Source organism: Nicotiana sylvestris, chromosome 12, assembly GCF_000393655.2.
Source record: "Nicotiana sylvestris chromosome 12, ASM39365v2, whole genome shotgun sequence".
In the NCBI taxonomy this organism is placed as follows: domain Eukaryota; kingdom Viridiplantae; phylum Streptophyta; class Magnoliopsida; order Solanales; family Solanaceae; genus Nicotiana; species Nicotiana sylvestris.
In genome coordinates, this window is record NC_091068.1 from 124,631,061 (window position 1) to 124,703,149 (window position 72,089).

General features: G+C 38.9%; 4 protein-coding genes across 4 annotated transcripts; 2 read left to right on the forward strand and 2 right to left on the reverse strand.

Annotated features, from left to right (window-relative positions):
• Positions 1-3,636: 3,636 nt before the first annotated feature.
• LOC138883668 (uncharacterized) lies at positions 3,637-6,274 on the reverse strand. The gene is made up of 4 exons (XM_070164368.1): positions 6,185-6,274; positions 4,271-4,675; positions 3,937-4,177; positions 3,637-3,878 (listed from the first exon to the last, which is right to left on the reverse strand). The coding sequence occupies exons 1-4, from the start codon at positions 6,272-6,274 to the stop codon at positions 3,637-3,639; spliced, it is 978 nt and encodes a 325-aa protein (XP_070020469.1).
• A 13,741-nt stretch (positions 6,275-20,015) lies between these two features.
• Positions 20,016-21,996, reverse strand: LOC138883669 (uncharacterized). Its single transcript, XM_070164369.1, has 4 exons — positions 21,595-21,996; positions 21,325-21,549; positions 20,963-21,274; positions 20,016-20,078 (listed from the first exon to the last, which is right to left on the reverse strand). The coding sequence occupies exons 1-4, from the start codon at positions 21,994-21,996 to the stop codon at positions 20,016-20,018; spliced, it is 1,002 nt and encodes a 333-aa protein (XP_070020470.1).
• Positions 21,997-24,621: 2,625 nt separating this feature from the next.
• Positions 24,622-37,079, forward strand: LOC104227613 (trihelix transcription factor PTL-like). Its single transcript, XM_070165244.1, has 3 exons — positions 24,622-25,216; positions 27,901-28,777; positions 36,730-37,079. Exons 1-3 carry the CDS (start codon positions 24,813-24,815, stop codon positions 36,745-36,747), a joined length of 1,299 nt encoding a protein of 432 aa, XP_070021345.1. The 5' UTR covers positions 24,622-24,812; the 3' UTR covers positions 36,748-37,079.
• Positions 37,080-40,561: 3,482 nt separating this feature from the next.
• LOC138883670 (uncharacterized) lies at positions 40,562-41,179 on the forward strand. The gene has a single exon (XM_070164370.1). It carries the CDS (start codon positions 40,562-40,564, stop codon positions 41,177-41,179), a length of 618 nt encoding a protein of 205 aa, XP_070020471.1.
• Positions 41,180-72,089: the final 30,910 nt, after the last annotated feature.

Here is a 72,089-nt window from a genome sequence, read left to right on the forward strand (position 1 = left end):
CTTTTGGTTGATGAATTTTAAAGAAGAAATTGAGGGTTTTGGCCTAAAGTTTCATAATATGAAATTTTTGAGTTTTGAACACCGATTCGGAGTCGGATTTGAGTGAAACTAGTATGGTTGAACTCATAATTGAATGGGTTGATGGATTTTATGAGTTTTGTCGGGTTTTGAAGTGCGGACCCGGGTTGGGCTTTTTGGACGATTTTGGGATTTTGATTAATGATTCGACCTTTTTCGATTGGGATTGGTTCCTTTAGCATTGTTTGATGTATTAGAGTTGTTTTTGATTATATTCGAGCTATTCAGAGGTCGGAACACACGTGATGGGATTCTTGGAGCATCGCTTGGCTTGCTCGGTGTCAGAATTGGCTTGTTTAAGATAAGTAACTCTTCTAAGCTTAGTGTTGAGGGTATGAAACCCCGAACTACGTGTCATGTGATTGGTATTGAGGTGACGCACATGCTAGGTGACGGGTGTGTGGGCGTGCACCCTGTGAAATGGGACCCTATTATTCCCACGACCCTATATAGTGGCCCTATTTTGTTGATATTTGTGTTTTCATCATGTGATAAAGTAATTGAGCTGTCAATCATGCTAAATTTCATGTTTAGGCTTTATGCTGATATTGTTTGTACCCATAGTGGTTATTTCTTGTTGCCATCTCACTGATTTCCATTGATATTTTGTACTCAGTCATATTCATGCATTCATATCATATATCAGTCTCAGTTGTTGTTGTTGATGCATCATATCATTGTTGTCGGGCAAGTTTCATAATATTTTGAGCACGTGAGCGAGACTGGAGAGGTGATGGCTAAGTGAGGCCGAGGGCCTGATTGCGAGGATATAAATATATATATGGATCGGGCTGCACGCTGCAGCGATATATGCATCGGACTGTACGTCGCAACGATATATGGATCGGATTGTACGCCACAACGATATTGGGTCGGGCTGCACACCGCAGCGATATAGCGTTTGGGCTGTAGGAGCACCTTCGGAGTATGTACACCCCTAGTGAGCGTAGTTGACTATATATATGGATCGGGCTACACGCAGCAGTTATTATACAACATTGAGTGATTTAGTATGCTGAGTATTGAGCTTAGTAAGAGAGGATGCTAGGTAATGAGATTGAGTACTCTGAGAGTGTGAGTACATGTTTCATCTCTGAGATACATGGCATTCACATGCATACATGACATACATATATAGAGATGCATTCTTCCCCATGCTATATAGTATCACGTCATTCATGACTTATTATATACATTGATATGTGGGTATGGAGAGGCACTTTATACTTGTTATTTGGAAAGAAAATGAAACATTTTACTTATTGTGGAAAGAATATTTGGAAAATTACAATTTTCAAACTTACTCGTACTTTTGGCATTTTCAATAAGAGATCTGGGATTTTCTTTCACTGAGATATTTGAAAAGCATGACCATTTTCTGGAACTATGAATGAGTTGAGTTTTTTTATTTTTGAGATATCTCTTTTATACTTGCATTTATGTTGTTATGACCTCTTGTGGAAATATTGGCTTTGGACCCGATCCTTTGTTAGCTCGTCACTGCTGTTAACCTGAGGTTAGGTTTGTTACTTTTTGAGTACAAAGAGTTGGTTGTATTCATACTGCACTTCCTACATAGTGCGTGCAGATCCCGGATGTTGATGTTGCTATGTTCGATGGTTGTTAGATTTGAAGGCGTACTCACGATCCTGCTGTAGCTGCCTCTTGTTCACGGTAGCCTTAGAATATAAAATTCTATTTATGTACTTTTCAAATAGACTGTGTAATTGTTCCATTGTTGCTTTGTAAACTCCATTCGTAGAAGCTCATGATTTGTATTACTAGTCCTTGGGAAATGTATAAGATTTAGATAATTCTCTTGTTTAAATATTTTATTAAGTTAAATGAAACTTGATAATTGTTAATTAGCTTACCTAGCGGGTTGGGTTAGGTGCCATCACGACTGGTGGATTTTGGGTCGCGACACTTATCTTGGATAGTGTTCTCTTTGAGTAAGGAGTCCTTCTCCTTATCAATTATGCAACCTTTTCGATCAGGAGATATCTAATATACCAAGTTAAGCTTATCTCCTTCAAGTGCATCCCATATGCTCGAATCTACCCGTGTCTACGTACACAAGGGATGGACCTGGTTCATGCCTGAGCTTTTTTGTCAATCTTCAAAACAACCTTCACTTGGGCTAACAAATTCCCCATTTTTGATAATGATAAACTCTGTGTTTTTCAAAAGCTTAGGCCCTGTTTCAACTCAGCTCAACATCAACCCAATGTTAGAACAATTTACGTTATTATCACTTATCATCAAGGATCAGGTTCATTGGGTTGTAAACATCACTATTCAAAGCACAACATTTTTTACCTTTTTGGCATCATCGAAAAGTTACATAAATAAGTAAGATAACCAGATTTTAAAAATTACTCATGGCCACTGGGACTACTTCAAATGCAATCATGGATTAATCATCATATATCAAGCTAAGGATATTAACCATCAAAGAAAAGTAAACAAAAAGTTAGAGCAAAAGACACTAAATTTCATTGATAATTGATAAGATCCTACTAGAAAGCATAAGAAGAAATAAAAAACATTGGAAACATGAGCAAAAGCAAAACAAAATCCCGAACTGGATCAATGGTTGATGCATACTAGGCTAGAAGGCTTAAGGCTGGGAAGGACTAGGTTCTTGGGTTTTGGCTTGGAGCAGTTTCAGCATATCATGAAGAATGCCATCATTCTTCTCTTTTTCTTTTGCCAGCTCAGCTTTGAGAGCATCTCTCCCAATCTCCACCTCTGCCAACCTCTTCTTCAGTCTATCAATTTCAACATCCTTAACCCTACTTTCTTGCACTAAAGCTCGTACTTTGCTATTCACTGGTACGTTCTTGGATGAACCAGGGTTTTTAGGAGTGGCCTGGACTTTATAGTCACAAGCAGTTAGAGTGTTTGCCCTAAAATGATCCTTACTTGTACCAACCTCCCATTTCTTGATGGGTACCTTGAAGTGTGTAAGTACAACAGTGAGAATAAATCCATAAGGTATGGCATGAGTCTTGGTTCCATTTAGAACCCTATCGAAAAACTGGATTATAAATCTAGGCTAATTGATATTCCTCCAACTGTCCAAACATTCCACAAGGACCAGGTCCATGAATGTGGCCATATGCCTCCTTTCCTGCCTTGGCAGCACACTTTTGTTTACAAATTCAAATAGCACTTTGTAAGGTGGCTTCATCTCATTCTTGTAGACAGCCTTGGGCTCAAGTTCCTCTTCATTGTCATTGAAATTTCTAGTAATGGCAAGGGCAGTAGGAAGATTTTCTAAGCTTGGCCATTTGAACTTCGTATAGTCACTGTACCCCTTAGCAGGTCCACCCAAGATCTCTCCCAGCTCCTTTGCATCAAAAGTGACTTTCATTCCTTTCACCAAACTAGTGACCCTTCCATCCTTTATCTCACAATTGGCCATAAACTCTACAATTTCATTTCTGGCCAGCTTGCCATCCATTAGAAGGACCATGTATTTTCAGCCTTGCAATTCTAGCTTTTCCAAAAGCAGCACCATTCCTTCCTCCTCCAAGTCCCTGAGGAGTCTTCCTTTCAAGACAGTCCTCTTCCCAAATTTGACCATCTTTTTTTCTCAGCATCAGAATCATCTTCTTCTTCCTTTCCACTCCATTCTTCTTTCTCTACAATTTTCACTTTTCTTGATTTCACAGTAGACCTGGTTCTTTTTGCTAAAGTGGATGGTTCAGTAGACTTTGACTTTGAAACAGACTTCTTAGAGGAAGTCTTTGCTTTCTTGGATTTAGGAGTCAGAACCTCCACTTGTTCTATCTCATCTTCATCTCAAAGACCAGGTCCATCTCCTCAATGTCAACAGCCTCAACAGGCTCACACATCTTATTATTTCCCTTATCAGCCGCTTTTCTTCTAAGGCTTTCTCCAGTTCTGCCTTATTTTGCTTCTTCTGGCTTCTTGTGTCTCTTCCTCTTATGGGAGGAATTTCAACAATAGCTGAAGGGGCATCTTTCCCTTTTCTTATTTGCCCTAGCAGTGCCAGAGGTTTAGCCTTTGAACTTCCTTTCTTCTTTGGATTATAACTTTCAATCACTCTTTTCAATAGGTCTGCGAGGGTTTCCTATTCAAATGGAACATGTTTATCTACATTTTTCCCAAGTTGAACTATCCCTTCAGCAGCTTCGCCAAACCCACTTTCCCCTTTTTTCCTTACACTCCCCTCTATTCCAGCCGATTCCTCTTCCCAAACAACCATTGTACCTGTTTCTTTGGTTAGGCTAACAGGAGTGGGTGAAGAATCAACCACTCTTTTACCCTTTCCTCTCACAGCACTCCGAGCATCCTCACTCTCCTTTTCTTTTTCTTTTTCATTTTTACCACCAACCCTTCCAAACTTAGTAGTTTCAACACTTGATATAGGTCCTACCAGCACAAGCCTTTGCTCCAAATTCGTAGCAACCTCAGAGATTATCTCAGGAGTAATGTTAGGGCCATAGGTTACCTGTTCACTCTCATAAGAAACAATTTCTTCCCCCTCAATAGCAGATTTAAACGATTCATCAGATTTATGGGGTTCTTCTTCCCTACCCGCTTTCAATTGTTCGTTTATTTTCTTGATCTGTGATCGGAGCCAACCCTTTACCACTATAGAGTGGCAAGAGCGGTCGATACAGCTTTTACCCGAAAGGTCGGGATCGAATCCACAGAGAGCTAATGTTGGTTTAGAGTTGGGTTTCTATCTAATCTAGCAGTGTGCGATATTCTTAATTGCACTTCCAATCATTCTTTATTTGTTTACTATTCTACTTTAATACTAATAAAGCAGGATAATAAGCTAAGTATGATATTTTTGTAAGGGTTTTCTTAATTTGTAAAAAGGCACTAGAGAAGTGACTTGCACCTAGGTGAGTATCTAACGAGATCTAAAACTTAGGGCAAAATCATTATAATTAAAATCATGATATAGCCATTGCGCATAGTTACTCACTCTATACCTCTCGGTAGTTTGAGTGACTTTTCCCTAATTGGCTTTCTCAAGCCCAATTGGGTGTCTATACAATGAAAGCAAAATTGGCTCAAGTCGGGTATTAATATCTCTAGGTTTAACCCTTTAATTGGGGCTATCAATCTCTTGAATGCACCCAATTCCTTGTTGGCCTAAAATTCCTAGACTTAGTCTCTCTTTCTCAAGAATACCCTAAGTCAAAAAGGCACAAATCTGCATTTGCAACCACCAATTCAACATTTAAAACATAAATCAAGCCAAATATTATTCACCCATAAACATTTAAGCCCTAAAATTGAAGTCCCATTAAATACCCACACTAGGGTTGAGCCATAACCCTAGCTAATGGGTTTAGCTACTCATAATCAAAGAAGAAATCAAAGATGGAGATGAAATATAATCCATAAAAAGTAATTACAAGATTAAAATCTAAGATTAATTGCTAAAGATGTTCTAAAATTACTCAAAAAGGTAAAAAGAGGCGGTTCACGTGCTCTACAAAACAACAGATGACCTAAAAATCTGAAAAAGAACTATTTATACACTGCTAAATTTTTCGAACAAAAATGACCCTATGGAGGTTCCACTGTCAGTGAAAAATGGACCGCTGCAGCGCTATGACAACCGCGGCCGCGCAAAATCCACCTCGGACCGCAGTCTTCAATTTTGAGCTCCACTTTTAGTTCTCTGATTCTCACTTCCGCTGAGGGCGATAATTTGATCGCGACCGTGCCAAAGCCACCGCTGCCGCACATTTTCATAGCGGGCAGCGGTAACTTGTTAAGCCTAAATTACAACTCTCTAAACCTTGCCACTGCTGAGAGCGAAATCAAGACCGCCTTAGCGGTGGACCCTCCATGTCCGCGTTTGTTTCTTCGTTGTCAGCGCTCTTTTGACTCAGCTTTTGAACTTGTGCATGTTTCACTCCTTTTTGAGCTGGTTATGACTTCCTTGTCTCTTTTTGACCATACACTGCAAACAAGCACAATAAGTTAGTTTTCGGGAATACTTGTACACACTAATAATCCAAAACCTAAGCAAAAAGGAGCATAAAATAGGCTAGAATCCCTAGTTATCAATCTGCTCTTCACCAATGACAATTTTGCGAGCCATCATCTTTACTTTTTTCTTGGAAGTTGGTGTGGTTGAAGGGGTGAGTGTGGGTGTGGTTTCCTTTGGTGGGAATGAAAGATTTACAGAAGATTTTGCCATTTCTGGGTTTGGAAGCTTTAGAAAAGAGTTTGTGTGAGGGTAGAAGAAGAGAGAGATTTAAGAGAAATTGGACGGCTTGAAAGTTTAGAAGTGAAGAAACAGATAACTCCTAATCAATATAAAGTGGAGGAGTTTGCTTGAGTAACAACAGTTTTTGCATAAGTCTAATCAAACTGCAAGTCAATTTGAAAAGACATTCAAGACTATCCTTAGAATCTATGCACTTAATGCGGTTAGGACTCTTTTGAACAGAACTGGTTCATTTGTAACGGATAAGTTCAAAAAGGATTTAGGATTAGATGGGACTCTGATTTTAATTATGATCCAAATATAATTATTTCAAATTATGCAGAGTGTAGAAAACATACTGAGTAATCTTGATGAACCAGGTTCTTCATTGAGAATTCTCTTGTGTGAGTCTAAATTTTCCAAGAAAATAGAGAAAATATAATTAGTGATTAATAAGTCATTTTAGCACATGGCACAAGAGTATACTATTGAAAGTATGAGATTGAGCAAAATCTCATCTAATTATATACAAAATTTACAGATTTTCTAACCATTTTTTTTCGATTGAAATTTTGAATTGGTCTTTCTAGGTGATCTTAATCATCCTTAATTCTAACATGTTCTTTTCAAAGTGATATATACTTAGATCTTTTGTGAAGATGTAAGCTATTTGCTTGTCAGTAGCACAAAATTCCATAATGATCAATCCCTTTTCATAGTTGTCCCTCAAAAAGTGATGCCTAACATCTATGTGCTTATTTCTCTTATGATGAACCGAGTTCTTGGTCATACTAATTACACTAGTATTATCATAAAAGATGAGAATACAACCAACATTAATTCCAAAGTCCATTAATTGTTATTTGATCCACAACAATTAAGCACAACATGAAGCAGCAACAACATACTTAGTTTCAACAGTAGATAAGGCCACAGAATTTTGCTTTTTGTTGGCCCAAGACACAAGACATGAGCCAAGAAAGTGTGCCATACCTGAGGTGCTCTTTTTATCCACCAGAAAACCTGCATAATCAGCATCAAAATATCCCACTAGGTTGAAATTACTACCTTTTGGATACCATAGACAAAGGTCAGTGGTGCCTTTTAGGTATCTCAAGATCCTCTTGACAGCAGTCAAGTGAGACTCTTTTGGATTTGCCTGAAACCTAGCACAAAGGCTTACATTGAAGACAGTGTCAGGTCTGCTAGCAATAATGTATAACAAAGAGTCAATCATTCCCCTATACAACTTCTGATCAACAGATGAACCATATTCATCTATATCCAATTTTCTGGCTATTGCAATAGGAGTGTCAAATTTTTAGGAATCTTCCATTTTAAACCTTTTAAGCAACTCTTTTACATGCTTCTACTGATGGATCATAGTTCCATTTGAATTTTGTTTAATTTGTAAGCCTAAAAAGAAATTACGCTCACCCATCACACCCATTTCAAATTCACTCCACATTAGTTTAGCAAATTCTTTACTTAGCTTATCAGTAGTTGTTCCAAAGATTATATCATCAACGTATATCTGAACTACCAAGAGATCTTTACCTTTTTCCTTCAAGAATAGAGTGTTGTCAATTTTACCTCTCTTGTAGCCATGCTCAAGCAAAAAATTTGATAATCTTTCATACCATGCTCTTGGAGCCTGCTTGAGCCCATAAAATGCCTTATCAAGCTCGTACACATGATCAGGACATTCCTTGCTTTCAAAGCTCGGAGGTTGCTTGACAAACACTTCTTCTTTTAAATAGCCATTGAGTAAGACACTCTTGACATTCATGTGACGGATAGTGAATTCCATTTAAGCAGCAAAGGCTATGAGGAGTCTAATTGCTTCCAATCTTGCAACATGAGCAAAGGTCTTATCATAATCTATGCCCTTCTCTTGACTATATCTTTGAACCACCAATCTTGCTTTATTCCTTGCAACTGTTCCATCTTCATTCAAGTTTGTTTCTGAAAACCCATTTTGTGCCACTTATTGATCTGTCCCTGGATCTTGGTACCAGATGCAAAACTTGACTTCTCTCAAATTGGTTGAGTTCATCTTGCATTACATTCACCCAGTCTACACCCTGCAAAGCCTCAACAACATTTTTAGGTTCAATAAGAGATAAGAAAACATCAAAATCACAAAGATTTTTCAATGAAGATCTGATTTTGATTCCAGAGGTCGGATCAGTTATTATGTTCTCAATCGGATGAGAACTTTGGTATTGTAAGATTTCACAACCAGCTGGCTTCCCCTAGATGTTTCTTCAAAGTTTTGTTGCTGAGGAATAAGTTCATGGACAGGTTCCCTCGAGGTTTGAGGATCAGTTCCTCTTTGTTCAGTTCCCCCTGTCACGTTGCCCTGGGTAGAAGAACCTGTTCCTTCCTCTAGTGCAGCTTCAGTCTGGGCTGTGGTTTCATTTGAGTCTCTAACCATCCTAATTCCTTCATCATCATATTCCTGTCTCTCAGAAAGAATGTTAGTTTCATCAAAAACTACATGAACACTTTCTTCTACACACATATATCTTTTGTTATAGACCTTATAAGCTTTACTATATGAAGAATATCCCAAAAATACTTCCTCATCACTTCTGGGATCAAACTTATTTAGGGAGTCCTTTCCATTATTATGCACAAAGCACTTGCATCCAAATGTCCTAAGATGGGATATATTTGGTTTTCTCCCTTTAAGTAACTCATAAGGAGTCTTCTCTACAAGAGGTCTAGTCATGCACCTATTTATGATGTAGCATGCAGTGTTCACAGCTTCTGCCCAGAAGCTATGAGGCAGTTTACTAGAAAGAAGCATAGTCCTAGCCATATCTTCAAGTGTCCTATTCTTTCTTTCAACTACTCTATTTTGTTGTGGAGTCCTAGGAGCAGAGAAATTATGATCTATGCCATGCTCATCACAAAATTCAGCAAATTTAGCATTCTCAAATTCAGTGCCATGATCAGATCTAATTGATGCAAGCTGATTACCTAGTTTTTCTAACAAAAAAAGTAAACATGTCAAATGCTTTATCTTTAGATGTTAAAAACAACATCCAAGTAAACCTAGAATAATCATCAACAAGCACCATCACATATGTCACGACCCGGATTTCCCATCTTTGGGAGTCGTGATGACGCCTACTCGTGAAAGCTAGGCAAGCCGAGTATTATGGATTCACCAACTCTTTTATTTAGCCCTTTTTAACAATTTAAATCAACATGCGATCAGTAGTGAAATATTGACATTAATTAAATACATGCGGAAGACGTAATCTGATAACTTAGCCAAAAACAAGTACGACAATATCAAGTACATCTCTACCCGAAACCGGTGTCACAATATCACGAAATGTCTACGAATACTACAAACAATTGTCTGAAAAGAAAAGTTCAATCTGTCTCTGAAGTAATGAAAACAGAATATAAAGGTAGAAGAGAACGTCGGGGCTTGCGGACCCCTGCAGGACTACCTTGGGATCTCTGACTAGACTGAAGGCAACCACCCAAAGCTATGGTCTAAAAGCTGCCGCTCTGGAATCTGCACACAGTGCAGAGTGTAGTATCAGCACAACCGACCCCATGTGCTGGCAAGTGCCTGGCCTAACCCCGGCGAAGTAGTGACGAGGCTAGGACCAGACTACGAAATAAACCTGTGCAGTTATATAATGTACATCGGAAAATAAAACAAAAATAGACATGTAAAGATGGGAGGGGGACATGCTGCGGGGGAATATCATTTACCAACAGTAAATTAAGAGAAAACATAAAGAACAATTTAGAATTCATAGAAAAATAATAAGGAACTCGTAACCAACCAATAAGCACTTTTATTATCTATTGTTGCGGCGCGTAACCCGATCCAAATCATAAAAGCACTGTTGCGGCGTGCAACCCGATCCAATCACATTATTGTTGCAGCATGCAACCCGATCCAAACATATAATTGTTGCAGCGTGCAACCCGATCCACACATATTATTGTTGTAGCGTGCAAACCAATCCACATATACAGTTCAACACCAATCACAAGGAGAGTCCCGGCAAGGGAATCGACAGTATAAGAAAATACGTCCCGGCAAGGGAAAAATCAGCTATAACCAAACTTGTTCCAACATCTAACTTCCTCAACTAGCACCAATACTCAATCATAAGTAATTTCCACGAGAACAATCATAATCCTTGCTCAACACAGAGAATCAACAACTTAGGCATTTGTAGTATTTGCTAAGAACACAACAATTTCAATTTAAGACTCACGGTCATGCTTGACACCAATGTATAAATACTCATCACCATGCTTATACGTCGTACTCAATAAGTAACACGTAGCAAATAGGACACAACTCCTAATCCCTTAAGCTAAGGTTAGACCAAACATTTACCTCAAACTTCCATGGCCAACTCAAGCCTGAAACACCGCTTTTCCTTTTGAATTTGGCTCCAATTCAATTGTATCTAGACATAATCGACTTAATAACATCAATAAACGCTAAACAATTCAATTCCAATGCTTAATTATAGATTTCCTATCATCCTTCCCAAAAAGTCAAAAATCGACCCCGGGCCCGCTTGGTCAAAACATGAGGTTCGGGCCAAAATTCGATCACCCATTTACCCACGAACCCGAATATGTAATTAGTTTAGACATCCAACCCAAAATGAGGTCTAAATTCCAATTATTCAATAATCCCTAACTCTACCCAAATCCCCAATTTTCTACCATTTAAACCCTAGGATTTTAGATAAAAGTTGATGAAAATAGTAGAGAGTTGAAAAAATCAGTTATTGAACACTTACTGATGAATTGGGAAGAAAATCTCTCGAGAAAATCGCCCTAGGCCTTCTATCTTTATGAAATTTTGAAAGAGAAAACGCTGAAGATTTGTTTTAAAAGACTCCACTGCTCGACTTTCGCACCTGCGGTCCTTGGGCCGCACTTGCGAAATCACACGTGCGGTAAACAGACCGCTTCTACGGAAATGATTAGGACCACTGGGGCCGCATCTGCGAGGGGAGACTCGCTCCTGCGGAACCGCTTCTGCGGGAGCTTGTCTGCATCTGCGAGAGGCTTGACCGCACCTGCAACCCACTATTCGCACCTGCGATCTCACACCTACGGTGCTTGACTCACAGGTGCGGTTACACCAGAGCTGATGCAACAATAGTGATTTCCTAAGCCTAAACACCCCGAAACCTACGCAAAACTCACTCGAGCCCTCGGGGCTCCAAACCAAACATGCATACTAACTCAAAAACATCATATGAACTTACTCGTGCGACCAAATCGCCAACATAACATCAACAACTATGAATTTAGCATCAAAATCATGAAATCACTTAAGAACCTCAAATTTTTTAATTTTCTCAAATACGGTCCGATTTATGTCATCTCAAGTCCGTTTCTTACCAAATTTCACGAGCTCATCTTAAATCACGTATAAGACCTATACCGGTCTTTGGAACTAAAATACGGGCTCGATACCATCAAATTTTAAACACATTTTATTTCCAAAAACTCATAAATATTCTAGAAAATAATTTTTAAAAAATTATTTCTCGGGCTTGGGACCTCGGAATTCGATTCTGGGCATATGCCCAAGTCCCATATTTTCCTACGGACCCTCCGGGACTGTCAAATCACGAGTCTGGGTCCGTTTACCCAAAATGTTGATCGAAGTCAACTTAAATTCATTTTAAAGGCAAATAATCATCTTTTTCACTGGATTTCACATAATGGCTTTCCGGCTATGCGTCTGGATTGCGCACGCAAATCGAGGTGATACTAAAAGAGGTTTTAGAGCCTCGAAATACAAAATTTATTTCTAAAACAAGTGATAAATTTTTGGATCATCACATTCTCCACCTATAAAACAATTGTTCGTCCTCGAACGGACATAAAAAGGAAGTACCTGAGTCGGGGAAAAGATGGGGATAACGGCTCCGCATGACGGACTCAGACTCCCAAGTCGATACCTCAGCAGGCTGACCTCTCCATTGAATACGAACAGAAGGGAAACTCTTCGATCTCAACTGACGAACCTGCTAGTCTAGAATAGCTATCGGCTCCTCCTCATAAGACAAGTCCTTGTCCAACTGGACAGTGCTGAAATCTAACACGTGGGATAGATCGCCGTGATACTTCCGAAGCATGGACACATGAAATACTGGATGCAAGGCTGATAATCTTGGCGGCAACACAAGTCTGTAAGCCACCTCCCCCACTCGATCAAGGATCTCAAACGGGCCAATGTACATAGGGCTAAGCTTGCACTTCTTCCCAAATCTCATCACGCCCTTCATAGGCGACACTTGAAGCAATACCCGCTCACCAACCATGAAAGCCAAATCACGAACCTTACGGTCAGCATAACTCTTTTTCCTGGACTGAGCTGTACGGAGCCTATCCTGAATAATCCTGACCTTGTCCAAGGCATCCTGAACTAGGTCTGTACCCAAATACCGAGCCTCTCCCGGCTCAAACCATCCAACCGGCGACCGACACTACCTATCATACAAAGCCTCATAAGGAGCCATCTGGATACTTGATTGGTAGCTGTTGTTGTAGGCAAACTTTGCTAAAGGCAAAAACTAATCCCACGAGCCTCCAAAGTCAATGACACAAGCTCGGAGCATATCCTCCAAAATCTGAATGGTCCGCTCGGACTGCCCGTCCGTCTGAGGATGAAACATTGTGCTCAACTCAACCCGTGTACCCAACTCTCTGTGAACTAATCTCCTGAAATGTGAGGTAAACTGCGTACCTCGATCCGAAATGATAGACACAGGCACACCATGAAGGCGAACAATCTCCCGGATATAGATCTCAGTAACCTCTCGGAAGAATAAGAGACTACCACAGGAATGAAATATGCTGACTTGGTCAGCCTATCAACAATGACCCACACCGCATCGAACTTCCTCTTAGTTTATGGGAGTCCAACAACAAAGTCCATGGTGATACACTCTCACTTCCACTCAGGAATCTCAATCTTCTAGAACAAACCATCGGGCCTTTAATGCTCGTACTTAACTTGTTGATAGTTAAAACACCGCGCCACATGTGCAACAATGTCTTTCTTCATTCTCCGCCAACAATAATGCTGCCGAAAATTCTGATACATCTTAGCGGCTCCCAAATGAATAGAGTACTAGGAACTATGGGCCTCCTCCAAAATTAACTCTCGGAGTCCATTCACATTAGGCACACACACTCGACCCTGTAATCTCAGAACTCCATCATCTCCTAAGGTAACTGGCTTGGCACCTCCATGCTGCATCGTGTCTCTAAGGACACACAAATTGGGATCATCATACTGTCGATCTCAGATACGCTCCAATAAAGAAGAACGAGCGACTGTGCAAGCTAACATACAGCTGGGATCAGAAACATCCAACCTCACGAACTGATTGGCCAAAGCCTGAACATCCAAAGCAAGTGGCCTCTCACCGACCGGAATATAAGCAAAACTTCCCATACTGGCTGACTTCCTACTCAAAGCATCAGCCACCACATTGGCCTTTCCCGGATGATATAAGATGGTGATATCATAGTACTTCAACAACTCCAACCACCTTCTCTACCTCAAATTTAGCTCCTTCTGCTTGAATAAGTACTGCAGACTCTTGTGATCCGTGAACACCTCACATGCCACACCATACAGATAATGCCTCCAGATCTTCAACGCGTGAACAATGGTTGCTAACTCCAAATCATGAACCAAATAGTTCTCCTCATGAATTTTCAACTGCCGTGAAGCACAAGCAATGACCTTGCCATCCTGCATCAATATTGCACCAAGTCTAATACAAGATGCATCACAATAAACTGTATATGGCCCTTAACCTGTGGGCAGAACCAACACAGGTGCCGTAGTTAAAGCTGTCTTGAGCTTCTAAAAGCTCGCCTCACACTCATATGACCACCTGAATAGGGCACCCTTCTAGGTCAACTTGGTCATCGAGGCTGCAATAGACGAAAACCCCTCCATAAACCGACGATAGTAGCCTGCCAAACGCCAGAAACTCCGGATCTCTGTTGCTGATGCAGGTCTTGGCCAGTTCTTGACTGCCTCTATCTTCTTCGGATCAACTTGAATACCCTCTACTGATACAACATGACCCAGGAATGCAACTAAACTCAACTAGAACTCGCACTTCAAAAACTTGGCATACAACTGACTATCCCTCAAAGTTTGAAGAACCACTCTAAGATGTTGCTCGTGCTCCTCCCGGCTGCGGGAATAGATCAAAATATCATCAATGAAGACTATCATGAACGAATCCAAGTAAGGCCTGAACACTCGGTTCATTAAATCCATAAAAGCTACTGGGGCATTTTTCAACCCGAATGACATCACCAAGAACTCATAATGCATGTACCGAGTGCGGAAAGCTGTCTTAGGGACATCGGATACCCTAATCCACAACTGATGGTAGCTAGATCTCAAGTCAATCTTCGAAAATACCTTGGCATCCTGAAGCTGATCAAACAAATCATCAATTCTCAGCAATGGATACTTATTCTTGATTGTAACATTGTTCAACTCCCGGTAATCTATACACATTTGCATCGATCCATCCTTCTTCTTAACAAAAAACACCGGCGCACCCCAAGGCGAGACACTAGGTCTAATGAAGCCTTTCTTAAGCAAGTCTTGCAACTGCTCCTTCAATTCTTTCAACTTAGGCGGGCCATACGATACGGCGGGATAGAAATGGGCTGAGTGCCCGGAGCCAAATCAATGCAGAAGTCAATATCCCTGTCAGGTGGCATACTCGGAAGGTCTGAAGGAAATACTTCAAGGAACTCACAACAACATGCACATAATCAATAAAAGGAACATCGGCGCTAGAATCACGAACATATGCCAAATAGGCCAAGCACCCTTTTTCGGCCATACGTCGAGACTTCACATAAGAGATAAAACTATGGGTAGAATGACCAGGAGTCCCTCTCCACTCTAAATGAGGTAGACCCGACAAGGCTAATGTCACAGTCTTGGCATGACAGTCCAAGATAGCGTGGTAAGGTGATAACCAGTACATCCCTAATATGACATCAAAATCAACTATGTCTAGAAGTAACAAATCTACATGAGTCTCAAGACCCTCAATCACAACTATACATGAATGATGGACTCAATCTACCACAATAGAATCACCCACCGGTGTAGACACATATACAGAAGCACTCAAAGAATTACTAGGCATGACCAGATATGGTGCAAAATAAGATGACACATAGGAGTATGTAGACCATGGATCAAATAGAACTGAAACATCTCTACTATAAATCAGAACGGTACATGTGGTAACTGCATCGGAAGCCTCAGCCTCAGGCCTGGCTGGAAGAGCATAACATCGGTGCTGGGCCCCACCACCCTAAACTACATCTCTGGGACGGCCTGCTGCTTGCTGGCCTCCACCTCTAGCTGCCTGACCTCCACTTCCACCTCCATCACCTCTACCCCCACCTCTAGCTGGCGGAGCGGGTGGTGGAATACCTGGTGCCTGAACCATAGCATAGGAACCCTGCTGCTGCGACTGAGTACCCACCAATCTCGGACAAGCCCTCCTAATATGACCATACTTACCGCACTCAAAGCATCCACCTGAATACGGCGGCTGAGGAAACTAAGACTGACCCTAGCGACCTGAATGACCACCCCGAAAACTCTAGAGTGGCAGTGCACTGATAGGAGTTGGTGGTGCACTATAGGGATGCTGATCAGAATACTGCATATGAGAACCACGGCCACATAAAGCGGCGTGAGAAACCTAAAGTGCTGACTAAAAAGTCCTAGGAGGATGACCTCTACTATACGAAACCCTGCCTCCAAACGAGGCACCACTGAATCTTCCTGAATGATGAGGCCTCTTGTCAGACCCTTGGTCACCTCCCTGCTATAGAAACATCTCAACTCTCCTGGCCACATTGGCCGCCTCCTGAAAAGAAATCTCACTCCCTATTTCCTTAGCCATCTGAAGTCGAATCGGCTAAATAAGTCCCTCAATGAACCTCCTCACCCTCTCCCTCTCTCTCTCGGTGGGAAGTATGATAAGAGCATGATGGGAAGTCGATGAATCTACTCTCATATTGAGTAATGGTCATAGAACCCTACTGGAGACGCTCAAATAGCCTCCGATAGATCTCTCGCTGAGTGATAGGGAGAAACTTCTCCAAAAATAATTGAGTAAACTGCTCCCATGTCAAAGCTGGTGATCCGGCTGGTCTAGCCAAACAATAATCTCTCCACCAAGTCTTGGCGGATCCCGATAGGCAAAAAGTAGCAAAGTCGACCCCATTGGTCTCCACTATCCCCATGTTCCAGAGAACCTCATGACAGCTGTCTAGATAATCCTGGGGATCCTTAGAAGATGCACCGCTGAAAGTAGTAGTGAAGAGCTTAGTGAACATGTCCAATCTCTATAAAGCATCGGCAGACATAGCTGCTCCATCACCGGTCTGAGCTACCACACCCGGCTGAACTGCTCCAACTGGCTGAGCTGTTGGAGTCTGAAACTGGGGAGCCATCTGCTCTAGAGTGCGAGTAGCAGGAGTCTGGGCTCCTCCTCCAGACTAAGAGACGGTTAGTGCTACAGGAAGCAAGCCTGTCCGTGTGACACTCTCCATAAGGCCCACTAGACGGACCAGAGCATCCTGGAGTCAACCTGAGGCTCTGCCGCTGGTGCTGCCGCTCTGGGCTGAGCTCTGCCCCTACCTCAGCCTCTAGCACGGCCTCGGCCTCATCCTCTGCCCCTCATAGAGCTGCTACTGGGGGATCGGGCTGTTGATCGGTGGATGAGGAAGCGCAAGTTCTCGCCATCTGCGAAAGAACAGAGTAGAAATTCAATTGGCATTGAGTAACCAAACTGCACTACAGGAAAGAATAAATGTGAAGTTTTTCCTAACTCTGTAGCCTCTGGGGATAAATGCAGACGTCTCCGTACCGATCCCTCAAACTCTACTAAGCTTGTCCGTGAATTGTGAGACCTATGTAACCTAGAGCTCTAATACCAACTTGTCACAACCCGGATTTCCCACCCTCGGGAGTCGTGATGGCGCCTACTTGTGAAAGTTAGGCAAGCCGAGTATTATGGATTCACTAACTCTTTTATTTAGCCCTTTTTAACAGTTTAAATCAACATGCGATCAACAGTGAAATATTGACAATAATTAAATACATGTGGAAGACGTAATCTGATAACTTAGCCAAAAACAAGTACGACAATATCAAGTACATCTCTACCCGGAATCGGTGTCACAATATCATAGACCGTCTACGAATACTACAAACAATTGTCTGAAAAGAAAGGTACAATCTGTCAATATAAAAGTAGAAGAGAACGCCGGGGCCTGCGGATGCCTGCAGGACTACCTCGGGATCTTTGACTGGACCAAAGGCAGCCACCCAAAGCTATGGTCCAAAAGCTGCTGCTCCGGGATCTGCACACAGTGTAGAGTGTAGTATCAGCACAACCGACCCCATACGCTAGTAAGTGTCTGGCCTAACCCCGGCAAAGTAGTGATGAGGCTAGGACTAGACTACCAAATAAACCTGTGCAGTTATATAATGTACAGCGGAAAATAAAACAGAAATAGACATGTAAAGATGGGAGAGGGACATGTTGTGAGGGAATATCATTTACCAACAGTAAATTAAGAGAAAACATAAAGAACAATTTAGAATTCATAGCAAAATAATAAGGAACTCGTAATAACCAATAAGCACTTTTATTATCTATTGTTGCGGCGCGCAACCCGATCCAAATCATAAAATAACTGTTGTGGCGTACAACCCGATCCAATCATATTATTGTTGCAACGTGCAACCCGATCCAAACATTTTATTGTTGCGGCGTGCAACCCGATCCAAACATATTATTGTTGTGGCGTGCAAACTGATCCACATATACAGTTCAACACCAATCACAAGGAGAGTCCCGGAAAGGGATCAATAAAGAAACAACACTATCCCGGCAAGGGAATCGCCAGTATAAGTAAATACCTCCCGGCAAGGGAAAAATTAGCTATAACCAAACTTGTTCCAACATCTAACTTCCTCAACTAGCACCAATACTCAATCATAAGTAATTTCCACAAGAACAATCATAATCCTTGCTCAACACAGAGAATCAACAACTTAGGCATTTGTAGTATTTGCTAAGAACACAACAATTTCAATTTAAGACTCACGGTCATGCTTGATACCAATATATAGATACTCATCACCATGCCTATATGTCGTACTCAACAAGTAACACATAGCAAATAGGACACAACTCCTAATCCCTCAAGCTAAGGTTAGACCAAACATTTACCTCGAACGTCTACGGCCAACTCAAGCCTCAAACACCGCTTTTCCTTTTGAATTTAGCTCCAATTCAATTGTATCTAGACATAATCGACTTAATAACATCAATAAACGCTAAACAATTCAATTCCAATGCTTAGTTATAGATTTCCTATCATCCTTCCCAAAAACTCAAAAATCGACCCCGGGCCCGCTTGGTCAAAACATAAGGTTCGGACCAAAACCCGATCACACATTCACCCACGATCCTGAATATGTAATTAGTTTCGAAATCCGACCCCAAAACGAGGTCTAAATTTTAATTATTCAAAAAGCCCTTACTCTACCCAAATCCCCAATTTTCTACCATTTAAACTATAGGACTTTAGATAAAAGTTGATGAAAACAGTAGAGAGTTGAAAGAAATCAGTTATTAAACACTAACTTATGAATTGGGAAGAAAATCTCTTGAGAAAATCGCCCTAGGCCTTCTATCTTTATGAAATTTTGAAAGAGAAAACGCTGAAGTTTTGTTTCAAAAAACTCCACTGCCCGACTTTCGCACCTGCGGTCCTTGGGTCGCACCTGCAAAATCGCATGTGCGGAAAACAGACCGCTTCTGCGGAACCGCTTCTGTGGGAGCTTGTCCGCATCTGCGAGAGGCTGGACCGCACCTGCGATCCACTATTCGCACCTGCGGTGCTTGACTCGCATGTGCGGTTACACTAGAACTGATGCAACAGTAGTGATTTCCTAAGCCTAAACACCCCGGAACCTACCTGAAACTCACCCGAGCCCTCGTGGCTCCAAACCAAACATTCATACTAACTCAAACACATCATATGAACTTACTCGTGTGACCAAATTTCCAACATAACATCAACAACTATGAATTTAACATCAAAATCATGAACTCACTTAAGAACCTCAAATTTTCCAATTTTCTCAAATATGGTCTGATTCACGTTATCTCAAGTCCGTTTCTTACCAAATTTTACGGGCTCATCTTAAATCACGTATAAGACCTGTACCGGGCTCCAGAACCAAAATACGGGCCCGATACCATCAAATTTTAAACACTTTTCATTTTCAAAAACTCATAAATATTCCAAAAAATAATTTTCTTTAAAAAAATTTATTTTTCGGGCTTGGGACTTCGGAATTCGATTCCGGGCATACACCCAAGTCCCATATTTTCCTACGGACCCTCTGGGACCGTCGAATCACTGTTCCGGGCCCGTTTACCCAAAATATTGACCAAAGTCAACTTAAATTCATTTTAAAGGCAAAAAATCATCTTTTTCACCGGTTTTCACATAATGGCTTTCCGGCTACGCGCCCGGACTGCACATGCAAATCGAGGTGATATTGAAAGAGGTTTTTGGAGCCTTGGAACACAGAATTTATTTCTAAAACAAGTGATGAGTCATCATAACATATCTCTTACCACATCTGCTTAATGTTCTCATTGGACCACAAAGATCCACATGGACCAGTTCCATCGTCCTGGTGGTGTTTACCATTGTCTTACATTTAAAAGAAGATCTTACCTGCTTTCCCCGTGCACAAGCCTCACAAACTTTATCTTCCTTGAACTTGATGTTAGGCAGCCCTATCACCAGGTCCTTGGAGACTAATATGTTGAGTTGACTCAGACTAGCATGTCCAAGTCTCTTGTGCCAAAAGAGGGGATCATTATCCAACACACTTAAGCAAGTGAGTTCATTTTCTGAGAGTGCGGATAGATCTATAATATATATATATATATATATATATATATATATATATATATATATATATATATATATATATATAGTTGTTTACTCTTTTCCCCTACCTTTCCAACCCCAATGATCTCACCTTTATTCCCATTTTCAAATGATACATTACCTCTTTTAAGGTCCTCAAGTGAAAGGAACCGGTTCTTGTTTCCTATCATGTACTTTGAGCAGCCACTATAGATGTACTATATTTGGATGTTCCCCTTCACTTTGACCTGCAAAAGGAAATCAAAGGCTAGTCTTGGGAACCCAAACTAGTTTGGATCTTATATAGGCAAAAGGGTGAATTAGATTCTTTGTAGCCTAACCTGGCAGCCTATTTTCCCCTTGAACAAATTCTTCATTCTGTTGACTAGCCTTTTCATTTGCAGTACATTAACTTTTATAGTGACCAGTTTTACAACAGTGTGTGCAAATTTTGTTCTCAAGAAGTGTGAGGCACTTGCTTTTGGGATCCCACTTTGGTGCAGGGGTCTCATAGCCAAGTCTTCTCTTGTTGTTAATATGGTGTTCGTGCAGCCACAAAAGTGCATCGGAGGACCCGTTCCATTTACAAGTTCTGTCTAGCTCATACTTGACCTTGCTTAAATCCTCCTTTAGGACTCTTACCTGCTCATCCCTCTTATACAACTCATCTTTCGATTTACCTACATTTTCTTCTAGAGTGAGTTGTGTGTGATTAGTTGTCTTCTTACCTGTTCCTAATTTTAGTTTTAGATTTTCAGATCTAAGTTCTATGACATTTGAATCAAGTGCATGAACCTGGTTCTTCAAGACAATATTTTCACTTACAATTTCACTACCCTTAAGTTCCAGGTTTTTGCACTTTGCTTTTAAAATCACATATTCTTTAGACAATTGTTCCTTTTCATTGTTTACATCCTCAAATTCATCAATTAGATCTAGAGGTAACTCAGATACCTTTCTTTAGACAAAAACTTAATCTTGTCTTTGAGATGAATTACACTTACCTCAGTTTCCTCATCAGATTCTCCAATGGCCATAAGTGTTTGTTCATCCCCATCTTCATCATCTGAGCTTTCATCTGAACTTTCTCCCCAAGCAGCGACCATAGCCTTGGTTGATCCTTTGTTTTTCTTGGGTTGAACATGTTCTTTCTTCCTGTTCCTTCGTTTACCTCTTTCCTTCTTCCATTCAATTTCCCATTGAGGGCAGTTCTTGATGTGGTGATCAGTCTTTCCACACTTGTAGCATCATTCATTGGTTTATTTTTCAGGAACCTTTGGCTTGTTGTAACTTCCACTTCTTGAAGGACCATTTACTCTCCTTAGGTACTTTTTGAAATCCTTTGTGATCATAGTTATTTCATCATCTTCTAGATCAGAACCTGCAGTGATTCTGAGTGCCATGATTCTTTTCTTTTTAGGTACATCCATCTTCATGGTTTTCCTCCTAAGTCCATAAGCAGTAAGATTCCCAATTAACTCATCTAGTTTGAGTGTGGCAATGTTCTTTGATTCCTGAATGACAGTGATTTTGCTCTCCCATGTAATAGGCAAAACCCTTATCAAAATCTTCTCAACTCTGTCTTCTTCAGGAATAATCCTTCCAAGAGACTTTAGTTCATTTGTCAAAGTAGTGAACCTTGTGTACATCTCTTGAATGGTTTTCCCTTCCTTCATGGTTTTGGACTTGGCTTTGGCATTCTTCTGCCATTTCTTAGATCCTCAGCAGTGCAGTCAGCTTTTGTCTTTGGCACCTCTGCTCCTTCAACATTTTTCTTCATAGTAGCCATAGGACCATCAGTGACAATGTCCCATAGCTCATATTCCTCTCCAATAATGTGATCTCTCATCCTATTTTTCTACCAGGAGTAGTACTGGCCGTTGAAAAGTGGTGGCCTAGCAGCGAATTGCCCTTCCTAGTTTCCAGTGGTGCACTCATCTTGATCTTCTCCTAAGGTGTTAGCCTCTTCAAGGATAGTCCGCTCTGGTACCAATTAATATTTTAACTTTAATACCACACAAGAGTGGGGGGGGGGGATGATTTGTGTGGTGTCTAATTTTTTGCGTGCACTTATTATAGAAGGACCCGGTTCTTCTAAGTGATCCTTAACTAACTGTTGCTGAAATAGTGAATGCAGAAAGTAAAGAACATAAGTATTTTTACGTGAAAAACACCTGGCTCAAAAGGTAAAAAAAAAAACCACGACCTACTTCTCAGTAGAATTTTTCCCAACACTTCACTAAATCACTGAGCCAAAAACAGCATTTACAAAATACTTTGTAAACCTAAGGATTAATTCTAATCCCGTTGTGGAACCCATCCTCTAACTGTTGCGACAACTTCAAGTGAACCCTAACTAGAATACTCAAAGTACCTATTACAATTGCTTCTAGATAAAGGTGAAAGGTATAATATGAAAACACATACTACAATTGAACTAGAATAAAAGACAGACACTTGGAACTGGTTCTTCTATCTGGTTCATCTAGCTTCAGGTTTGCACACTTGAATCACACACGAACTGCTTGCAAAATGCCTTGCTATTTTGCTCTCAATTCACGTTTATTGTGCATGCCTGTAAAATGAGAACATCCTGCAATATATAGAGTTGGTAAATTAAGAAATGACTAGAGTTTTAATGCTACTTTTCCTTGGTGGAAGAGTTCTAGTTAACTTCAACCTCTAACTCCTTTCTTATCTTAGTGTTCTCTTTGAGTAAGGAGTCCTTTTCCCTATCAATTATGCAAACTTTTCGATCAAGAGATATCTAATATACCATGTTAAACTTATCTCGTTCACGTACATCCCATATACTCGAATCTGTCTGTGTCTATGTACACAAAAGATAGACCTAGTTCATGCGTGACCTTCTTTTGTCAATCTTCAAAACAACCTTCACTTCCAACATTTTATAAGTGACAGCGGTCTAAAAAGGCTGTACCCAAAACACATTAAAAACGTAATCAACAGAAAAGCAAACGGAAAGAAGGGAATTATATACTCTAGTATCAAGAAAGCACAATATCTGAGTATCATAGTATTAACTACTCAGCTCAATTTCTGTCGCACACTTTTCCTTTTAGGTATGTCTCGAAAAGATTGTCGTAGCTCTTTATACTTGAAACTATTTAATCATATCATTTTATTTTATCTGACCTGTTATGACTCACCTCATATAAAAGTTTACCTTTTTGAGGAGTGAATTGAAATATAAAATGAGAAGTGAAATTCTTACCGCTACCATTTACTGTCGACTATAAGGGCAACTTTAGTACTTTATATACGTATATAATTTCTTTTTTCATGATACTATTTAGTTTATGTATCAAAAATCTTCTTTTGTAGGGGTAAACTCTGCCACATTAAAAGAGAGGGAGGAAAGTATTATGGTGCTATAATAAACTTTTTCACTCTTGTTCGACCTTCTCTTTTTTTCTTTCTTTTTTTTAATAGGAAAACGAAAAATTGGAGATGGCTAAGTGTTAAATTTATTTATGACTTGTGCTATTTATATATTCATGTACATCCAAAGAGCGACAGAGAAAAGAGTGAACAAGCTTTATAGCCTGTTTGGCAAACTTTTCCAAAAGCATTTTTTTTTTCTAATTTGAGGTGTTTGGCCAAGCTTATTTGGGGAAAAAAAGTGTTTTTGGGAAGAAGCCGTTTCAGAGAAGCAGAAAAAAGTAGCTTCTTTCCAAAAGCAGAAGCATAAGCAGTTTTGGCTTTTCTTCTTACCTAAAATACCCTTAACAAAATATAATATATACCAAAATAATCCTTAAACCTAATACTTAGGATATTAATTTATAAATATTTCTTTTTATTTTAGGAAATTTTCTAATATATAGTGACTTTAGGGGTGAATACTTTTATATTTGTTGAAGGAATTTTAATATATTTAACTTATATTAAAAGAATTAAGTACTTTTTAATTTTATTTTCATATTTTACTTAAATAAAATGGATTATTTTTTTAATTATTGCATGTAATAACAAAATTTTGATATTATTTATTTACTTATAATATTAATTATTAAGTAAATCTATTCATGTCCTTATTCGTAATTTGACACTTAAAAGCACTTTCTAAAAAGCTTGACCAAACACAAATTATTTCTCAAAAGTGCTTTTCAGAGTAATTAGCCAAACACAAACTGATTCTCTTCAAAAGTATTTTTTTCAAAAGTATTTCTCAAAATAAGCTGATTTCTCCAGCTTACAATGCTATTATATTGCAGCTAGCTGCCGTGAACACAGAGAAATGGGTCCATATATATTCCTTACACTTCCTTTTTATATGTACTAAAAATCATAGCTTTTTTTCTATAAGGACACGATCTGGGTCTATCGCTCCTTTCATCATCTCTTCCTCCTACTGTCCTTATTCTTTTTTTTTTAATTTAATCATTCAGTATTCGAAATCCACTAACCTCGACTCAGTTCCTCCTTTCTTACTGCTGACGCTTTTAATTTGTTTTTTAAAATTTTGGAAATGGATGATCATGAGTATGGAATGATGGATCTAACACAGTACATTAACGGAAGGCCTATATTTGCTTCCAATATTCCGCCACATCTGCATTCAGATTTGTTATGTAGTCACCAACACTACGAGATGGTAATGGCTACTGTGCCACAACATAACTGTGTTCCTCATCCCACGGCAGCTGCAACTGCTAGACCTAGTGTTAGTGGCGGTGGCGGCGGGGCCACGCTTAGTACTGCGTCGGAGATGGAGGGTTGTGGTGGTGGTGGTGTTATGCGCGGAGGTGGTGACGGCGGAAATGGACGGTGGCCAAGGCAAGAGACTCTTACACTACTTGAAGTTAGATCACAACTTGATTCCAAGTTCAAGGAAGCTAATCAAAAAGGTCCCCTCTGGGATGAAGTCTCCAGGTATACTATATATATACCCTCCCACTAAATACTTTAACCTAATTCAACGGATGGAGTTATTCAATCCCCGAGCTTCTGGGCATTGAGAACTGACTTCGGATTTGTTACTTGGATAGTGAGTAGCAAAAAAAGGGTTGGGTTTAAACTTCAAAGCTTAGAATTTTCACTTTCTTAGGTGGACTAATGCTATACCGAGAAGGATCACCGGCACCCAAAAACTCCATAATGTGTTCTTAGAAAATAGTGATATATTACTAGTGGACACCCTATATACAAACAGATTTTGGTTGAATCTAAAAGTGCATTCCGACCTTCAAATCCTGGTCAGTTCACCTCTGCTTTCACGCCCCAGTTTGTGAAGCTACCTGAAATTTCCCTCATTAGCCGAAGGCGGAACCAGCTCCTCCCGAACCATCCTCAAAAGTGTAAAAAAAGGAGAAACTTTAATTTGCACGCGTAAAAATTCTGTTAAATTGTGTGATAATCTGATCTAAACGATTAAGCTAGTAGAGAAAGCAACATTTGTGTTAATTATATATGTCGTCTCAACAAATTCAATATATAGCCAACGTCTCTATTTTACTTCTTCCTCCCCTTTTTTTGTGATATGTTTAGTTGTATTAAATTTGCCATCAATTTTATTTTGTTTTTGTCTTTTCTTGTTTTTGGGGTGGGGTGTGGGGGGATCTTAAGTTGTTTGTTGATGGGAAATACCCAATTTAGTACTGTTCACAACAAGAGTTGCTTTTTATGTGAGGTTTTCTGTATAGGCAGCAATTGTAAGCAACCTCCTCAGTGAATTAATTGGTTACTATTTCTGTGATAGAAAATGACAGTTCATTGAAGTTCAGTTGGAGAATCAGGTGTTATTTTCATCTTTATTTCGTCAGCTGTTTCATTACCTCTCTTTCTGATCATCACATAATTTAAGAATGAGTAGCTGGCTTTATTCAAAAGACACTTTACTTCCTTTTAGCTAGAACAATGGCAGGATTCTTTTGGATGCCAAGTACTACCTATTTGCTGCATCCATCAATATCACTTGAAGTTGTTGCCTGTTGGACTGACCATTTAACCATTTAATCTAGGGTTCCTTTATATTCTATCTATTCCATTTTATATGATGCTCTTTTCTAATCTGTTTTGGAAAAAAACTAGGCGAAATACATAAGTTACCACCTGATCTATGAACCAAATCCCCTTTACACACTTCCTGACAGCAAAAATCATCTTACACATTCAACCTTTCAAAAGTGTATCTAATACACACTTTTTTTTTTCTTGACCAGTTTTGTAGAAATGTGTAATGTCACGCACCAATAAAATCGTGACACGTGTCAGTACTGATTTTCAAAGAATAAAATACTTAAATTTTCAACTCCACCCTTTAACCATCTTCTCCCTCTCATCTCTTTCTCTTCTCCGACAAAGTATCCCCTGCCGACCACAAGAAAAAATCCACCAAAAATTAAAATAATTTTTCCTTCCTCCATTATCACCACCTTATCACTGTTGTTACCGCCATAGCTGCCACCAACGTCATAGCTACTACCATCACCATTAATGTTCAAAACAAATTAACAAATACCACAGTCCCCCTTCTCCACACCCATTTAAAAAAAGAAACCTTTGTTTGAAAATGAGAAATCCAACAGCAATTGAAGAGGAAAATACTTTAAATGTATGTTATGATTCTTTTTATACATGGGAAGAAACATAATATCAAGTTGGATTATAACTTCAAATGCAAAACCCACTTTAAATTGGCTTTAATTGTTATAGTGAGAGTTTGCCGGAAGGTGATTTGGGGAAGAAATGTAAAATAATTTTTTTTGTGTCTATGGGGGGAGGGGGGAGCGAAGTGGGAGGATGGATCTAAGCTGGGATGACAAGGAACAAAAAGAAAGCCAGATCTGGTTTCCCCTTTTCTAGTTTCTTTTTACTATCATATTAAGAAAAAATATAAGGAAAAAAATTATGACATGTGGCATTTAATTAAGGATCTGAATTTTTTAGAGGTTATACGCGCACAATGTTTTAGTTAAACACAAGCATGCCATCTGAAAAAAATGGTGTGTCTTAGACTCACTTTTGAAAGATTGAATGTGTAAGATGATTTTTGCCGTCAGAAAGTGTGTAAGGGGGATTTGGTCCATAGTTCAGGTGGTAACATATGTATTTTGCCAAAAAAAAAATGAAACGTTTCTATATTTTGTAATCTCTTTAACATTAAATTTCTCATTTTATCCTTAATGTCATGTTTTTAAGATCATAAAAATGTCATGATACATTTAAAACCCCAAGTTCTAAGAGTGCTTTTGGCAGGGACGTATGCACCTTATACCATGCGGTGTCATGGGACACCAGTTAATTAATCAAAAAATTTCACTAGATATTTATAAGAAAAATAAAAATATTGGGGATACGTAGAGAAAATTACTCCGCTTGTCATTATAGTGATTTATTCATTTGTCCATTTCTTCAAATTATGTCACAATTTATGTAAAATCTTGCACACGCCACTGACTTTTGGTATATGTCAAAAGTCTGTCTTTCTTAAACTTCGTGTCCAGTAAAACACCAATATATAAAATGAAACTGATGGAGTATTATGTACGTATATACCTTAATTAATACCCTATAATCTTCTAATGCATTCCTCGATCTTTCTCCTCCAATTTTAGGATTATGTCTGAGGAACATGGATACCAAAGGAGTGGGAAGAAGTGTAGGGAGAAATTTGAGAACTTATACAAATACTACAAGAAGACTAAAGAAGGAAAAGCTGGAAGACAAGATGGCAAACACTATAGATACTTTAGACAGCTTGAAGCTCTCTATGGTAAAACAAGCAATACAATCTCAATATCAGAAACCAACAATATTGGAAGCAGTAATTTTCACTACAATAATCCCATAAACAACAACAATCAAGAATCTCATAATTTTCATCATCAGGGTCATAAGTTCTCTGATAGTCTTATAAGTCTCTCTGATTCCTCTGATTCTGATCATGCAACTTCATTCGATGATAGCGAACTCAATATGGACAATGACTCAAAAGAAAAGAGGAAGAAGAAAAGAGGAAAAAGGAGTTGGAAAGGTAAGATAAAAGACTTTGTGGACATACAAATGAAGAAGTTAATAGAGAAACAAGAAGCTTGGTTAGAGAAAATGATGAAGACAATTGAACACAAGGAACAAGAGAGGATTTTAAGGGAAGAAGAATGGAAGAAACAAGAATCAATTAGGATAGAAAAAGAGCAAAAGTTTTGGGCTGGTGAAAGAGTATGGATTGAAGCTCGTGATGCTGCTTTAATTGATGCATTGCATAAATTAAATGGAGATCAAGAACTGATCAAGGTTAATAAAAATGCTTCAATATGTAAAGATATGAATTGGGATGGCATAAATGGATACCTAATCAAGTGCAACAAGAAACAAAAAGAGAATTGCTTGAGCTCATATTATAATTTCAAGAACAATGAAGAAGGGAGATCTTATTGTGAAACATCAAGACATGTACCAAATGTTCAAATAATGGATCCTGGGATGTTTCAGGTTAGTGGTTAATTTAAGTTTGATTATGGTACTTTTGTTTTATTGAGGTGCTAACTGGTTTGTGGAATATTTAGGGATTATTGAAGTTAACTCATCCTAGGAAATGAGATTAATTTATCTTCATTTTTAATTATTTCCGGATATTCTTGAGATTTAATTTCTTTATCTTAATGTTGGTCTGAGACTCTGATATGACGTGCTTTTTCCTTCATTTTTTGTCAATTAGCTAGTTTTTTTTTTAAGAGTAAAATAATTTTATTAATGATACTTTCTGAGCATAATTTTATGTATTCCCTTGGTTCTTCTCTTCAAACTCTTTCATGATTCGAGGTCATAAGCAGCATATTTTTCGAACACTGCATGATACGAATTTATGTGTTTGATCTCCATAAAAGGATGTGTTGTGGAACTTCTTGAACTGTTTGATTGTCAAAAAGTATCATGCTATATCTTGATCTCTTTATAAATATTTAATGAGTTTATGAACTTTTTGAGATAGTTGCTTTGTTTTGATTTAGGTTAATATATGGATCTCTAATGTAAGTGGTTAGTGAGATATCTGAGTTCGTTCACTCTATCATGAACCAAAACCTTAACCCTTCTTCACATTAGTCCTTTATGCATTTTTTTTGTTACGTTAAAATGTGTAAATCAGACATGAAATTCTTCTATTTTCTTCTTTTGTTCCCCCATACGGGATTGGGTTTGGTATTTGAGTATCTAACTATATAAAGATCAGAGCCATTATTTAATATTCTTTTATGAACTAATTATGTTTCTTAAAGCATTTTGGAGCCAAAAAGAAGTTAAATATATAAACAACTTAGAAGGATCATGCATATTAGGAGTGTACAAAGGAAACCGACAAACCGCACCAATTCGATAATCCGAGTCAAACCAAGAAAAAAAACCCGACCATAATTGGTTTGGTTTGGTTTTAACTAAAGAAAGTCAAACCGAAACCAAACCAACCCGACATTATATATATAGAAGTTTTAGATATATTTAATATATAAATATATTTATTGTGATGTAATTTATAAATATTTCTTAAAAAAATTTCATAATTTTATCTTTTAAGGTTGAACTTAGAACTTTTGACTGTTCCAATAAGTTTTATAGCCATTAATATTAGTAAATTAAATAATGCTAACAAAAGCCCAAACTAAAATCAAATTAATACTAATGCTAACAAAAAATATTCAATTTCAATAGTCAATACTACGAACGAGAATGTAATGAATATTTATTTTTTGTTTTGCAATAATTTAGATAAAAATGCATAATCTATTTTTATCTTTTCTTTAGTGTTTAGTCATGTCATTAATACTCCCTTATTAGTCTACTTACTTTAGCATGACTTAGCACTTTTAGATTATGTTTATTTTTATTATAGTTTTTTAATTAGCAATATTCTTATTACATAATTTTATTGTCTTTATTATTGAATATTTTAGGATAATGTCATGACACATCTCATATTTTGTATTATTTTCTTGGAAAATACTTTATATAGTTGTATCTTACAAGGATTAAAGAAATATTTTGAGTATATGTTATATGTTTTGTTCTACGAAGATTTTACCGGAAAAAAAAAACCGAAAAACCCGAAAACCCGAAAAAACCAGAGAAAAACCGAGATTGAAAAATCCGAGTTTTATTGGTTTGGTTTGGTCTTTAGATTTAATAACCCGACACAATTGGTTTGATTTGATAATCGTAAAATCCGAACCAACCCGACCTATGTACTCCCCTAATGCATATATACAACAAGCATGAAAAGACATTTTCGCATTTTCTAAAATTTCGTATGGTGCTTTGTACCTAAATGTAGCAAACCATAAAGTTGAGCTCAAATTATATACTTTCCCCGTTTCAATTTATGTGAACCCATTTGATTAGGCACGGAGTTTAAGAAAAGTGAGAAGACTTTTGAACTTGTGGTGTAAAATGAAGCACATATATTTTGTGTGGCTATAAATCATTGCATAAAGGTAAATTGTTTCCAAATAAGGAAATGGGTCATTCTTTTTGGCACGAACCAAAAAGAAATAGGTTCACATAAATTGAAACGGAGGGAGTGTAAAAACAACGAGAGTAATGGAAGAACAGAGCTCAAGCTTGAGCTCCAATGTAGGAACCCTAGAAGGTTCTCGAAGATGAACAGAGAAGAGAGAAGGCCGGTTATGTGAAATGAACTGACTAACTGTATTAGACTTTCAATTGAGTACATATATACACTTTACACGTGTGTAATGTAAATGACCAATATCAGCTAACTAATACACAACTAACTATTTATTAACAGACTACTAACAAACAATGCATATACACATAATAAATACACTATCTCAATACCCCCCTCAAGTTGGAGGTGAGGGTGTCATTGCCAACTTGCTCATAACTGTTGCATGCTTGACTCCAGTAAGTGCTTTAGTCAAGACATCAGCCAACTGACTATTAGTTCCAACATGATGAAGAGACACCAGTCCTTCTTGTAACTTGTCTCTTACAAAGTGGCAGTCTACTTCAATGTGTTTGGTCCGCTCGTGGAAAACATGATTTCGAGCTATATGTAGAGCAGACTGACTATCACAAAACACTGTGACTGGTGTAGGAAATGGAACTGTTAGCTCAGTAAACAGTCTGCACAACCAAACAAGCTCTCCAACTACATTTCTGAGGGCTCTGTACTTTGCTTCTGCAGAAGAAAGAGATATGGTAGCTTGCTTCTTGGACTTCCAGCTAATGGGACTATCACCAAGCAATACCAGATACCTACTAACAGATTTCCTAGAATCCGGGCAGACAGCCCAATCAGAATTACAATACCCTCTGATTGTGTAATCTGGGCTGGTAGACATAAAAATTCCAAGAGTGGGATCAGCTTTCAAGTATCTAAGTAAATGGTAGGCAGCCATGAGGTGAGGTTCCCTGGGATCTTGCATGAATTGGCTGAGGTGCTGGACACTATAAGCAATGTCCAGCCTTGTATTTGTGAGAAAATTCAATTTGCCTATCAAGGTTCTATACAAAGAGGGGTCTGCTAGGGGTACACCTTCCTTGGCTTGAAGTTTGACTGTAGGATCTAATGGTGAGCTGAAAGCACTAACATGAAGACATTCATACTCCTTCAGTAGGTCAAGAGCAAATTTTCTTTGAGAGATTATCACACCATCTTCCCTGTAGAGAACTTCTAAGCCCAAAAAATAATGTAGCCTGCCCAGGTCATTGATTTTGAATTGAGCATGAAGAAAGGCCTTCAAAGAATTGATTTCCTCTGAATTATTCCCTGTGACAATAACATCATCCACATATATAGCAACATATATAACAGAAGAGTCAGATTTCTTGTAAAACAAAGAATAGTCATTGAGAGAATGTGTATAACCCTTGGAGCACAAGGCCTCAACCAATTTGGCATACCACTGTCGACTGGCTTGTTTCAAGCCATACAATGACTTGTTCAATTTGCACACTAGCCTAGGTGTATCAACCAACAGTCCAGGAGGCAAATCCATATACACTTCCTCATGTAAATCCCCATGGAGGAAGGCATTGTTAACATCAAGTTGGAAAACACCCCAATGTCTCTTTACTGCAGTGGCTACAAGTGCTCTAATGGTTGTCATCTTCACAACAGGAGAAAAGGTTTCAGTGTAATCAACACCAGCCTGTTGTGTATACCCCTTTACTACTAACCTGGCCTTAAATCTCTCAATACTACCATCAGCTCTGTGTTTGATCTTGTATACCCATCGACAACCTATTGGTCTCTTCCCTGTAGGTAAGGGAACTAAGTCCCAAGTGTGATTGGCATGGAGAGCCTCAAACTTTGATGACATTGCTGTTTGCCAGGCAGGATTCAAGGCTACTTCCTCATAAGATCTTGGCTCACTATCATGGCAAACACTTTGCCCAAGCTGCTGACTATCAGGGACCAATGAAGTGAAAGGGACATGATGATGTTTGGAGAAAAGGGCATTGAGAGAAAAAGGAGGATCTGAGTTAGATGTGGAGGCAGAGGAAGATGAAGTAGATGGAGAATCTGAATTAGATGGAGAGTGAACAATAGAATACAGGTTAGGTAAAGAACACACATAATCTTCTAAATGTGCAGGCAAATGATTTTCTCTAGTAGACCTTCTAGGTACATGATTGTCTTGAATTTGAGGTGTTGAATGAAGTACAGGGGATTGCAGGGATGAAGAGTGACTTGGAGGTGAAATGGGAGTAGTTGTAGGTGAGGCTATATGAGAGGTGTCATCTGAGTCTGATTGTGGTCTAGACACACAATCAGTTGAATGCATGTCAGGAGATGAAATATCTATTGTATGAGGGACAGAATCAAGCACCAAAGGAAAAGAGGAGGATGAATCAGGTAGAATAGCAAAAGGGAAGATATGTTCATGAAAAATTACATCTCTAGATACATGAATTTTTTTTGTGGCCAAATTCAGAACTTTGTACCCTTTAGCATCATAGGGGTATCCCACAAAGACATGAGGAGTTGTCCTAGGCTCAAACTTATCTCTATGAACTTTAAGTATAGTGGGAAAACACAAACATCCAAAACTTCTCAAGTGTGAATAGGTTGGTGGTTTGCTATATAGGATCTCAATTGGGCATTTATTTTTCAGATAAGTAGTGGGAAGTCTATTTATAATATGGGTTGTAGTTAATAGACATTCACCCCAGTATTGCAAGGGTAATTTGGACTGGAAAAGGAGTGCCCTAGCAGTCTCCAAGAGGTATTTATGCTTTCTTTCTACAACTCCATTTTGTTGAGGAGTGTAGGAGCATGTTTTTTGATGAATTATTCCCTTGGACTGAAAGAATGATAAGGTTTCCATATTGACAAATTCTGAACCATTATCTGATCTGAGGTATTTGACACTGGATTTAAAATGGACTTCAACTAAGGATATGAAGTTCTTGATGACTTGTAAGACATTACTTTTACTACTTAAGAGGTGGGTCCAAGTGGCCCTGCTATGATCATCAACCAAGGTGAGGAAATATTTGTAATTATCATGAGTGGCAATATGATAAGGTCCCCAAAGGTCCACATGAAGAAGCTCAAAGATGGAAGTAGTAGTGTTAGTCCTGTGAGAAAAGGCAAGTCTAGGTTGTCTAGCCATAGGACAAATAGAGTAGAGGAAAGGCTGTTTAGTTGAGAACTGAACAGTGATGAAGGATATCCCCCTCATTTTGATAAAGGGTACATGACCTAATCTGTAATGCCATAGCAAGTCATCTTGATTCTTATCAGACAAGAGAGAATGTGAGGAAATGCACTGAGTTTTATTACTGGTGGAATTATTTACAATTGATTGTGAATAGCAAATGGGAACATTTACAGATGATTCAGGATGTTGACAGTGCAAACTATTTACATTAGAAGGTTTAGACAAAACAGAACAAAAAACAGGTAAAGGAACATGTGAAGTAGAGCATGAATTCTTCAGACAACTCGAACACAAGAGGTACAAGCCATCCTTGACCTTACCAATCTCCAGAGGCCTCTTCATTGAAGGGGCCTGCAGTTGACAAAGAAAGTTAGAGAAAACAACCAAACATTTAAGTTGAGAAGCTAAAGAATGAATTGATATAAGATTGTACTTGAAGGATGGAACATAGAGAACTCTATGCAGAACAATGTTTGGTGCTAATGTGGCAGTTCCAATTTCTGTAACTTTGACCCTATAGCCATTTGGTAGTGTGATTAAGATGGGGTACACTAAGGTTTTATTGTGAGTAAGTAAGGATTTTGTTACAACCCATATCCACATGTGTTAGTTCATGCCATATATCAGTTAATATAAATCCAAGAAGGAATTATCTTTGAGATGATAAGAAGTCAATCCTATTGGTCTTAAGTGATACAAGAGTGTATAAGGGTGATTAACCAGTATTAGAAGTTAAACGAATCAAGGATGTTGTAACTCGTATTTTCAGGTAATCTAGCGGTGCTTAATACACTCAAGAGGTCATTTATTAAGGTATTTTAATCATATAATATCCGTATCATAAGTCTTGAAGTCAAACGAGTTATGAAACAAAAGTCGACAAAAGTTGTCGCAACTTAGGTTCATAATTTTACTTAAACATTAGGTCAAATGTTTCTAATCTTTTCTCATAATTTACAAGGAATTACGGGGTGATCTACCAACCAAATTAAAGATCTATGAGTCTAGTTTCCAACGCATTAAACCGTTCATCGATACGATCTCGGAGTAGAGAGATATTCGCGTTTTCGCGAGACTGCGCCAAGCACCTCTCTATGGGGCCCACTAAGGCGGTTTAAGATATTTGGACCTATATAGGATGCCTCCAACCCGTTTTAAGTCATTTCTTCTCACTATTTTCAGACCTTAGAACCCTAGGAACATCCTCTCAAGGTTCTCTCAAGATTCAAGACCCAAACAAAGGGCAAACAACACAAATCAAGTGTCGGGAATTCCGTGGCGCTAGTAAGTCTCTTGTTCTTCTTGTTGTTGCTCATTTTTGTGTCGTTCCAGCTCGTGTGGGAGGTTGTTTTAAAGGGTTTATGTTTTGTAAATACTCCCTCATGTTCTTAATATCAATCCTAGGTGATTTCAAGCCTTCTAAAGTGATTCTAGTGCCGAAAAACACTAATTGATCGCTAGTTTCGCTTTTTTGTTGTTGTGGCAGCATTGGAGGGATATTTCATGGAAATTTAAGGTCAAATTGGAGTTGTTCTTTCTGTATAAAGGTAAGGAACCTCTTACTCTATATGTATTTAAGATTATCCAAGTTGCAGCTAAGCCATTGAAGCTAGAACTTGTGAAATATATATCGAAAGGCTTGGAAGTAATGTTATTGTTTTGTGGACTGTTTTGCGTTGTTGTTGGGCTGCGTATTTTACTACTATCTTGTGGAGTTTTGGAGGAGTAAGGGTGTGGAGAAACACCATATATATGTAGGGTTATGGGCTGATAGTTATTCGTAACATTTCCAGGTTGTTTGACACGACTACGGTGGTCGTCGTATGTATGGAGTGATTAGGCTGTGTGTGGACTATTTTGGGAGGCTCAATATGTTTATTATTGATGTTGTTTGGGCTGTTTGGTGACTGTTTTGAATGGTGTGAGGTCATATATATAGGGGAGGTGCTGTCCGTTTCATCGTAAAATAGGTTGTGGTCGATACATAATAGTTATGACGCTTAAATGATAACGATAGTATCGTTTCTCTTATTGTAGACTAAGGAGTTTTGACAATTGCATAGCTTGAGATTGGGGCAGTATATACAAGGTATGTGAGGCTATCCCTTTCCTTCTTTTGCACGACTCCGATTGTACATAATGTAATGAACGATCTTCCAAGATACTCTACTCTTAGAAGCTAGCAGTACTTACATTGTTTTCCCTCTTATGGAACGATTGATGTTAATGTTGCTTCTCTTAGTCTTATGTTATCAATGTTGTTGGTACTTCCTGATTCTTATAAGGTTCATAGTGAAGAGTTAGTCCTAATAACGTGTACAGAGGATACCGACCTTACGTCACTCCGAAAGGTTTAGAATGTGATTCCATGAGTCGAGCATGCATTATATATATGTATCTATTTTACTCTACCGAGCCACGCTATAGTTGGCCGGGTACGGCACCTATTGTGCAACCACTGATCAGTTGGGTTTTACCGAGCTCCACGTGGCCGGGTACGATTCTACCGAGCCTATTATGGCCGGGTACGATATGATGATGATGATGCCCATAGAGGCGAATGCTTTAAAGGTTTATGTATTTATACATATGTATCATGCATTTCATGTAAGTAGCCCTCAGAGGTACTAAGATGTTACAGGTTGTATATTCTCTATCCTTGCTTACATTACTGATCGTATTTATGGTTCCTTGTCTTACATACTCAGTACTTTATTCGTACTGACGTCCTTTTATTTGTGGACGCTGCATGTCGTGCTGCAGGTCCTGATAGACAGGTAGGTGCAGCTCCCCCACCACAGTAGACTGTCCAGTTCAGCGGTGATTGGCGAGATCCCTTCTCCGGACTTGCCTTGGTCTTGGTATGCAATTTTTGTTATAGACATTATGGGTATGTCGGGGCCCTGTTCCGGCTATGTTGCAACACTTATGTTCTTTTAGAGGCTCATAGACAGGTGTCGACTCATGTATAGTTTGGTATGCCTTGTCGGCTAGTTTTTGTTGTATAGTCTTTCATAGTAGCGTGGTAGCTCATACCTTATATGTAGTTTCTTGATTGTCTGGTCATCCCCTGCTATGTATGTTCATGCCGTCATATTTTATTGTTGGTTGTCCATGATCTAGGTCTACCATTTATATTGATCTCGTCAGCCCTAAAAGATAATAATGAAGGTTAGATGAAATGTACGTTGGTGCTCGGCAAGTGTGGTCGGGTGCTAGTCATGGCCCTTCAGTTTGGGTCGTGACAAACTTGGTATCAGAGCAAGTCTGTCCTAGGGGTTGTCTATGAGCCGTGTCTAGTAGAGTCTTGATTATGGATGTGTAGCGCGCCACATTTATAATCAGGAGGCTACATGACATCTAGGGTTGTTACCTTCTTCCTGAATCTAGATCGTGCGTAGAGTTGAGTCGTAAGTGTTCGTCTCTAATATTCACCAACTGTCCATACTTCTCCCTAGTGAGACTCACATTGGAGTTGTTACTTTGAGCTTGTGTTTCTTCACCTTTCATGCAGAATGTATCGATTGGAGTAGTGTGTACATTAGCTGCGGTCCTTTTGCCTTTATTATACTTAGGATTCTGATTGAAATTTTGCGGATAACCATGGAGCTTGAAGCACTTGTCTTTAGTGTGACCAGTGCGTTTACAGTGATCACAGAAGGGACGTGGTCTGGTACTTGTGGAAGGACGATTGTTTGGGGAATAATTGGTTTTGAAGTTGTTATTCATAGATGCTATGTTGTTGAAATTATTGTGCGAAGGCACATTAACATTCAAGGAAGTAGAATCGAGCATGAGTTGATTATGTGGCTTCACTTCTCGTTGTTTTTCTTCCTAAATAAGCAAAGAGAAAGCCTGTGCCATGGTAGGCAGTAGATTCATCATGAGTATACTGCCTCGCACTGTGGTATACACCTCGTTTAATCCCATGAGGAACTGAATAAGTCTTCTATCTTGTTCAGCCTTGTGCATATTCTCCTTAGCCCCACAAGTGCAATGACAACTACATTGTGACTTAGTATTTATCATACTTAATTCCTCCCAGAGCTTCTTCATTTTCGTATAATATCCGATAACATCGAGGACTCCCTAAGCTAAATCATTGATTTTCTTTTGGATTTGATACAACTTAGTGCCATTAGTCTGATCGTACCTATCTTCCAATTCCCTCCAAAGTTCAAAAGCATTATTAGCGTACTCGACACTGTCAGCAATTTCCTTGCACAGAGAATTCAGGATCCATGAGGTTACCATATCGTCGCACCTTTCACACTGACGAAATTGTGGAGAGTCTAGATCTGGTTGCTTGTACTCTCCAGTGATGAATCCTACTTTATTTTTGACTGAAAGAGTTCTAAGGACGCTCCTTCTCCAGGATCAGTATCTGACGTCGTTCAATGGTGTTGTCACCAACATCGCACTAGGATTATCCGATGGATGCATGTAAAATGGGCAGCTTGGATTGACTCCGGGGTCAGTGGCGGCGGCGTGAGTTGAATCACTTGCTTCAACTCCAGAATCATTATTTGTATCAACGATAGCCATGAGAAACAATATCAATTTGTCAAAAAATAAGGCGAGAAGAAGAAAATGTCGGATCAAAAATTTGGGGCAGAAATGGAGACAGTGACTGTATATTTGGAATCCAAAAAATTGAGAGAGAAATTGAAGAGAATAACGAGCAGAAAACCTTGCTCTGATACCATGTAAAAACAATGAGAGTAATGGAAGAACAGAGCTCAAGCTTGAGCTCCAATGGAGGAACCCTAGAAGGTTCTCGAAGATGAACAGAGAGAGAGAAGGTCGGTTATGTGAAATGAACTGACTAACTGTATTAGACTTTCAATTGAGTACATATATACACTTTACACGTGTGTAATGTAAATGACCAATATCAGCTAACTAATACACAACTAACTATTTATTAACAGACTACTAACAAACAATACCTATACACATAATAAATACACTATCTCAATAGTATTATATTTCTTATAAGCTTTTGGAGAAGTTCAATGCAGTCTGGGAACTTTTATCATATGCTTCTTTTAATATTATTAATTATTATATTTTGTTCTACTAGCATTTATCACTTTTCTTTTAAATGAGAACCATCTTCAAGCAATTTTTTTCACTTATTTATTTGATTAGGTAATGATCTTGAAGTCTTAACGATTTTCAGGAATTATCAGATGACGTTAGTTTACTTGACTTTGATGGTAAAGGCAGCAAACCTTCACTTTCTTTTGAAAACCTCAAGCAAATTAAGGAGGTTATGTTTTTTTTTCCTGTAAGTTTTTTTGGGGCCTAAACTACTTTTCTTAAGCTTTAGATACTAGACAAAATGCAAATGTTAACACCCACAAATATATATATATATATATATATATATATATATATATATATATATATATATATATATATATATATAATTTAACTGCCTCTGCAAGGCTCGTAGGGAAACCCAAAAATGGAGTTGTCATTTAAGGTCAGATTTCCAATTGGATAATGAGGTGAAAACTAGACAAATAGTACTTTTGTTATCTCAGTTACTTGTCAAATCAATGACGTCACTATGCCTAAAATTTCTTTTTTTTTCTTTTTAATTTGATCCCACAAAAGTTCAGATTCCCACAATTGAGGGTGGATTGTCTTGGAGATTTTAGAAAACATTGGATGTAACAAAAGCGAGGGGCTGAAAAAGAGATTAATATAATACATAGAACAAGAAAGAAATAGAGAATAAAGTTGCGAAACTAATTGATCAGCTTTGCCATTTGTAGTTATTTGTGATCAGTGGGGAAACTTCCTTTACTCCCAATGAATATATATATGGCAGTCTCAAGTCTGCTACTATCAGTAGTTCAGTACTACTATTACACAACAGTTCGAAAAACCCTTCTAATGCATGGTTCTGACTACTCATGAACGTCTGCAAACTTTAATTTACCCCACTATTCATCTTCTGTTTCTCAAATGGTAAATGTGTTGTCTTTCTCCTTTTCTCGATCAAATAATAAGGAGTATCATTGTTGGATAACAAGACCTGAGTATAGTATAATTTTGTATTAATTTGTATTAGTTATGTAGCTGATTGTATTAGTTATGTAGGTGAGGCCCAAAATGTAATTGTAGCATAGGCCCAAAATGTAATTATTGATAGTGCTGTAGTTAGGCCCAATTTTATATATAAGCATAGGAGCCACATCCAGAACCTTCGGATGGTCATTTTCTCTCTATACAGAAATATCTCTCGATGTTGTTTCTCTCTTTCATCCGTTGCACTCATTTTTCATTTCCTTCCGCAAATTCGACCTTCAAATGAGCTTCACATGGTATTAGAGCAGCGTATCCGGGTAGATAGGAGTGCGCTCTTCAATTTGATGTTCGTTTTGTCCATTTTTTTCGGCGGTGAAAATTTTGAGGTTTTCCGTTAATCGGAGTTTCGCCGGAGTTTCGTCTTTTGCTGGTGATTTTTTCCCTTTCCTTGTGCATTTACCCTATAATTCCTTTTTTCTCTGCCCTATTTCACGGGATTTATGTTTTTCGTGGTCCTAGCGTAGATACAATTAGAAAACCCTAATTTTCCTTAGTGATGGGTTCTAGTCCTTCTGACAAATCACCTGCTGGCTCCCCTGCTAATGATACATTGTCCAATGAGACAATTGATCACAATCACCCACTTTACATTCATTCCTCGGATAATTTGGGGCTTTCACTAGTAGGGACGATTTTCGGTGGGACGGGATATAGTGACTGGAGAAGGAGCATGCTTATTGCTCTTTCTGTCAAAAACAAGTTATATTTCATTCAACCTGATTGTGAGAGGCCACCGTTGAACTCACCTGTTTTTAGTCAATGGGATAGATGTAATAATATGGTGATCTCTTGGATTCATAATCTTCTCTCTCCAGCAATTCGTAAAAGTGTTCTTTACTGTCAACTTGCTAAAGATGTATGGATGGACCTGGAAGATAGATATGGACAACCTAGTGAGATTAGAATTTATCAAGTTAAGAAAGAACTTGCCTCCATTTCTCAGGGTGCTATGAGCATCCCTGAGTATTATGCCAAGATAAAGAGTGTTTGGGACGAATATAGTAATCTAACAGTTCACTCTGAAAGTCATTGTACATGTGGAGGTGGTAAAAAAGATATCCAGAAGCTTGAGGAAAATCAGAGGATGTACCATTTTCTAATGGGTCTAAATTAGAGCTATGCAAATGCTAGAAACAATCTCCTAATGATGACCCCCATTCCTTCCATCAATAGGTCACATTCTCTGTTGGTAACCGATGAATACCAAAGGGAATTCAGCCAAATATCCCTCAGTTTTCATCAGAGTCAGCATCCTTTTTGGTGGGTCTCAGAAGTCATTTCCTCCCAAAACCATGTTTGATCCCAGGAGAAACAATGTGGTATGCAATTTTTGTAACAAACTCGGGTATACAGTGGATAAATGCTACAAAAAGCACGGGTTTCTGATTCGATCCAACCCTACACCACTATAGAGTGGCAAGAGCGGTCGATGCAGCTTTTACCCGAGAAGGTCGGGATCGAATCCACAGGGAGCTAGAATGATTGGGAATTGGATTCCTATCTAAGCTAGCAGTACGTAGTGCTTTTAATTGCACTTCCAATCATATTTGTTTGTTTGTTTGTTACTTCTAATTTTATACTAATGATGTGCGAAATTAAACTAAGTAGATATGTATGTAGGGTATGGGTAAAGAGGCACTAGGGAAGTGACTTTCCTCTAGGTGAATACTTGACGAGTTCTAAAGCCTAAGGCAAAGTTGTTATGTTTGGGATCGCGATATAGCCAATGCACGAAACTACTCACTCTATACCTCTCAGTAGCTTGAGTGACTTTTCCCTAATTGGCTTTATCAAGACCAATTGGGTATCAAAATTGTGCAAGCAATATAGGCTCAAAGGGTATTACTATCTCTAGGTTTAACCCTTTAATTGGGGCTATCAATCTTTTGAATATGCCCCAATTCCTTGTTGGCCTGATTTTCCTAGACTCAAATTCTCTTTCTCAAGAAGAGCCCAAGTTAAAAAGGCATAAATTAGTATTTACAACCACTAATTCAACATGGAAAACATAAATCAGGCCAAATATCAACCACCCATAAACATCTAAGCCTTAAAATAAGAGACTCATCAAATACTCACACTAGGGTTGAGCCACAACCCTAGCTAATGAGTCTAGATACTCATAATAATGGAAGAAATCAAATATTGAGATGAAGAATAACCCATAAAATATAATTACAAGCTAAGATTTGAAGATTCAATGTTAAACTAGCTACAAAATTACTCAAAATAGACTAAAACCGTCGTTCACGTGCTCTGCTAAGTTAAAGATACCCTAAAAATATGAAAAAGAAGTATTTATACAAGGCTGAATTTTTTGGACAAAAATACCCCTGACGGAGGTACCGCGGTCCACAAGAAATGGATTACGGTCGCGGTGGGACTTTTAACTTCAAATCTCTGTTCTCTAAATCTAGCCACCGCGGACCGCAATAAATGGACCGCAACCGCGATGGCTTTACCGCTGCCGCACAAAATGCACCACGGTCGGCGGTGTTTTAAAACTTCCAAAATCCTAGCTCTATGAATCCCTTCTCCGCGGACCACAACAAATGGATTGCGGCCGCGATGAGACTACCACGGCCGCAAAGAGTCTACAGTGGGCCGCATTACTTGGAACTCCAGGATTGCACCTTCTCTGAACTTTGCCACCGCGGACCGCACTAAATGGACCGCGGCCGCGGTGGGTCTATTGCAGCCACAGTGGATTTATTGCTGCAATGTTGCTTTGACTTGTTCTTGACACTTGTACAAGTTTCACTTCTTTTTGAGTTGGATTTGACTTCCTTGTCACTTTTTGACCAAACACTGCAAACAAGCACAACATGTAAGCTTTCGGGATTACTTGTATACATTTTCAATCAAAAACTCAAGCAAAAAAGAGTAAAATAGACTAGAATTCCTAGTTATTAACTTCCCCAAACTTAAGCTTTTGCTTGCTCTCAAGCAAACAAAGTAAGTCCCACCTCCTTAAGAATAAAACCAAGAAAATTCAGCTTACTAAAGTGACCTAATCTAGCATCAATTGAGACTAACAATTGCCCTCAATTCAAATGAATCATTAACAACATTCAACCTTCAAAGCACCATGGTTTTAGTGTGACACAAAAGAATCAAGAGTTAACTCAACTCATCAAGAAAACTCTTTCTGCTACTTTGGTCATTGTGGAACCCAAACTTATGCTCCTCACTCTTCCTTAAGAAAAACCTCACTTTTAAATTGTAGCACTCAGAATGAGGATTGTGGAAAACACACTCATCTCTCTCAAAGAAAGGTCACAAGTCCGGCTCTAAATACCATAAGCTTGCCCCTTATGTGAGTCACCACTCATGTAAGCTTCACTCAACTCAAGATCATATAGGGCTTTTGTGGGGATACAATGAAGGCTTTTGGTTCAGGGTAGGAAATATTTTATCTAAGTAGGTTTCATCTTCCCTTAAGAACTTCATTTGCTTCATTTTGGCACACATTCTCTTAACTCTTTGAGTCATTTACTTCTTTCTTGAGGGTTATAGAGACACACTGTCACTCTTTCTTGTTCATTTCAAACATTTTTCTCCTTTCTAATCTTTCCACGCCTTTCATCTCTTTACTTTTATTGAATTCCTTCATTTCTTCCACATTGTTCATTCTTTTTGGATTTTTGATTTCTTTCTTTTTCTTTTTTTTTTCCTTTTCTTTTCTTCATTTTTGTACCTTTTACCACTTTTTGCATTCCTCGTCTCCCCCCAAACTTATGATTTTGCCTTGTGCTAAGAAAAGATCGGGTGCCAAGAGAGGGTTTTTGTAGAACGGGTAAAAGCTTGTATCATAGTCTTTGAAAGAAAAAGGATTATAGCTCAAAGGGGTTGACTAGGGATATTATCATTGGTAGCTATGGATGTTTTCAATATATCATTCGAATCAAGGATAGCCTATAATCACTTCTCAAGTCGAATTACACATAAGATTTCGTCTAGACAAACATTCAAGGCAAGTTCTAGACTCAATGGCTCGGGACTTGGACTTGCAAATCAAATTCTCACCACACAAGCTATAGGATTGCTAAAGAGACAGAGTCGGGGGCCCACAACAACCTTAGCTAACATTTGAGCAATACAAATGGTCCCGAAAAACTACTTGATGATTATTAGCCAACACAAGAGTCTCAAGGTCACAACTGACCATCCTATACACACCAATTTATTTTTGACCATAAGATCAAAGGCAAATGTATTAGGCCCAAGTGAAGCTTTGCATGTGGCATCATTGCTTACTAACTACTATTTACACCAAAACAAAAAGAAAAACAGACTCAAACCCTTAAGAAGGTTGTCATGCCATCCATCATCGGGAAGAGCCATCTGGTTCACACAAACTCCACATTTGGAAAGAACCGTGACATTAAGAAAACCATAAGCTTATGGATCACACAAAATTGAAAAAAAGAAGCTATGAACTGAAAAGGAAGCTATTAAATGAAATAAGAAGCTATACTATTAAGGAAATTGCAAAAGAAGCTATGAAGTAAAATGCGAAAAGTTAACTGAATATGTACAAAAAGGGGTTTTTAGATGAATATACATAAGAAGGGATGAATATATACATGAGAGTAACTTTATATACAGACCAAACTAGAACAATAACGGAAAGTAAAATAAAAAGTAAAGTTATATACATACCAAAAGTGAAAAAACATAACAAAAAAAATAGAAAATAGTATCATAATATCATAATTACAGTCCAACATCATCAAAATAGGGTTACCCCCTCAAATGAAAGCTAGCATTGTCCTCAATGCTAACTAGCCAAAAATAAGCTCAAAAAGAAGATAAAAAGTAAAGAAAAACTCCCTATGGATCCTCCGTCTGCATGGGGTCCTGTAGTAGCACGTTGTCCTGTGACTGAGTGGGGTCATGTGACTGCTCGGGAACCTGTGACTGCTTTGGGACCTGAGGCTGGCTAGAGGAACCTCTCTGCGGGTCCTCCAACTCAATCATTGCATCATCTGCCTGGGGGGTCACTCTCCTCCTCTTTGGTGCCCTCTGCAACTCCTGGTCCTGCTCTGGCTCAGTCTGAGCTACTGGAGGCTGGACATGCAACAATAGCTCCAATGGTAGATGATCAGTAGCCTTCATCTTCTCCACTTCTCCCCTCAACTCCTTCACAGACTCCTTTGAGGCCCAAGTATGCTTCAACTTCTTGGTTCGCTTAGTCAGCTCCTTAAGTGACTTTCCATTAGCATTTATAGCCTCCATGATCAACTTTTGGTTCTCCAGGAGCTTCTTCTGGTTGTCTAGAAGCTCCTTGAGAGTCTCCTCCACTGAAGCTGGAAGCTGTGGCTGTGGGGTACGGACTGAGCTGCCATTGAGCTAGAAAGTACAGACAGCTTAAAAGCTGCTATCTGCATCTAGTTGTTGATACAACAGAGTGTTTGGTTCAGACGGTAGGCAGTCAATGGGTAGGCTGAGGATGATGGAATATCTGGAGTGGAGGTAGATGGTCCGGGGGCAATATCTGGTGTGGCTGTGGGAGGCTGCGAAGAAGGGACCACTACTATTGGCTCTTCAAACTAGCCAATAGAACAGTGGCTTTTCCTTTAGGATCTTTGCCTTTGGGGTTGTCATCGGCCTTGAGGCTATACCATAAAAAGGGCATTTTTGGTTTCACTTTCACGTCAAACTTCCTTTTCTCCACATCCCGGTCCTCAAAATACATTGTAAGGAAGTGCGGGAAGGGGTATGATCTCTCACCCTCATTGACGACCCTAGTGATCACCCTAGACATAACATTCCCAATATTGATCGGGAACCCCGCCATAATAGATGCCACCAATATTGCCTAGGAGACTGGCATAGAGTTTTCATGGGTAGTGGGATCCAGCCTGCTGTATACAAAGGTCTCCCGCCCCTTCGCCTCAAGATTTAAAGTCTTCCTCAAGATTACAACTCCTGATGTCAACCATGCTGGGGTGGTGCCCCGAAGAGCCAAATATGATGCTAACCATGGACGGGCTGCCTCATCAAGTGCTATTTTCTCCAAGTATAATGATTCATCTTCCTCAGGAAAACCCAGGTACTCATTGATTGTTTTTCCATTGAATTTCACTTTCAAATTCCACACTTTAGTCACTTTGGTATTCCTCTTGACGTGAGCAGAATTTGCATAAAACTCCTTGACTAAGTGCTCGTTTGCATTCTAGACTTTTCTTGTAAAATACTCCCAGCCCGGTCTCTCTCTGAATTGCCTCTTCACATTAGAGTTGTGAGGCAGAAGGTCCCTCTCAATGAATCTTCGCTCAAGAATCAATTTCCTCTGGGGCCACCACTCTCGGAACTTGTGGTATGCAATCTCACAAACAAATCTGCTTTGCCAAGCCTCCGGGTTTCTAGTTCTTTCCACACCCTCTGTTTGGGGGTCTCCCCTTCTTATTCATCAATAGGATCCTCCCCAGGTGTTGAAGTTGTGGGTGAAGTAGATGTTGCACTATCACTGCTCTCTGCTGAGCCCTCAGACGGCTCAGAAGAAACTTGAACTGAAGCTTGAACAGTAGGAGAGGCTGGGGGTGTGGGCACATCTCTCAACATAAACCTCCCCGGGAAGTCAAGTACATACTCCGGCACTAAGTCAGACTCAGATGCCTCCCGGGAGGGCAAATACTCACTTCCCTCTGAATGGGAAACAGCTCTATCTGCAGCCTTGATTTGTTTTATTGTTTCCCCAATTGCTTTCTGAACCTGTGGGGTCAATTTTATCATTTCTCGTCCCCTACCCCGGGAGTACTCTCAATTTTCTTTCTATTTTCACCACCTCCTCGTGATTTAACCATTGTCTGTAAGGAGAATTTAGTTAATGTTTGTTAGTATCACCGTACCAGAAGAAACAGTGAAGAGTATGATTGAAAACAATTGACCGCGGACCGCAAAAAATAGCACCACGGACCGCAGTGGGGTGGGATTCAGACTACCCACCCTCTGATACAAGATCACAATGGATCGCGAAAAATTGCATCGCGGCCGTAATAAGGTACCACAGACCGTGAAAAATCAACCGCGGCCGCGGTAGGCGAAACGAAGCAACATAGACCTAGGGTTTCAAATTTTTGTGCATTTTAGCATTAATCAACCCACTAGGTAGTTTTTTTTATTATTAAATTTCGCATGCTGGGGGTTGTATATTTCATCAGAACAGAGGATTACAAAAAAGGGTATGTCCTTGCCCTTGAAAATACAACATAAGGATAAATAGCTATTCTTCAAAAAAGGGGGGTAGGGAGAAATATATACATCCTTAATCCATTACAAAGCGAATAATTAGCTCACAAAAAAATTTGCCTTATCGAATTTGGTTCTAATACTAGGCATCTGATTCTTGTCTAGATGGAAAGGGCCTTTGGCACCTTTAGGGAGTTGTTGGAATGTAAAGAAGTATGATTCTATTGAAGAAGTAGCCGCTAGCTTAGCTAGGTAATCCACCACTTGATTAGCCTCTCTATAGCAGTGAACGACATTAACATTGGCTTCCTGAATCATCTGAGAGGTACACTCCATGATGTTGTTCAACTTATAGTTGTTGGTTCTATTTTCTTTGAGCATATTTGCCACAATCAATGAATCCAACTCCAACGTGAAGCCTATGTAGCCATTTTGAACACACCAATTACAACCAAACCAAGCAGTCTGCGCTTCTATGTAATTATTGCTACTCCCCTGAGTTGAAACTGAAAAAGCCATAATTAAGTCTCCCTTGCCATCTCTGAGAATTCCTCCAATCTCGGTTTTTCCATTCTCCTTGATGAAGCTGCCATCAGTATTCATTTTAAAGTAGTCATCCTCCGGTTTATTCCAGTTGACAACAATAGCTTTAGGAATACGCTGAAGATTTAGAACTATTTCACAGTAGTTGTTCCAAGGCATTGAGATTTTGCAACTAGGGAAGGCTTTGGCGACTACAGCTCCAATGATCCAAAGAATTTGATGCTCCATTCTAAACAAGTTGAACTTCTTTTGACTACCATATTTGCAAGAACATCTTTCTTTCCAAATTTTCCAGCAAATAATAGTGGGGGTAATTTGAAGAATCAACTTGTGAACTGTATTTCGCTCCTTAACCTGCCACCACTTGTTAATGGTATATCTAACTGCCCTTTGATAATGATGAATAATTCCAAAGGGGGATCCTATTCGTTTCCAGATATAACTAGCTACTTCTCTTTCCATGAAAACATGTTGAATGGTTTCATTTTTAGGACTAGCACAACAGTTACATCCGGAAACTATTTGTCTTCCAAAGTTGACTATCACATCATCAAAAGGTAGTTTTCTATACCATAATCTCTAAGTAAGAAAAGAAATTTTAAAAATAGAAGAATGCCATACCTTACTTAGCAGATGCTCCTTTGGTTTACTCTTTCTAATAAGTTGTGTAGTAGTCTTATTGGAGTATCTTCCATCTAGTAAAAGATCCCCATAAATCTTGTCTGGTAATGAGTTGTTCCCAATTTCAATCTCCTTTATGTGCTCAACTATAGAACTTGGTAAAATATCTTGAAGTTTGATGATGTTCCATTCACTAATCTGGATGAATTCCTTGACAAGAATCTTAGGGCTTTTGTATGTACCAGGGACCAAGTTGGCGAGAGGACCTTTACAGGTCCAATTGTCCCACCAAAAAATTGAGTTACCATAATTAATATGCCAAACCATATGTTGTTCTGCAATCTTTCTTACCTTGGTCAAATGTTTCCATCAGTGAGAGTTGCCAGAGGACCATTGTTTAGCAACATGGTGAGCTCTAATGCAATATTTATGCTTGAGAAAATTAGCCCACAAAGATGGTGTTGTTTTGAACCTCCACAATCTTTTGATAGCTAGAACCTCACTGATATCTTTCATTTTACTAATTCCTATACCTCCCTCATCAATAGGAAAACAAAGGTTCTTCCATGATCTCCAATGGTACTTTTTATGGTCACCATCAGTGCCCTAGAAGAAATTAGCAAAGTGTTTTCCAAGGAGATGAAAGGTGGCTTTAGGAGGATTCATAGTAGATAGTGTATATATAGGAAGAGATTGGAGGACACTTTTAATAAGAACGAGCCTACCTCCATAAGAAAGCATTTTACCATGCCAACCGTTGAGTTTTTTAATGACCTTGTGAACTAAATAGTCAAAGTAAGCAATTTTCTTTCTTCTTACATAAAGAGGACATCCAAGGTAATTAAAAGGAAACTCCTTGTCCGTAAAGCCTGTACAATCTCTCATCCTATTAATACGGAGAGCACAAGTATTAGGGGCCGTCAGAAAGAAACTTTTGTCTCTATTGGCTAGCTGACCTAAGCTCACCTCATAGGCCTTAACCAAATTCATGATCATCTCAATAGAGGTACTATTACCACTACTAAAGATAATAATATCATCAACATAGGCAAGATGGTTAATAATCGGCCCCCTTACAGGCATAGAGAAAGGAGAAAAGTTACCATCATGATTCAGATTATTCAGAGACCTAGAAAGGACATCAACTGCAAGAATGAAGAGAGAGGGGGATATAAGGTTCCCTTGTTTCAGACCTTGTGAAGATGTAAAGAAACCTATTCTGTTACCATTAATAATAATATAGTACCAGACTCCGGAAATAAGATTATTGATCAAATCAATCCAAACTTCTAAGAATCCATATTTCCAAAGAACAGATGTAACAAAGACCCATGACATTCTATCATAGCTTTTGCCATATCTACTTCGATAACAATATTACCACCAACATTTTTCTCAAAAATATTTTGAATAAATTCTTGAGCCAAAAAGATATTTTCAGTGATCAATCTATCATTCACAAAGCCCGTTTGATTTTCACAAATAAGTTTTGGTAGCAAAGGATTCAGCCTTTTAGAAAGAATTTTAGAAATAATTTTATTGGTAAAATTGGAAAGGCTGATAGGCTTGAATTCAGAAAAATTGGTAGGAGCATCAATCTTAGGAATTAAAGCAAGACAAGTATGAGAATAGAATTTGGTAAGTCTTTTACCATTGAAGAACTCACTGACAAAAGCAACGATATCATGTTTGATGATATCCCAGCAATGTTGAAAGAAAGTACCATTATAACTGTCTGGACCAGCTGTACTATCAGCACTCAAATCGAATACAACATCCTTGATTTCACTTTCATTAGGAATCGCAGATAACTTCATGTTATCTTCTTCTGAAATGCACTTAGGAATACAAGTCATTTTCGGGGTTGAGGGTGGGCTTGGGATGTTGAACATGGAATCAAAGTGTTAGAAAGCAACCTTAGCAATGTTGTTTTCTTTTTGAATCCATTTGCCCCTTGTGGTTTTTAATTCTGTGGAGTTGGAATCTTCTTCTCTTTTCTCTGAGGAGACCGTGAAAGTACTTAGTATTACTATCTCCATCTTCGAACCATTTAGTTTGGGTCTTCTGTTTGAGTAAAGATTCTTGCTTGCTCAACCATTGAATGTATTCAGCATAAACCTTGTTAGCCTTTGTTCTACTATTATCAGTACTGGAGTTGGTATCTATATCATCTAGGAGTTGAACCTCGGCTTCCCATTTGCTCACTTGATCATTGATATCCCCTATTTCCTCTCTGGACCATTTGCTTAGTCTCTGACTAAGCATTTTCAATTTAGATTGCAGGATCCACATAGAGTTACCAGAAATACTAACATCTCATACCTCCTTGACAATGTCCAAAAAATCTTTTTGGTTGACCCAAAAATTCAAAAACCTGAAATAACTAACGTGGTTGTGGTTATTATTTTAGCACTTCATGAGTAAAGGCCTATGATCTGAGCCCGTTCTCACTAAATGCTTAACAGAGTTATTTTGGAATTGTTGCGCCCACATGTCGTTGATAAAAATTATGTCTATCCTTTTCCAGACTCTTTTGCGAAGACTCCAATTATTGCACCAAGTGAATTTAGGACCGGAAAAACCAAGATTCGTAACCCCACAATTATCCATACAATTAATGAAATCCAAGCTTTTATGAACTCTGTGAGGGTTCCCTCCTAGCTTTTCCTCTGGATCAATAATCACATTGAAATCTCCTCTAATACACCATGGGCCATCAATGATAAGGCTATCCTCCACCAATCTTTCCCACAACTCTTTTCTCTCAACTGCCGTGCATTTTGCATAGACAGCTGTGATGTAGGTGCTATGGTTACTAATGGCGTCATCAAACTTTATGGTAATATGTTGTTCATCCTCTGCAATCATCATATAGGTGCCATTGTTGTTCCAGAAACACCAAATTTGACCATTACAATTGGAAGTACTATGTTGGAAACCAAGGAATTTCTGTAAACTTCGAGCTTTTCTTTACCAATGAAAGGCTCAAATATAGCTACAAATTGAACCTTGTTAATATTGTATAAGTGTTTTAGCCTTTGAATGGCTTTTTTGGTTCTCACTGCTCTAATATTCCAAAAGATTGTGCTAATCATTAGAACTTGTGGGGGAGGTGTTCTGTTTATGATTCTTTATGATTAAAAGATCATTCCTGTTCTTGTGTTTTGTTTTGGATCCTCTGGTGCGAGTTCTTCCTCTTGTCTCGTTGCTATCTTGGACATATTTTTCAACAATTTCTTTGTCTTTCTTTTGGTCGCGGGACTGTTTTTGTAATAAGTGTTCTTCAGTAGTATCCCTGGCTTGACTTGAGTTCTCCGTTGTAAGGTTTAAATTTGTTGCATTCAAGTCTACTATTAATTGAATCCCCGGATGTTTGATAATCTCTGAGGGGAGGCTAGAGGAGCTGCAACTGTCTGTGATAGGATCCACCTGATGCACCGAGTTAGCTATGTTACTTGTATTTTTGTTTTCTGTACTATCTTTTTCCTGATTACTAACCATTGCTACTTCTTTTGGCACTATCATCCGGTCTTTTTCAATGATATCTTCCTTAGTCGTAGAGAGTTGTTGTTGTTGTTGAGCCCGAGTGTTGAGTAAACCCTGCATCTGAAGGCTTTCTTCCATAACCTCGAGAGAGTGTGCATTTTGAGTAGAAACAGAGCTCTTGGTCCGCTATTTCCTGTGGCTTTCTTGTGAGATCACTGGTTTGAACACTACTTTGCTCTTCTTTTTTGGCATTCTTTTGACTTTAGTATTCTTTTTCTTTTTTTTTTCTTCAACTTTTTTCCATCAATGGGATCTTGTGATCAATAGTGTTATTTTCCTGGAGTTGACTAACATCTGTAACATGGTAGTTGCCTTTGTCATTGGTGATTCTATTTTCCTTGTCTATGATGGTCTGCTCCTTTCCTCTTGACCCAATTATTTTAACTTGGGGTTGATTTAGTGCCACTTCAATCGTCTTTCCAATGTCCATTACAGATGTTTCAGCTATTAATGAAGTTCCTGGATTATCATTCTTCACTTCCCTAATAGTTTCAAGATTGGCTTTCTTTTCCAAAAGTCAACAGGTCATCATGTTATGACCCAACTTCCTACAATATTTACAATATTTTGGAACTCCTTCGTATTCCATCTTTTGGGTAAAACCTTGGAGAGGTGACTCCTCATCCTTTGACCCAACCCAAACAGATTTAAGTTGAGGTTTAAGGAGGTCAATTTCGACTCTAGCTTTGGTCATGCTTGGTCTAGTTTTTCCACTGGTCGCAACATCCAACGTCAGTGGAGTACCAACAGAACTTAGAATTTGTTTCACATAGTGCCATGAATGCATATTAAACAGAAGGCCAGGGAGGAGAACCCATACCGGAACGATAGGAATATCTTCCTTTGGTTTGAAGTCGGGGGACCATTTTTGAGGCCACATTTGTCCTTCTTTAATTTCAACAACCCTTTGGTACCAGATGGTTTTGAAATCTTTTGCAGTTGTGAAGTCGAGAAATACATTGAAATTATCATAGACACCAATTTTGACATTCCCTTTCAGCGAGAATTGTTCCCTGAATCTTGACCTTATTCTATTAATTTGTGGTCGAGGTTCCAAGAATCTTCCGACAATAGTGTGTTTGCATTCTTCCGCCATAATGCCATAATAATCTTTGGCTTTGAAAATAACTGTCGGCATCCCATTGTGGGTGGTTTGCCTAGCTACAACTGATTCTCGAGGGTGTCGTGTTGGTGCCATAGATGTACCGGCAATTCTAGCGATAGAGTTTGCATAAGAAGGTTTAGGGACAATTCCTTCTACTGTTTTGTTCGTCACACCTGGAGGAAGAGAATGATGTTCCGGACGCGCCAGATCGGCACTGCCCGGAGGATCCATCTGACAACACGTAGACTTCAATCGCTATTTAGCCATTTGAGAGAGTAAAGTTCTAGAGAGAGAAATATTTTGAGTCGTTCTGTGTTGTTCAACCCACTAGGTAGGTAGTTAATCACCATTTCTAGCTAATTAAAACCTAATCTAGTTAACATTATAGAACCCTAAGTTAAAAATTGAAAGAAAAAGGAAAAAGAAGAAGTAAGAACTACCAAATTAAAAGAAAATAAAAACCAAATAAAAGACTAAGGTTAGATTTGAAGTACGAGAAGTGAGATGCAATATAGATGAAGCTCAGTTCTTGTGTTGTGAAAATTAGTTCGTGAGTGAGCAGTACACAATATTGTATGAGAGTGCAAGGAACAAAAAGTGTAAAAGGGGCCTGAGGTCCTATTTATACAAAAGGACACGGGACCCACACTACTTACCCACCGCGGACCGCATAAAATACACCGCGGACTGCGGTTATTAAACCCAGAAGGACATTGGCATGGACTTCACCGCAGACCGCAGAGAATGCATCGCGGACCACGAAAAATGCATTGCGGCCGCGGTTGAAACTTTAGAGAACCTCCACTTTTGACCATTTAGCACTGCAGACCGCAATCAAATTTTTCCCCTGCGATAAGGCCTTTGTGGCCGCGAAAAATGCAGTGCGACAGCGGTCCAAACTTCAGAAAGTGCAACATTTTTCCAATTTGGTCCTGCACTGCATCAAAACAGCCCTACACACATCTCACGACCAGTTAGTCCAAAAGCAAATCCTACACTAAGAAGAAAATCAATGAAAAACAAAAAGAAAGACACATGGGTTTTCTCCCAAGAAGCGCCTAATTTAACGTCGCGGCACGACACAGGTTACCATCAAATCACTTTAGATGGATCATCGCCACCACATGGCTGTCATCAATCTTGCCAAGATAGTGCTTGACTCTGTGCTCATTAACTCTGAAGATCTCACCATTTTTGTTTTTCAAATCAAGAGTACCAAACGGAGTCACAAGCACCACCTCAAAACGTCCACTCCATTTTGATTAAAGCTTTCCCGAAAACAGTCGTAACCGAGAATTGAACAAGAGAATGAAATCGCCTACTTTGAACTCCTTGCCACGAGCATACTTGTTGTGAAGGTACTTCATCTTGTCCTTATACCAGGACGAATTGGAGTAGGTATGAAATCGAAATTCATCAAGTTCATTAAGCTGCTCCATACGAAGATTTGCTGCCATATTTCATTCAAGATTTTGGTTCCTCAAAGCCCACATGGCCTTGTGCTCTAACTCAACTGGTAGATGGCAAGCTTTCCCAAACACCAATCGGTACGGAGACATATCAATCGGGGTCTTGTACACAGTCCTATAAGCCCAAAGAGCATCATCCAATTTCTTTGACCAATCGATCCTATTTGCATTGACCATCTTTGACAATATACTCTTGATTTCCCTGTTTGAGACTTCAACTTGGCCACTCGCCTAAGGATGATAAAGAGTAAAAACTTTGTGATTGACACCGTACTTTGCAAGTAAACTGTCAAAATCTCTATTGCAAAAATGAGACCCCCTCCCCCATCACTTATAATTGCCCGAGGAGTGCCAAACCTAGTAAAAATACTTTTCTTGAGAAACGCAAAAATACTCCGGGCCTTATTATTAGGTAAATCCACGGCCTGAACCCACTTTGAAACATAGTCAACTACCACTAGAATTTATGTGTTGCCACATGAACTAACAAACGGCCCATGAAATCAATGCCCCACACATCAAAGATATCAACTTCGAGAATAGTGGTGAGAGGCATCTCATCCTTCTTTGAAATTCCACCTGCTCTTTGACATTTGTCGCACCTCTTCACAAGTTCACTTGCATCCTTATACAATATTGGCCAGTAAAAACCACAACTAAGAACCTTTGAAGTTGTCCTCGCCCCACCATGATGACCACCGTATGGAGAGGAATGACAACCTCTGGAATACGCAGTTGCTCCTCCTCCAGGACACATCTTCGGATCATATTGTCAGTGCAAATCTTGAACAAGTAAGGCTCATCCCAATAGTAGTCCAAACTATCCTATTTAAGCTTCTTCCTTTAGTTAGAAGAGAGCTCACACAGTACAATACCAGTCACAAGGAAATTAGCAACATCCTCAAACCATGGCATGCTATTCACTAATACAGAGAAGAGCTGCTCATCAGGGAAAGAATCATTAATTTCAAGGCCATCACGGGGCCTCCCCTCCTCCTCCAAGCGGGACAAGTGGTCTGCCACTTGGTTTTCACACCCTTTCCGGTCCACAATCTCCAAATCAAACTCTTGAAGCAATAAGACTCATCTCATGAACCGAGCTTTGGAATCCTTCTTCGTCATCAAATATCGGAGTGCAGCATAGTTAGTATGAACTATCACCTTGGCACCCATGAGACAAGGCCAAAACTTCTCCATTGCGAACACAATAGCCAACAACTTTTTTTCTGTCACCGTGTAATTCACCTGAGAATCATTCATTGTCTTGCTTGCATAATAAACCGGGTGAAACATCTTGTTGACTCTTTGACCCAAGACCGCTCCAACCGCGACATCGCTTGCATCACACATGAGCTCAAAAGGTAAGCTCCAATTGCGGTAATAATGGGAGTGATTGTCAATTTGAACTTGAGGAGTTCAAAAGCTTTCATACATTCCTCATTGAACACGAACTTGACATCTTTTTCCAATAACTTGCACAAGGGATTCACTACCTTAAAAAAGTCTTTGATGAATCTTCGGTAGAATCTCGCATGCCCAAGAAAACTTCTAACCCCCTTGACTGAAGTAGGAGGAGGAAGCTTTGAGATCACTTCAATTTTAGCCTTGTCTGCCTTTATACCATGCTTTGAAATCTTATGGCCGAGGACAATGCCCTCCTCGATCATAAAGTGGCATTTTTCCCAGTTAAGCATAAGATTAGTCTCTTCACACCGGGCCAAAACTCTGTCAAGATTTTTCAAACATTCATCAAATGAGTCACCCACAACACTGAAGTCGTCCATGAATACCTCCAAAATGTCCTCCACCATGCCGGTAAATATGGTCATCATACACCGCTGTAATGTAGTCGGTGCATTACACAAACCAAATGGCATCCTAGAAAAGGCAAAGGTTCCATACGGACAAGTGAAAGTTGTTTTCTCCTGATCTTCCGGAGCAATCAAAATCTGGTCGTTCCCAGAGTACCCATCCAAGAAACAATAGAAGGCATGCCCAGCAAGTCTGTCTAGCATTTGATCAAGAAAAGGCAATGGAAAGTGATACTTGTGGGTCACTTTATTCAGCTTGTGGTATTTCATGCACACCCTCCACCCTGTGACAGTCCTGGTGGGAATCAACTCATTTTGCGCATTGGTAACCACGGTCATACCACTCTTCTTCGGCACACAATGCACCGGCGAAGTCCAAGAACTATCCGAGATAGGGTACCCAACTACTGCATCCAACCACTTGGTCATCTCCTTTTTGACAACCTCTTGCATAGCTTCATTCAACCTCCTTTAATGTTCTACGGAGGGCTTGACATCATCTTCAAAAATAATCTTGTGCATGCAAAAGGTGGGGGGGCTTATTCCCCGAATATCAGCTAGAGTCCATCAAATTGCCTTCTTTCGTTTTTGGAGCACCGCCTATGTAGCATCTACCTGCATGTTAGTAAGACAAAAAGAAAGAATAACTGGCAAAGTTGAACTAGGGCCTAAGAATTCATACCTGAGGTGTGGATGCAACGTCTTCAACTCCAACACAGGAGGTTCCTCGATTGAGGGCTTTGTTGGTGGAGTCTTTCTATTCTCAAGGTCCAGAGAGAGTTTCCAAGGCTCATAAGAGTAAGAGCTCATTCCATGTAAAGAATTGACACACTCTACCTGGTCTTCATCCTCATTGACATCAAGATTCAACAACACTACTTCTAGAGGGTCCTCCACATTGGTCATTGCACTAGTATCATCAACTATCACTGTCGTGACAACATCCACAAAAGAGCACACTTCCATACTATTGGGCTGCTTCATGGACTTGCACACATAAAAGACCACTTTTTCATCACCCACCCGGAAGGTGAGTTCCCATGCTTCCACATCAACTAAGGCCTTCCCAGTTACAAGGAAAGGTCTTCCCAATATGATAGAAACCTCATAATCAACCTCGCAGTCTAATATCACAAAGTCAGCAGGCAAAATGAATTTGTCCACCCGAACAAGAACATCATCAATAATACCAAGTGGCCTCTTCATTGTTCTATCCGCCATTTGTAACCTCATTGAAGTTGGTCGTGGTTGACCAATACCCAGAGTTTTGAAGATGGAGTAAGGAATCAAATTGATGCTCGCTCCCAAGTCACATAGAGCTTTTGCAAAGTCTGCACTCTCAATGGTGCAAGGAATGGTGAAAGCGTCGGGATCTTCTAGCTTCGGAGCCATCGAGTTGACTATTGCACTAACTTGGTGGGCCATCTTGATGGTCTCACAATCCAAGGATCTTTTCTTTGTCACCAAGTCTTCCATGAACTTGGCGTAACCCGGCATTTATTCTAGAGCCTCCACTAAAGGTACATTAATTGATAAGCTCTTCATCATGTCAATAAAGTTCTTAAACTGGTTCTCATTTTTCTGCTTCGCGAGCCTTTGAGGATAAGGTGGAGGTGGCCTTGGCAAAGGAGCCTTCCTGTGAAAATCACTTCCCGACATCTTCCAACGATGTTGCACGGAGTACAACCACTAAGACGTCAATAAGCCATCCTGAGTCTGAGCTCACTCTCTAGCTGCACAAGTCCATTTATCCCTCGTGGACATCACTTAAATATGCGGTAACAACCTTCCGATTCGAAGTTATGCGGTATCCTTCTTCATTTCAAGCAGCTCCTTCCCGTTATATCAAATCTTCTGCCGAATAATAGCCCATACTTCAGATTAACTCCATAGACCCCAATCACCAATCACTAAAATCCTCAAGTCATTCTGAACTCTCCTTAAATTGTGTAGTCATCCTACCACCAAGCCCATATGCAACTTTGTCACTCTCCCACTTTGGGCAAACTCACTTCTTTAATCAACTACTCGACCCGCACTTCTTATACCTGGCCTTCTAGAAATTTTAGCCACCGCCTGACACTTCCCACATGTCCTTCCTCATACTTTGCTACTCAATTGTTGCCTCAAATAAAATCTACCTTCGTAGCACTTGAACCCACAAGTCGCTACTAACTCTAAACCTTTTCGAAGATCATCTTTCTCGAGCTGTCGACATCAGAAACACCGACTCAATCCTAAACCACCGCACCCCATGATCTCTGAGTCGCTTCTTCAATACTGTCTCGCAATATCCTGCTCCAAAGGTGAATTGTAGAAGATCATAACACCGGTGAATTTAGTACATTCAATAAGGACAACGACACCTCATTATAGAAGAAAACTCCACCACGCCCGCAATCACCAAGTCTTGTTACCCCATCAACCCAAACCTGGACATTCTCAGCCCGATTGGTTTCCCCTTCCGAGAATAAAATACCGAATCTCTAGATCATGCACTGAGTAAACCTCCCTTCAAGTCATTCACTGCCTCGACACGTAGGCAAACATCCTACCATCATATCAATACAGCGGAATAATCGTTCATAAGCATCATGGCAACTTGTGCCTAGCCTCAGAGCTCTCAGAAGTATTGCTACTGGGTTGAAACAATAGAATACCCTACCACAAGGCGACGATAATATTCCAATCAACTATACCGGGAGAAACATCCTGCACCACATCTGAAGTACCATTAAGATTCTTCAATTCTCGATTTATAACAAGCACTTTGCGTCGCATAAGATGAAGTAGGAAAGAAATAAAGGCATAAGCCTCAAAGGAATCAAATCGCACGATGAGGAATCAAGAAGGGAAGTACTCCTAACAGCCCTGTAGCCTCCCGAGGATAAGTACAGACGTCTCTGTACCGATCCGCGAGACTCTACTAGACTTGCTTATGACTCGTGAGACCTAAGGGAACCTAGTGCTCTGATACCATGTTGTCACGACCCAAAATCCACCAAGGGTCGTGATGGCGCCGGACACTGTTGTCGGGTAAGCCAACCAAATTACTTGATTAAGTTCTCATTTTAACAATTTTTGAAAACTAAGATTTTTCCTTCAATGTTACTAGTAAAAGACAATTTTTACAATGTAAATAAAAGAACGCTTGGAAGTAAATACAAGATAGCCAATAATTATCCCAGAACTCGGTGTCACAAGTGCATGAGCATCTACTAAGAAGGAAATAAAATACAACAACCTTCCGGAATACAATATTGGACAGGAAATAAAAACATATAACTGAAAGAGACTCTGATGGTTGCGGATCGCCTCAAGAAGTGCAACTCACCTAAGTCTCCGTATCCACCATGCTACTACGCCCAGTAGGTCACTAGAGATACATATTCTTGTGCAACAAAAATGCATAGAAGTGTAGTATGAGTATGAAAACAACGTGTACTCAATGAGTATCTCGTCTAATCTCGAAGAAGTAGAGACGAGAGGTCGACTTTGACACTTACTAGTGGTCTGATAACAATATAGTGAAAATGTGAGGAAATCATGGATTTTTATAAAACAATTATAAACTCGTAAAACCAGATAGCAGGTAAACAACATCTCAAATAACTATGGATTTCCAAAGTTTACTTTTCATTATGCTTATCAACTACATCTGGCCAGGGAAGGCAAATAGTATCGCATAACATTCTCAGGCAAGCAATACAAACATGCGCATCTCTTGCCGAGGTCGTACGACCCGATCCAACAATATTTAAACTATGCACTACCGAGGGTCGAACGGCACGAACCATAGATGCATCTATTTAATCTGCCGAGGCGTTCAGCCCGCTCCAAAAATAAACACATACTGACTGACAACCAAGAAGTCCGCACGGAGAAATTTTCCAAAGAAAACCAATCCTCTTTTAACCATTTAAGAAAAATGAAGTTTAATCAGTTTAGAAATTCATTTACTAGTTCAATGTGATTTAAGCAATTCAAGCTGTCAATAAGTTCACAAATAATCCAAGTATAACATGCTCTTGGGTCCTAAACTACCCGGACAATAGCATAATAGTAGCTACGCACGGACTCTCGTCACCTCGTGCATACGTAGCCCCCACAAATAGGAGCACATAACCAATTAACTCACCTATAGGGACAATTTCCTCTTACAAGGTTAGAAAGGAGACTCACCTCGCTCCGAAGATCCATAACCGACATTCCACGCTCTTTCAAAGACTCAAATTGATGCACAACGCTCTAAAACTAGTCGATAATTATGCAAATCCATTAATATACGCTCAATTAATCATTACAATCCAATTTATAACAATTTCTAACCCCGATCGAAAAGTTGACAAAATTACCCTCGGGCCCACGTGCCCGGATTCTAAAATATTTCGAAGATTAAACTTACCCATAATTCCACGAACTCAAATATATAATTTACTCTCAATTTCATACCCAGGTCAAATTCCAAGAATATAAATTTTCTAGGTTTTCCCTCAACCCCCAAGTTTTCTACAAATTCCATGCTCAAATCCGTACATAATCAATGTATTTAACTCAAGATAGGTGGGGTTAACTTACTTTATTGTTGATGAAGAAATTCCCCTCTTAAATCTCTCCAAAATCGCCCCAACAAGAGTAAAAATGGAGGAAAATGGCCAAAAATCCCGATTTTAAAGACACTCACTGCCTCAACAGTTTCCGCACCTACGGTCTGCTGAACGCTTCTACGGTTCCACAGGTGCGAGACCAGATTTCGCTTCTGCGGTCGGGGGCTCCCCAGCCCATTCCGCTTCTGTGCCCTCTCTACCGCAGATGTGGTCCCGCATCTGCGGCCAAACAACTGCATCTGCGGTCCCAGCTCTCTTCCGCCCATACCGCATCTGCGACCCTAGGGCCGCTTCTGTGGTTCCGCACCTGCGGTCCTAGACTCGCAGGTGCGGTTACACCAACAACCTCAGCTCATCTTCAAACTCCGAATTTGATCGTTAACCACCCGGAATCCACCCGAGGCCCTCGGGACCCCAACCAATCATACCAACCAGTCCCAAAACACATTACGGACTTGCTCGAGGCCTCAAATCATATCAAACAATGCCAAAACTACGAATCGACCTCCAATCCAAGCTTTATGAACTTTAGAATTTCAAACTTCTACTTTCGATGTTTAAACCTATCAAATCACGTCTGATTGACCTCAAATTTTGCACGCAAGTCATATTTGACATTACGGACCTATTCCAACTTCCGGAATCGAAATCCGACCCTGATATCAAAAAAGTCCACTTCCGGTCAAACTTCTCAAAAACCTTCAATTTTTTATCTTTAGCCAAATGACTTCAAAATGACCTACGGACCTCCGAATTCACTTCCGATCGTGCTCCCAACTCCAGAATTACCATACGGAGCTATTCCCAAACTCGAAATTGCAAACGGACATCGATAACACTGAAATTCGCTTCAACCCAAACTTATGAAATTTCTTCCAAAATGCTAACTTCCACAATAGGTGCCAAAACGTTCCCGGGTCATCCAAAACCCGACCCGAACATACGCCCAAGTCCGAAATCATTATACGAACCTGCTGGAACCTTCGAATCCTGATTCCAAGGTCGTTTACTCACAAATCTGATCTTAGCTAATTCTTTCAATTTAAAGCTTCTAAAATGAGAATTTTCTTTCCAAATCAACTCTGAACTTTCCGAAGTCCAATTTCGACGATGCGTACAAGTCATAATACCTGAAGTGAAGTTGTTCATGGCCTCAAACTGCCGAAGAATGGGCCAAAACTCAAAACGACCAGTCGGGTCATTACAAGTCCGCCAAATGACCCTTTTACCCTTGAAGAAATGCAACATGTACCACATAGGATGTATCAGGATGGTCTTTTAGTTTTTGGGTAGACCTGTCCTAGACGGACTCAACCCCTGTGTTGAGTTCCCTGTGACACATTGGCTCTACTTTGCCAAGCGGAGGACGTGTCAGCCATCTCATCAAGAATATCACAAGCCTCAGCATAAGGCAACTTCATGAAATTAACCCCGGCTAACTAGTTCACCACACACTAATTGGTCGTGTTTATACCCCGATAAAATGTTTGTTGAATCATTGCCTCAGTCATATCATTGTTGGGGCATTCCTTGAACATAGTTCTAGATCGATCCCAAATTTCATGAAGGGGCTCATTTGGTTCTTGTTTGAATGCTAAGATTTCATCCCTCAATGCCACCATATGTCCTGGTGAGAAAAACTTGGCTATGAACTTATCGGCCAACTCATCCCATGTGGTGATAGAATGGTTGGGAAGCCTCTCGAACCAGTCCAAAGCTTTCCCTCTAAGTGAGAAAGGGAATAATCTCAACCGCAATGCATCCTCTGATACATTTGTTTGCTTGCTTCCCCAACACGTATCCATAAAACTCTTGAGATGTTTATATACATTCTGATGGGAAGCACCTGTGAAATACCATCGCTGCTCCAACAAAGTCAGCATCACATTTGTAATTTGGAAATTGCCCGCCCGGATCCAGGGTGGGACAATTGCACTAGCATATCCTTCATTTGGAAGCACCCGAGGAACGACTCTTGGAGGAGGCGGGGGAGGGTCTGGAACATTGTCATTGGCCTGGCGGCCTCTCCTCTGAGCATGAGGCACTATAGGTACCTTATCATCAATATTGTCATCAACCTCCTCCCCCGGAATAGCATTTCCAAGATTATCGTTTGCCATTTTGTACCTGAGTTTATGACACACACAAATTAAAAACACATAAGGAAAGAAAAACAAAACATAAAACTAGTTAGATAGATAGACAAAATCGTTTAGATCCCCGGCAACAGCGCCAAAAAGTTATCGGATCCAACCCTACACCACTATAGAGTGTAAAGAGCGATCGATGCAGCTTTTACTCGAGAAGGTCGGGATTGAATCCACAGGGAGCTAGAATGATTGGGAATTGGATTCCTATCTAAGCTAGCAATGCGTAGTGCTTTTAATTGCACTTCCAATCATGTTTGTTTGTTTGGTACTTCTAATTTTATACTAATGATGTGCGATATTAAACTTAGTAGATATGTATGTAGGGTTTTCTACACGAGTAAAGAGGCACTAGGGAAGTGACTTTCCTCTAGGTGAATACTTGACGGGTTCTAAATCCTATGGCAAAGTTGTTAAGTTTGGGATCGCGATATAGCCAATACACGAAATTACTCACTCTATACCTCTCGGTAACTTGAGTAACTTTGCCCTAATTGTCTTTTTCAAGACCAATTGGGTATCAAAATTGTGCAAGCAATATAGGCTCGAGTCGGGTATTACTATCTTTAGGTTTAACCTTTTAATTGGAGTTATCAATCTCTTGGATACGCCCCAATTCCTTGTTGGTCTGATTTTCCTAGACTCAAACTCTCTTTCTCAAGAAGAGCCTGTGACACCTCCTTTTTACACCCCGAAAGGGAATATAAGGGAGTTTTTTTTCAATTTAGGTGACAATCGAAATGGGATTATTCATATTAAATTCAGAGTCGCCACTTGGGATAATTTATGGTGTCCCAAGTCACCGATTTAAAATCCCGAATCGAGGAAAGTTGACTCTTATTTATGGTCTGCGAACACAAAAATTCGGGTAAGGAATTCTGTTAACCCGGGAGAAGGTGTTAGGCATTTCCTAATTCCGTGGTTATAGCACGGTCACTCTTATCATACTTGACTTATTAAATTGTTTAACTACTCATTTTGGAACCTATGTGCTTTCACCTCTTTTAATTAAAAAATTATCCTAAAACGAATCACGCGTACGTGTACTCATTTCGTTTGGCGCATTAAGAATTATGTCACGCATACGTATCCACAATTAATAATGCTTGATTATTATTAAGAAAGTTTAGTCAAAGTTGCGCGAATGTATACTCCGATTTTGTTTATCAACTTCTACTTCCATTACATTCCTTATAAAATACCCAACAAGAGCTCATCTAATCCAACTCTATTGATTAAATTGTCTATGTCTAACAGAAATGCAAGCTATTCTTCGATCAGTAGACCGATTCTCTTCCACAAATAATAAGTGACTGGAGGGAAAAACGTAAATGTCAAGACTACATTGCAAGCCGCCCTAAGAAACGACTTCAAGGTTTTAGCTCTAGCATCGAGTCTCAAGGGTCTAGACATTAAACACATAGGGACCAGCATAAGTTCTCCCGTTTCTGCAGTTGCAAAGTTTATGACTGACATTATGCAAAGTCCAGTACAAGCAGCAGCAAATTGAGAACAAATTTCAGCTCAATACTCAGTAATCAAGTTAAGCACGCTAGTCGAATTCATTCAAATCAATTAACTCAGAATGATCGAGTCCAAGTTCAGCTATAACTCAAACTTTCTTCAAAATTTTCAGCACATAAAACAAACTTTCGACTTAGAAGAATCAAACCTGATGCTTTCTGGAATTGGCTAAATATCGACGCATATGGACGATGCATAGGCTACGCAGCTTCAAACTCCCAGAAACTGAAGTTTTTCTTCGAATTTCTTCGAGCCTCAACACCAGAAAATCCGATTATCGAACAAACTTTTTTATTGATGAACAAAGTCAAAAATGGCAACTCTACTTGCTAAACAGAGCAAGACCATCGGACTGAAAAACTGAAGCTATGAATTAGAATTTCGACATAGAAGCCTCGCCGGAAACTTCAAACGGATCTCACGCCACTCAGCCTCAATCGGACTCCATTGAAAACCAAAGATCTTTATGCGTGTGTGTGTGTTTAGTTGGTGAGGCAGCAGCGTCTATGGTGTTAGGGGGTCGTTTTCCGGCGGGTTTAGTGGCTGTTTGCTTGGGCGTTCTCAGCTCTTAAGTTTTGTGTGAAGGGTGCTGAAGGTTTTTGGGTGTGTCGAAGAAGATGAAATCCAAGGGGGGTCATTTGGTGTTCTACGGCGGATCTTCAGGGCCTAGGGGTCTCTAGGTTAGCTGCTGAGTTCCCTCTATTCTATTAGGTTCCTAGGTTGTGTCTATTAAAGGAAGAAGGGTTTTTTAGGGTGTTAGGTTTAATGACTATTGGGTATTGAACTTAATTTAGGAGATTGGGGTAGGTCCATGTCTTGTTGTGTCTTAAAATTTGGTTCCAAAACTCCAAAATTATTGTTCAAAATCATTGTTAAATTTCTTTAATATAAGATAACTATATTACATAATGCAAAAACTAATTCTAATTAATTAAATTAAACTATATTAAAACATGAAACTATTATATTTTATTTTTTGTTTTTTCAAGATTATATAAAGATAAAAATAAGGTACTATTTTTGTATTATTATTTTTAATTTTATGAAAGGTACATAAAATAAAATAAAAATTTATAATTTTTATTTTTGTGACGAAATAAAGTAAACGAGTCAAAATTAGTTGAAATAACTATATTAGACCTAAACTAAATATTTAAATGCTAAAATATGTAAAATCTTGGAGAGGGTCAAAAATTACATGTCTACAGAGCCCAAGTCAAAAAGGCATAAATTAGTGTTTGCAACTACTAATTCAACATGAAAAACATAAATCAGACCAAATATCAACCACCCATAAATATCTAAGCCTTAAAACAAGAGACTCATCAAATACCCACACTAGGGTTGAGCCACAACTCTACCTAATAGGTCTACCTACTCATAATAATGGAAGAAATCAGATATTGAGATGAATAATAACCCATAAAATATAATTTCAAGCTAAGATTGAAGATTCAATGTTAAACTAGCTACAAAATTACTCAAAATAGACTAAAACCGCCGTTCACGTGCTCTGCTAAGATAAAGGTACCCTAAAAATCTAAAAAAGAAGTATTTATGCAAGGCCGAATTTTCTGGACAAAAATACCCCTGAAGGAGGTACCGCGGTCTGCAAGAAATGGACTGCATCCGTGGTGGGGCTTTTAGCTTCAAATCTCTATTCTCTAAAATCTAGCCACCACGGACCGCAATAAATGAACCGCAGCCGAAATGCACCGCGGTCAGCGGTGTTTTGAAACTTCCAAAATTCTAGCTCTCTGAATCCCTTCTCCGCAGACCGCAACAAATGGATTGCGACCGCGATGAGGCTATCACGGCCGCGAAGAATCTACCGTGAGCCGCATTGCTTGGAACTCCAGGATTGCACCTTCTCTGAACTTTGCCACCGCGGACCGCACTAAAAGGACCGCGGCCGCAGTGGGTCTATTGCAGCTGCAGTGGATTTACTGATGTAGCGGTGCTTTGATTTGTTCTTGGCACTTGTGCAGGTTTCACTCCTTTTTGAGCTGATTTTGATTCCTTGTCACTTTTTGACCAAACACTGCAAACAAGCACAACATGTAAGCTTTCGGGATTACTTGTATACATTTTCAATCCAAAACTCAAGCAAAAAATAGTATAAAATAGACTAGAATCCCTAGTTATCAGTTCCCTCTAAAGTTTAAGTTCACTAAGACTAAGAGGATTGCTGCCAATATTCATACTGAATTATATGTTCCCAAGCAATTCAACCAGCATGAGCCCAAGCAGTTCAATCAACTTGCAACTTCAGCCCTAAACGCTCTAGCCATTCCAGGGTTGACCCAAGACCAGTGCAACCAGCTAATGTCTCTTCTTCAACAACATCATATGTCTGATCAGGACTCTTCCTCAACACCTACTCTTACTGCTTCTGCAAATTTTACAGGTATTCTCAGTTGCTTTTCAAGTAATAGGCCTAAATGTTCAATTAATACTTGTTTGTTTTGTAAAGTTGATAAAACATCCTAGATTCTGGACTCTGGGGCTACTGACCATATGACCTCCCATAATAGCCTATTACAAAATGTTAAACCTATACATATTTCTTACTTGGTAACCTTACCTAATGGTTATAAAGTAAAAGTAAAAATGTGTTGGAGACTTACCTTTGTCCAATGTTACTATTTTGAAACATGTTCTTCTAGTTCCTAGTTTTCAGTACAACCTGATCTCTGTGCACAAGTTGGTATCACAACTAAAATGTTTACTAATTTTTAGTCCATATTCCTGCTTTATCTTACAGGGCCTTTCCATGAAGAGGCCTTTGGAGTTTGGTAATACACAACATGGACTCTACATTCTGTACATGCCTTCTTCTGTACCATCTACTTCATTTACTGTTGCCCTCAATTCATCTACTTTTACTTATTCAAATACATCTACTTTTCCTGTTTCCAATAGACATAATGTGGAGTGTTCTGTTGCTTTTTATTATTCTATTCCATTTGTAAATATCAATCATATGAATAAAATGAACACTCTTTGGCATAGCAGATTGGGACATATTCCATTTAGTCATTTGAAATCTATTTTTTCTATTGCTTCTGTGCTTTCTGGTAAACAAGACTTCATTTGCAATATTCGTCCAATGGTAAAGCAAACCAGGTTACCCTTTCCAAATAGTGAAATTCACCCCTTTCCAACTACTGTACATTGACACTTGGGACCCCTATTATATTTCTACACATGATAGATGCAAATACTTTCTAACAATAGTTGATGATTTTAAGAGAACTACTTGGACTCATTTGCTGAAAACTAAATCAAATGCATTTCCAATATTAAAAGCCTTTATTGCTATGGTCCAAACTCAATTTCACACTAAAGTTTTAACTATAAGATCTGACAATGCTTTAGAGTTGGGCTCCAGTTCTTCTGCTTCTTCTTTCTTTATAGAACAAGGTATTGTCCATCATACTTCCTGTCCCCAAAATGTAATTGTAGCATAGGCCCAAACTGTAATTATTGATAGTGTTGTAGTTAGGCCCAATTTTTCTAGGCCCAATTTTGTATATAAGCATAGGAGCCACATCCAGAACCTTCGGATGGTCATTTTCTCTCTATACAGAAATATCTCTCGATGTTGTTTCTCTCTCCCATCTGCTGCAATTATTTTTCATTTCCTTCCGCGAATTCGACCTAAAATGAGGTTAACAATCACTTAATTCACATTCTTTTGTTGTTAAATGGTGTCACACCTCGTTGGTGATGTAACTACATAAATATGCTATCGATCAATGAACAAAGAAGACGCTTGCTTATTTTATACTATCAATTCACTTAATTCACTAAGTTATTAATTTCCCATATTAATTGAGATTAGCTATCTAAAAAATAAGATAGATTATATGCTACAATAAGTTAAAATACGTTGTTAGACATGGAAACAAAAGCTAGACTTTTTTTGGCAAAAGACTAGCTTGATCGTGGAAATTTGAATTTAGCGTAACTTTGGGCTTTGCCTGCTACCCTTCTCGAGAAGCTTTCAGCCTGTTACTCGGGGAAGAATAGCTATCTGAAATATCATGAAAGGATAAGTTACGGCAACGGAAAAAACGACTTACAGTCGTTTGGCTAAGCTGCCAAAAACTACTTATTTTGAAAAGTAATTTTGTTCAAAAAATACTTTTTAAAAAAGAATTTTTACAAAATAGCAGTTTGTGTTTGGCCAATTCGTTTGAGCAGTATTTTTTTCAAGCTCATTATGTTAGGTCAATCTTTTAAAAAAGTACTTTCAAGTATCAAATTACGAAAAAGGACCATAAAGGTTCAATTTCCGATTAATATTATTTAGAAGAAAACAATCAAACAGTTATTATAAAAGAATTCAATAAAAATATAAAACATAAAGTAAAATATAACTAAAAATTCAATCAATATAAAATATAGTTATTCCAAAGCAATAACATTGAGCATTTGGTATTACTTATTGTTTACATAATAATTTAAATATGCCAAAGTACATCATTCAATATAAATTTAAAATCTACTCTTAGGAATAGGAGAAAGGGAATAACAATATGATTAAAATAAAAAAGAGAAGAAATGTAGTAGAAATAAAAAGGAAAAGAAAAAGAAAAAGAAAAATATTAAATTAATGAGGGATAATTTGAAAAGTATAAATGTATTGTAATATTATTTTTGTCTTGAACAAATTAATTTTCTGCTTCTTGGAAAAAACTAGAATTTGTAGTTTCTCTCCAAAAGCAAAAAAATTGTTTCTGATGCTGCTCAAAAATACTTTTTTATTTTGATCAAACACCTTACAATTTTCAAAAAGTACTTTTTAACCCAAAAAAATACTTTTGGCCTTCCAAAAGCTTGGTAAAACGGCTCTTAATTGCTTATTTGAGTGTAAAACAAAGCACTCATTGTAACCCCAACAATTAATAAGACAGAAAATATAGACGAGGAAAATCACGAGGAGAAAAAGAAAAAGAACTACCACTATCTGATCAGATTCTTTCTTCGCTATGCACCACCAGGGGCGTAGCTAGGTGGAGAAAATTCAATATCATCCGTTGAAAAATTACATCCTGCAAATAAGGCAAAAAAGTTTTTTTTTTTTTTTTAAATATATATATTGTTAAACGTTTTTCCAAAAACTTACATTGTGCAGAAATGTACCATTTTTTTTATATAAATTATTGAATCCATTTGATATAAGGTACTAGTGAAGTGACAAAGGAGTTCAAAAAATTGCTTTTGTTATCAGATTCAAATCTATTGCGATATATTGAACAGATAGAAAATATTGCAATAATTTTTATGAAGTTATAGTTTATATAAGGCATTGCAAGCAACCGTTTTTAATTTTGTTTATTAAATTTGGTTCTGGGTAATTATTCATGCACAATAAAATAAGACATGACGCACAAAATATATACAAATCACGGAAGTAAAATGTTCACCAACCATAATTCCAATTTCCAAATATCCACCAATAAAAGCAAAATGCAAAATAGTGTCTAGCAACTAGAGAGCATATATGTTCACATGGTAATAAGAAAAATTCTAAACTAAGAGTTCATAAAATATTTGAACACACTAATGATTTGTGCAACAATCTCATGATTCTAAATAGCGTCTTCATTCATTTCATCAACCCTTTGCTCATTTGATTCGCCTACAAGATAATAAATCAATATTAGCAAATGTTTGGAAGGAAATACATTCTCGACATATATATATATACTGATTTCACAACTAAAGCTGGACAACGACTGGTGTAGGAATGTACAGCAATCCCAGCAAACTTAACTAATCAATAAAATTTTCAGTAAAATTTCCCCTATACTTGGGCAAAACTCTATACCATAGAACCTTTTATCATACATATTCATATCCAAGAACCAACTTCACATACAACCATCACCTGCTCAGTACATCATAGCTTGAAGTATTTGTGAGCGTTACTGTGTTAAAACAAAAAATCAGAAAACTATTAGAAAAATAAAGAAATGTATAAAATAGTAAAGAATCAGAAATATTCCGAGTCCACAATTTTCTTGTGCGTCTTTAAGGAATTTTAACCCCCTCACACGTTGCCAAGGTAATGGATTAAATCCTCCCAGGATAAAACGGAATAAACCTTCCTGCAACAGTGGCAATACAAACTGCAGGATACCCTCAAAGAACGGAGCAAAATCACACTTACGAATTTGAGAGAGAGAGACTGCGAATTAGGATGCAGTATATTCAGAAAGAAAGAAGTTCTAGAGTGTTTTTTCGTGTCTAGAAGATGCAGCCTTGCCTCAGAATTTATAGACAAATATCAGAAGAGGTGTCTGGAAAGGTGCCTTTTCAGAAAATACACAGCCTGCCGCGGTTCTACCGCGATCGCGGCAGAACCGCGGCCAGAGAGGCCCTCTGAACCTGACTGCCGCGATTCTACCGCGGTCGCGGCAGAACCGCGGCCAGCTAGGTCCTCTGAACTTTCAGCAGGGTTCTGGCGTAGTTTCAGCAGTGATTTGACATTTAATTAATTATTAAATAATTAAATAAATTTTGTCCAAAAAATAATCTTATCGATCATTTGACAAATCCGAAGCCGAGCGAGCGACGACGACGGCGCGAGGGTTCATTCTCTTCAACTCCTTTTAAGAGCTTTAAGAAGTGAATCTATATATAAGCACACAAATGTGATTGTCCCTCACCAATGAGGGACAAAGTGCAAGACAAAAGTTCACTTCTTCAAATTTTCATTTTCCCTCCATTTCCAATTCACACTTCTTCTACTTTAAAGCCCAATGGCTTAAAGTCCAACAGTATTGAGCAAATTTACTTAGTAGAAAATTACTTTAACCAGTAATTAACAGTAAAGAAAACCATAAATAAGACACAAATATATAATCTCATTTCAAGAATTGCATGAATTTGCATGCATTCTTTTGTTTATTAACATGTGTGTAAATTTTAAACTTGGGACAGAACATAAAGGGGTAGGTTCATCTCAATCAAGTGTAGATGTCCATTTTCATATTGAAGTGCTGAAGTGTGAAAACTCCAAAAGCAATTACTGCATCAACAACTTTAAAATCTTAGTACAGCTCTTTTCGACTTAATAATGTCAAGCTCAAGTGAGTTTAACATCTTTATCAAAATTTCATAGTTTACTTAAGGAGACCTCTAAAGACAGTTATTCTATCTATAATGTATATAACCTAAGTTGCTAAGACACGGATGTGGGTGTCCGACACGGGTGGTGATTTAGAGGTCGGATTCTTCGAAATGTAAATTCTAAGATTCGGGGATACGAATTCTAGTGCGGATACGGGTGCGGGGATCCGGCTAAAAATAATTCAAATAAAAAATATAAATATAAAACTATCTTTAAATTGTGAGAAATTTTGTGGAATCATTATGTATAGCTTGTAAAGTGTGGATCTTTTTATTATTCTCAAGTTGTAGATAAGTAAAGGATTGATTTCCTAGAT

Bases quoted from the DNA above. Each gene is read 5' to 3' on its own strand.
- LOC138883668 (XM_070164368.1), bottom strand. From the start codon at position 6,274: ATGGCAAAATCTTCTGTAAATCTTTCATTCCCACCAAAGGAAACCACA. The intron at 4,178-4,270 runs GTAAGGAAAAAA...CCATTTGAATAG, and splicing joins CGGCTGGAATAGAGGGGAGT to GAAACCCTCGCAGACCTATT. The intron at 3,879-3,936 runs GTGTGAGCCTGT...TTTGAGATGAAG, and splicing joins GATAAGGGAAATAATAAGAT to ATGAGATAGAACAAGTGGAG.
- LOC104227613 (XM_070165244.1), top strand. From the start codon at position 24,813: ATGGATGATCATGAGTATGGAATGATGGATCTAACACAGTACATTAAC. The intron at 25,217-27,900 runs GTATACTATATA...CTCCAATTTTAG, and splicing joins CTCTGGGATGAAGTCTCCAG to GATTATGTCTGAGGAACATG.
- LOC138883670 (XM_070164370.1), top strand. From the start codon at position 40,562: ATGGGTTCTAGTCCTTCTGACAAATCACCTGCTGGCTCCCCTGCTAAT.
- LOC138883669 (XM_070164369.1), bottom strand. From the start codon at position 21,996: ATGAAGGAAGGGAAAACCATTCAAGAGATGTACACAAGGTTCACTACT. The intron at 21,550-21,594 runs GTTCCTGAAAAA...AAGTGTGGAAAG, and splicing joins GAAGTTACAACAAGCCAAAG to ACTGATCACCACATCAAGAA. The intron at 20,079-20,962 runs GTAAGAGTCCTA...AAACACCACCAG, and splicing joins TGTATAAGAGGGATGAGCAG to GACGATGGAACTGGTCCATG.